Raw genomic sequence first — 72089 nt, forward strand, 5'->3', positions numbered from 1 at the left:
CGTACATACGAGTATAAACTATTTTCGTGAAGTTAGTTTTATGAAGAACACACACATGCGTGCGCGCGCACACACACACACATACACACACAAAAGAGGTGTAAATCCGACCGTTCAACCTCCATGCGGTACACCTTGGGTAATGCTAATGCCGGCGGTACTGTGTAACCTTCAAGCCTCATAACTCACAGAGTAATGAGCGAAAAAATACTTTCATATAGTGTTTTGGAAAGCTCTCGAGGTAAGCTACAAGGATATGCAATAATAAATAGGGTGTTCAATTTAAAAAAAACAAAGTTGAACTCTTTCTGACTTTGGCATGTTCACTCAAGATCAAACCAATGACACCATCTTATGTGCCTCTTCGAACCAAACAACTTTTGTGCTCGCGAACGAGCCTGCTTCTATGGAAACCAGCTGAACCGCCGTCAGGTTTTTCGTCCGGAAACCGCGGTGTTTAAAAGGTCCGAATGACGTTGACCCCGGAGTAATTTAATAATATGTGCACGATTGTCAAGATTAAGCGCTTTCCGGACACTCGCCTGAGTAAATAGCATTCCTGCCTATTTGTCCGGCGGATTAGTCGATCGAGTCGCGTCGTTCGCGGATTGGCTGGATTCCAGCGAGCCCACCGAGTTTAGATGTTTGCGAGAAGATGTTTATGAGTACGGGCGATATTATACACTTACGCTGTAACGAAGTTTCTAGCGCCACGACCTGCCGAGAGAACGGTCGCTCGTGTGTTCGAAATCTCAATAAAGATTGGTTAGTCTGTTACCCGGCTGATTTCTCTGAGTCCTATCCCGGCGATAACGCAATTCGTTATTGAAGTCGCGGAATCGAGGGCGCGGTTACATTTTGTCTGAAACATTTCTTTCTAAAATGCATAGTTTATGAAATATTCGACCGTTTCCAGACTTTTGTTACACCCTGTATATATGTGGAAAACAACAGAGTAATCGGCCGTTACCACATGTGAACGTCGCACTCAACGTGTTACGTGCTTCGTATGATCGTGTGATTTTGTGTCTATTTAGTGTAAACACTATTGCTGTTGACGCTAGTGTTTCCAATTGTTATTCTCCTTGTGAGTAATTAGATAATATGGTACGAGACGCGAGCAAGAAGCCATTGTCCCTCAGTCGCCGTAGACTTTCCCGCAAGAAAAGCTACACAATGAGGTAAATACATCTCTTTACAAAATATTCACATTATTGCACATTTATATTTGATATGAAAATATTCGGCAGTGATTTGTAATAAAGATGGGTAATTATTTGTTTGACTAAGTGAATGTCTTTATAACACTACGTTTGACCACGTTTTATATAATATAAAGTTTATGAATGTAATATAATAGGAAAAACAGTTTACAATCATGACGTTTTTCAATACCAGATATTTTGCATAATGAAAAACAAAGAGGGAAATCGCGGAGATATTTTTTATTGAAAAGTATGTAAACACTAAAGAGACATACACAGTTTACCTAACGTTTATAATGCTATTAGTTGAAAATATACAAATGTGATTTCAGTTTTATGTTTGAGTTCTTAGTTGATGACATGCTCTTACAATTTGACAGTTATTATTATGCGAATTTATTTTAAAGTTGACACACACACAACCTTTATATATTTGTTTTCCTTCTATCCGTAAGTCTCTTCTGCAATTGACAGTGTTCTTACTGTTACTAAGAAAACATTATATATTCTATATATTCTATAATTTCCAGCGATTATATCGTACGCACTTGATAAGGACCGGATTTGTGGTCGAAATGTCGTGTTATTATAATAAAGGCTACCAGTTAGTTGGAAAAATAATTTCCCAACTTTATTGACATTTATATCACTTGACAATATTTCCAGATTTTATGTCCAGCAAGTTTTTACTGAAAAGCCATAGCCGGAGAAGCATACAAAGTGCCCCTGGTGAGTTTTGGACACTTGGACTGTTATTTTGTCACTAAAAAAATAATTTTCTCAACATTTCGGTCCTTTATTTCTCTAGTTGTTGAAAAACAATTTGATTTTCATTTTTTTTCTTCTATAGATAATATAAATAGACTTAGCTGTTTGACTTATATAAGACATAAAACAATTTTTTCATAGTTCTCCATCTCGAAAACGCAAATTAAAAATTTTTTTTAATATTCTCTTCGAGGTACAATCATACTTTTACAAAATACTATTCTCTTTTATCAAATCCTTCTCAAATTTTTACAATTTCTTCAAAATTTAAATTTTTTAATTTATTTTCCACAAATAATATTTGAATTTAAATAATAACCATGTGTACGCTATTCGATGAAGCCGGAAGGGAATTGCCGGAATAAATACAATCACTTGCTCCTCTTGCAACACTCACTTAATATTTTTATTGGTGTCCTCAAAAATACAAACTCCGTCGCCGGAACCGACAATATTCTGAGCTAATACTAATAACTTCTTTAATCTGGATTGCTCCGAAAACTTCGCGGTCTGAGTTTAACGTGACTTTTCCTTAACGTGCTCCGACGTTGTTTGCCCCTGCCTCGCCGAATTCTCACGTACGTCCCTATTGATAACAGCGCTACTCTTCGGGAAATATTTGTCCTAATATGCTCCATCTTTAGCCGTCTTCGCGGCACCTGGATACTAGACACAAATCAGGCGCGTACACATGTTTGCATTTATAACAAATGCATACATGTGTGTATAATTATAACTATATTTGTAGCGAAATAAATAAATAATTTTCTACTTTATTGCAAAAATTGAAGGAAAATATTGATTTTTTGTCATGATGTTGCACCAACTTGAAGAAATTGAAAAAAATTTGAGAAGAATTTGATAAAAGAGAACAGTATTCTGTGAAAGTTTAGGTAATTGTACCTTCAAGAGAACATTTTGAAAAATTTTTATTTATCGAAAACTATGAAAGAAATTTTGTACGGTAGACCGAGGCAAATCGGATCACAGATATTTCTTACGTTTTTCTTTTTTTGCCTGAGGAATGAAGTTTTATGTTTGTTATTGATTTTCCTAGCTTATACGCAACCAAATACATACTGATTACAAGTATATAATAAGAATAACAATATGTGTTCGAATATTATTTTTTAAGTTGAACAAAAAGTAACCCGATTCGCCTCGGTCTACCCTATATCTTATAAAAAAAATTTAAATCACATCTTTTGTCAATAACTCGAGAAATAAAGGCCTGAAATATTGAGAAACAATTTTTTATTGTCACAAAATAATAAATTGTCCAAGGGTCTTTACAAAACTTGCTGGGGGCACTTTTAGTATGCTCCTCCGGCTATGACCTTTATAATAATAAGACACAGAAAGCATGAATGAATGAATTATGGAAATTTCATGGAATCACTGAGTACATGATGAAGTGGCTATATAAGTGCTCTTTCGTTGCTATACTGCTTCATCAAACTAAATTAACAATAATGAGTACACATAATATTTAACGTACTTATACAGCCAATCATATATTCAGTCATTCCTTCAGTTATTCTGTCATATATATCCTCTCTCTGTTTCTTATTATTTAATATTACAACAAAAATATGTCCTTGTACACATTTCACATGTATTAACACATGTAAAACAAGTTAACATATAAACATACATATTGTACAACACAGTTTCAACATTTCTATATACATATACATACAATATCACATATCTGTCGCTACATTAAAAAAAAGTCCATAAAAAGCAATGCAAAACGCAATCTTTTCTTCATACAATATTATATGCTATATAAGATAATATATATAATATTCAATATAATATGCAACACAGCCACTAAAAAGTAATTATACAATAATATAGTTTCAACAGTACTTAGTATCAGAAGCAATGTATGAATGAGGCGGCTAGTAGAATTAGTACAGCCAGAGATGTTCCAAAGTGAGCTGGCATGTACAACAAATAAGCCAGAGATGTTCCAACGTGAGCTGGTATGTACAACAAATAAGCCAGAGATGTTTCAACGTGAGCTGGCATGTACAACAAATAAGCCAGGGATGTTCCAACGTGAGCTGGCATGTACAACAAATAAGCCAGAGATGTTTAAACGTGAGCTGGTTGCTGTACAACTTATTGCATTGGTTTCTATGTACGCTTTGAGAAAGATGCAACTAAGAGGCAACAATGTTGCAAAAGTATTTTCTACTTTTGCTATATACAGGGTGTCCCGGGTTTTAACCGACAAACTGCGGGAGCATATTCTACTAGTGAAAATAAGAAAAAATTCTTATATCGAGTTTGCTTAGAAATGCTTTATTACAAAGTTATAAACCAATATTGAAAAGAAATATGAGATAAGTAACAACGGATTTTTTCACAAAAATAAAAATTATCTACGCAATGATTTAGTGACGCATTTCAAAATGTTGTCCTTGCACATCGATACAAGCTAAACATCGACGTAGTACAGAATTTGTTACAGTACGACATTTCTGAAAATTTTGTTGCATCTCAGTAACTGAATTAGTAATTCGTTGCTTTAAATCTATCTGGTACTCTCCTGTTAGGAAATCTACGTTGATACTCTCGTACGGCAGCTCGTGCATTTCCGTCACAGAATCCGGTAAACGAAATGAATATCAGTGTATTCCTCATTTGAAAACACTTTTGGCATTCTGATAGTAATTGCTAGTTCACACGACGATTGAAATCTAACAGCTACTGTTGTGAAAGTAACAATCATACTGAATCGTTTCAACATAGTGAACATGAATACATGTGAATACACATAACATAAACATCTTCGACCTTCCAAATTCTAGACTATGTTCCGTTGTTACTTATCTCATATTTCTTTTCAATATTGGTTTATAACTTTGTAATAAAGCATTTCTAAGCAAACTCGATATAAGAATTTTTTCTTATTTCCACTAGTAGAATATGCTCCCGCAGTTTGTCGGTTAAAACCCGGGACACCCTGTATAATAACTTTTTCGTAACAATTATGTACATTTCTATAAAGGAAAGAAAGACTGCATTTATAGGTTGCACTTTTCCACATTTTTATACATAATAATGATGTTTATGAAGAAAGATATGTATATGTATATTATACACATACATAACATATATTATAGACATGCACACAAATGCCTTCTTCTTTCAATGTGTTACAAATTAAAAATATATTTTTCTTTGCAGGCGACGATTGCTGAGGGCGATGGAGGCTCAACGTAACTCCAGCAACACTGAGCATGTGGATACTAACTATGAATGCATCAATGAATGCACTAAATCTGTTGGATCAGTTACTGATCCGATTGAATTGATAGTTAGTACTCCAATGCAAACGTGTATGGAGTCATCTGCAAAAACAGGAAATTGTAATAACAATGTCCAACTTTGCGAAGATAACTATAATTTAGTTATCGAAAGTGGCCACCTGGATGCAAATTGTATCCAGGAAAGCATACCTGCAGGCCCTCGCATTAATTTTAATGATAAATTCCGACTTTTCGAAGATGACAATGCTGTTGTCATCGAAAGTAACCGCCTGGATGCAAGTCGTATCCAGGAAAGCTTACCTGCGGAGACTAGGCAAATGGGTACTAGCCATGCATGCATGGATTCCATTATAGACGTTGAAATAAACGACAAAATGGAATCGAAAGTTGGTACCCTAATGCATACGTCAGACGCGTAGTCGGAAACAGGTATGCTGAATAGCAATGTCCAACTTTGCGAAGATGACAATGCTCTTGTCATCGAAAGTGGCTGCCTGGATGTAAATCGTATCCAGGAAAGCTTACCTGCGGGTCATCGCATTGTCGACATTTCTTTTATGTGGAACGAAATCCACAGAACGTTCGATAATCATGCGCGAGGAATCAAGTGCCCATTTAAAGATTGGAAACTCATAAATTCTCGTCGCATAGGGTTGAGGACGCAGTTGTTCTTCAAATGCCAAATGTGCAATTTTGAGGCCAACATATGCTCAGAACCCACGAAATCGAATGAATTAGATGTTAATACAGCTGCTGTAGCAGGCACTGTTACAATGGGAATTGGTTACGCCCAGCTGGAAGAGTTGTGTGCAGCTGTAAACATTCCTTGTATGTCTGAAAAGACGTATATACATAATCGAGAAAATTTACTCGATGATTTCCAAAAAACCGTCATGAACAGCATGAAAATGGAAGGTGAGCTTGAAAAATAACTCGCTATGGAGAGGAATGAAGTAATAAATGGCATTTCATATATAACCTTTGTAGCGGATGGTAGTTGGATGAAGAGGTCGTACGGTTCTGCTTACGATTCACCTTCCGGTGTCGGTGCTATAATTGGTTACCGCACGAGAAAGGTCCTCTTTATCGGTATCCGCAACAAATATTGCACGCTATGTGACATGGCGGAGCAAGAAGGTCGCCAGGTACGGAAGCACAAGTGCTACAGGAACTTCGACCGCAACGCAAGCTCCACAAGCATGGAGCGAGACGCTATTGTGGAAGATTTCCAAAGTAGCCTTGAAATGCATGGAGTAGTATATAAAATACTTATTGACGATGGCGACAGCAACGTATATCAGTCCATCATTAATAACGATCCGTACCGCGAGATGAATGTGAGAGTGCAAAAGATAGAGTGCACCAATCACTTGCTTCGAAACCTATGCAGAAAGTTGAAAACTGTTGCCGAAAAGCCTCAGTCAAACATGCGTAGGAAGCGTGACTGCGTACAGCTACGAAATGTTGTGAAAAACAATATTTTGAAAATACGCAAAGAAGTGTTGCAACTAGCCGCTGTACTAGGGGAAGGAACGCAAGCTCACCATATAAAGGCTATGGGCTTACAAAAAGCTATATTAAATATCCCTAGCCATATATTCGGTGAGCATAAGCGATGCAAGGTACATGATGTAGACGAAAGCAACTGCAATAACAAAAAGAACTATGTGCCGTCTCTGCAGTTCTATGGTCTGTATCAAAAAGTAGACAGCGCTGTCGCCTGGCTCAGCGCTTACTCCGATAGTTTGTTATTCAATGTAACAAACAATCCTGCAGAATCTTTCAATTCAGTGATCTGCAAGGAAATCGGTGGTAAGCGCATTCATTTTGGCAAACGCGGTTCTTACAATGCTCGAATTGCGGGAAGTGTTGTGCAATATAATACACAACAAGTCCTTACAGAGCTCCATAAAAACATGTGTAAGGATGTTCCCGCTGTTGTCGCTAATCTTGAAGAAAGGCGACAAGTTAAAATTTCAAGCAACAAAGAACGCAGAGAAATAGATGGAAGACATAAAAGGTTTAAAGGAGAGACAGGACCAGATTGCCATTACGGTCCGCAATCTGAAAAACCTGATCTTCCATATCCTGTTTTTGAGCAATTACGACAGAAACATGTTGAGAAGCTGCTCGAAAACGCAGAAAACTGTGACAAAATTGAATGTCAGACAAGAGGTCAAAGTGATTGCGAATTATGGCTATCACTGAGACGTCAAACGTTAACGGCATCCAATTTTGGAATCGTTTGTCGCATGAGGTCAACAACGTCTTGCGCAGCGACTGTGAAAAGTATTTTGTTTCCTCTATCCATTGAGACCGCTGCCATGAAATATGGACGCGATATGGAGAAAGTTGCAAGACAAGAGATAGCGGCAGCATTGAAAAAAGACATTGCACCATGTGGATTGTTCATTGATTATGAAAATCCATGTTTGGGTGCTTTTCCTGACGGACTTATCTATGAAGACGGTCTGGTGGAGATCAAATGTCCTTCCTCAGCTGAGAATTTGACAGCTGATGAGGCTATACAAAACTTGCCTCAACTAAAGACCGTGTTTGATAAGAAAAACCTAGATAAAATGAATCGGAATCACCGATTCTTTTATCAGGTTCAAGGTCAATTGAACATTACACGGCGACAGTATTGCATCTTTGTTGTGTGGACGCCGAAAAGCTTCAAAACAGTGCATGTCAATAGAGACGATGTTTTTTGGAAAGAGCAAATGCTACCTTCCCTAACACGTTTCTATAATGATTGCATGCTGCTGGAGATATTGGACAGTCGCTACAATAGGCACATGCCAATATGAAATCCGGAATACATTATTGAGGCTATGAAGGCTAAAGGTGCATGTAAAAAAATAAATAGTTCACAAGTTCGGCGAGATATCCGTAGAGAAGATAAATTTGCTGAACAGGACAGTCCAGCATCATCTGCCGACGTTTCTCTTCTTGAGGAGCAAGATGATTGCATCATAATCAGTCATTCCAAGCAAGAATTGACTGATAAAGATGCGAAGAAATTTTAAAAAATTCTGGACGACACAATCCCTCCTCTCTCTTTGTTGAAGCAGAATATTTTACCTCTGCACAGCAAAGTGAACGACGAATCGCTCGATCGATTTTTACGCGTCGTCAGAGAGACTTCTGCTTTTGAAACGAAAAGCGTGCAGTACTTGGAATTTCCTCACCTCATTGACGCTAGTACTAGCGTCATGAGCATTCAAATAATTGGAGGAAATTGTACCGATCACTGGCGTTGCATTTTCTTTGACGGTTCCAAGCTGCATGTGTATGACAGCATACCCGGCTGTACATACAATAAACTAGCAGAAAAGGAAAAAAATTATATTCGCAAACGTTTTCCGCAGGTAAACGTGAGCGATATAATTTTTGAAAGGGTACAGACACAACCGGATAACACGTGTTGTGGCATTTATGCTGCAGCTTTCGCTACAGCTGTAGTGTTGGGAAAGGATCCATGCGACGAAAAATATTCGAATGACGTGAAGCGCATGAGACGTCACCTTGTTACTATTATACAAAGTAACAAACTAACACTTTTCCCAACATGAAAAATGTTTATCACGTCATGATGCTTTTGCATCACATACGTGGCATTGACTCTGTCATAGAGGTCTAGTAATGCATTTATTATTCCATGTGTGCGTAATTCTCGCGAACGTTTGTGACAAATAAATGCTCACACGTATGAACAATCGGAGAGACGAAACGATATATTGGTTGCGTTCTCACGGGAATGGGCGGTGGAGGGGCCCATTCTACTTCTTCAATTTTTTTAAATATCTATAAACAATATGTAATTTTTATATTACGTGTATGTGTTTATACATATATAAAATATTTTGCATACATGCTGTATCATTTGTACTTTTCGGTGCGACTTTCCGTTGCAACAAGAAGTGAATGATATTGCGTGTATTACTGTGCCACACATCACATTATCGAAATAATGTTGGAAGACTGCTTGCAGTTGCAAGTGCTTCAGAACACTTTGTATCCCTTCTTTCTTCCAAATAGAAAAGAAGAGAAAATAAAGAGTGTTGCGAAGCATATTGTTCAATTTATTCCAACATTGGCAACACTGTCCAACACCATTTTTGTAATACGGGTGTGATTGTCATTTCCGGTGTATTTTTGCCTGTTGAACACGAATGCGTTCTCCAAATTTGACTATCACGTCACAATTTTGAGGAAATTGGCGTCAAAGATGCCAAAACCGACGATTTTGTGGGTTTTCGTGACACCGGCAGCAAATTTTTTTCCTAACTTTCGTTTACGCCATGTGAAAGTGTGAACTTTTAGCTGTAAAATGCGCGTGTTTCGTTTCTGTGTAATTTTTCGTTTCCGAGATGTAGCAATTTGAAAATAGCTCTTTTTCCCATGGAAAAATCATTGTTGCGTCATGTGGAAAGTAACTGCTTTTATAATTATATAATATAACTATAAAATAATATAATAGGATCGCATTACATCAACAAACAATATGAAATTGATAAAATACAATAGACAGAAAGATTATAGAAAAATATCCGCACTCGGCATGACCAGGATCAACGACGTGGACGTGGCGAAGATCTTTTATAATCTTTCTGCTTATTTGATTTTATCAATTTTATATTGCTTTTTGATGTAATATGATCCTATTATATTATATAACTATAAAAGCAATTACTTTCTTACATAACTCAGCAATGATTTTCCCATGAGAAAAAGAGCTATTTTAAAATTACTATATCTCGAAAATGAAAAATCACACACAAATGAAACCACGCGCATTATACAGTAAAAGTTCACACTTTCACATGGCGTAAACGAAATTTGGGAAACAAATTTGCGGCCAATGTAACGTCACAAAAACCCGCAAAATCGTCGGTTTTGGCATCTTTGACGCCAGTTTCCTCAAAATTGTTACATGATAGCCAAATTTGGATAACGGAGTCGTGTTCAGCAAGCAAAAATACATCGGACATGACTATTTACACTCGTGTTACAAAAAAAGTGTTTCCGTACAAATTTTCTCGGACAGTCTGATTATATTGCCGATGTCGGTAATGTCGGTCTCTACTTTCATTTCCCTTTATGTCGCTACGAAATGACGGCGCTTTCGCGACGGAGTTCGGCCGTCACTCTAGGATCCCCTTAATAACAGAACACTTACGACCGTCCGTCGCGGCATGCTTTAGGTCTTCATTCGGACTCCATCTCTTACAGTTAACGCAAATTGGCCCCGAGTTTTTGTTATGACAATCTCTAGTCTCATGACCCTCAGAGCAGTGTTCACATTTCGCCGGTATTTTACATTTGGTAGAAATGTGCCCGAAACCAAGATACTTATAACACTGCAATACCCTTACATGGTCCGCATATCTACACGCCGAGAATCCAATGTAAATACGCGATTCTTTCTTCAAAGTCGTTCTAACCTCAGGGGAAACCTCAACGACGCAGCTAGTACCGGCGATCCCTCGATGGAAATATGCGCACAACTTTTACGTACGACTCGGTCAGCCTTCCAAGGTTCAGGGCCTTGATTTCGCTGCAGATCTCTTCGCCGGATAAATGCGCCGGCACTCCATATATTACGATTTTTGGATTCAGTCTAACGTCCGATTGCACCTTAAGTCCAGCACTGTCCAACTCAGGCACGCTTCTTATTCTGTCCAGATCAGGATTTATCGCATCAATCCGCACTCCATTTCCACCGACCATGGAGACTTTATCCACCCTCAAAGCAATCCGCGACGGCTTGAAAGTCCTCTGAACCGCCTCCATCGTTGCTCTAGAGCAGTGCTCGGAATTAGTTGCCCTTTTCGGGCCGATTTCAGAAGCTACGCCTATGATTCCCCCACTAACGCTCGACGCGCGACGGCCGAGCCGCCGAACGCTGTGTCTCAGGGGCGCCACTATATGAGATATACGCAGAGAGCATTATCCTAGCGCCCTTTCGTCCAATCATTAAAATTTTTCTAGCTAAATAGGTTTTACTTTCACAATGAAAAGTGAAGTACTAAATTTTCAATTATTAACTTATTATTAATGTGTAATGTAAAATTATTACTGTGTGTGTGTATAGAGGAGAATCCCCTATTATGAGATATGCTCCTAATATGAGATAATGGAGTTTCTGCTAAACTAGTGAGCACCATCTGTTAATTCCACCATAAACTTATTACTCTTGGTGTAAAATGTATTTAGTGAAAAATTCATTGTTCGTTATTGCGTTTAGCTTTTGCAAAAAAAGGTTTGTGAAATTGTGAACATGTCAAAGGAACTTAAGGTAAGTCTTTAAACCTTGTTTATTACATAATAAAGAAATGGTTGGCAATAAATTCAGTATGCAATGATAGAGTAGAATCGTAGTAACAGGAGAATACGCGATTTGTTGAATTGCTTAATTGTAGAGGTTAGATTTCATGATCGCGGAACCGCTAGGCGTGTGGCTCGTATAATGAGATATTCAGGGTACTCTTAATATGAGATAATTATTGCTCGAATATGAAGAGTATGTAGTGTAATAAAAAGAAAGAAAATACTACGTTAAGGGGAAGCTGGAGTTGCTAGTGAACTATTTTTTCACTATAGCGATGGTAATTGCAGTTTCGAAAATTCTCTTTATTGCTTGTGCAGAATAAAAAATCCTTTTCCACAAATGAAGTATAGATAGAAAGAAAGTCCTGTAGAGCGGACTTTCTTTCTATCTATACTTCATTTGTGGAAAAGGATTTTTTATTCTGCACAAGCAATAAAGAGAATTTTCGAAACTGCAATTACCATCGCTATAGTGAAAAAATAGTTCACTAACAACTCCAGGATCACCTTAAGGTTAAAGAAAAGTTAATACGAATTTATATTACGAATTTTTGTGTATTTAAGTTTTATAGAATCTGACTATGGAGGTTAGAGAAACGAGGAAGCGTCGTTGACAGTGGAATCGTGAAAATTTGGCGAAGGCTGTGGCAGCAGTATTTTTATAAAAATATCTAATAAAGTTTTTTACTTACAATACTGATGTATTTTGCACTTTTAACACCGATTTCTCAAGGTATCTTATATTAGGAGCACACTTTCGCGATCTTGCGTTAAGCTCTTTTTTCAGATTTTTTTAATTTTCAGAAAAAATAATATTTAAATTAGATTTTTCATTTCACCAAACTAAAGCTTATTAAATTCTCTTCAAGAGAACGTATTACGTTTTTAAATTCTGCCTATAGATTTCCTTACATTCGGCAAAATCGATATGGTATCTCATAATCGGAGACTTTCCTCTACTACATTAATAATTGAAAATTTAGTACTTCACTTTTCATTGTGAAAGTAAAACCTATTTAGCTAGAAAAATTTTAATGACTGGACGAAAGGGCGCTGGGATAATGCTCTCAGCGTATATCTCATATATTGGCGCCCCTGAGACACAGCGTTCGGCGGCTCGGCCGTCGCGCGTCGAGCGGTAGTGGGGAAATGATAGGCGTCGCTTCTGAAATTGGCCCGAAAAGGGCAACTAATTCCGAGCACTGCTCTAGAGGAAGGATAGCTTTCGTCGTTCGCATTCTCAGGTACAATTAGGAAGCTCGTGGTTTTTGAAACACTGATCACCGGACCACTCGACAATCGCACCTTTGTAGCAGGCAGCTTCGCCACAGATGCGTAATTTCTTCCGCTCGAAGTGTCATCGCCATTTCCAACTTCCCTTACACTCCTAAGCTAACCACCTAGACTGAAATTCTCTAATGCGTTATCAATGACCGTCCTAATATCATCTAATTTCAAACTGTTTTGTCCGGTCTGTCTCTCATCTAATAAACTTAAGTAAGCTGCAGAGACCTCAAAGAAAGCCTCCTTACACGCTCTAAACGCGGATTCCAACGACTTCCTTTTCTCAATCGAATCCTTACTGCCCAGCAAGACCTTAGCAACATTATCATTCTGCCTATTAACAGATCTTCTCAACGAGTTAACTCCAGACGCGGACAATCTATCCCACGTCAGTGAAACTAGAGAACAGACCCCCCGACACGTTCATCCCCGGCGCGCTAAACTGCGAATCGTCCTCCACATCATCCCGCAAGGACAAAGCATCATCCTTCCTGTCCATTCTCAAGGAGTGCAGATCCAGCCACCGCGCAATCCTCCGTTTGCTATTCCTGCCGAACCTCCGCACCGCATGCAACCATTAGCACAGCTCAACGCGACGTCCTTCCTCGTCGATAAAGCAGAAAACTGCCCCCGATCGCAGAGTATGGCCTTCGTCACAAACAAGACTGATAAACAACTTTATTTGTTCTGTCAAATCATACGGCCCAACCGAGAAATCCACTATTCAGTACAGAAATCTCCACCATACACCGCAACGGCCACAGCAAACTAACCACCAGTAACTTCAAAGAGTCAAGCAATATTGCTTTGAATAAGGAATCTGCAATCAAAAGCCCCGAAGGGCAGTAAACGGCAGAAAACATCTCTTAAATACAGAGCAGTCAGAAACACGTCTGAGCCATACTTACCAAAACACGAGACGAGGGAGAGGGAGAGGAAGAGGAAGAGGGAGAGGAAGAGGAAGAGGGAGAGGGAGAGAGAGGACCACATCGACGACGAAGACGACGACGTTGCACCACGTCGACAATGACGACAACGACGACGTTGATTAACTAATTCCGGATACTTTTTTACAGAATGTATATTTATATTTATTTATTAAACGAAATAAGAAACGACGGGAGTAAACTCTGTTTTCTTGCATATATTGACTTCTATGCATAAATATACTTAATATAATTTTATATTTTATAAACATGTAAGTTAATACTTTTAAAAACCTTGACTGACAGGACTATGACTTTCTTCTTCTCATATATTATAAAAAAGAATAACATACTTCACACTACAAAATGTGTGAAATCACAACAAAATTACCTTTTTAAAAAAAGGTACAAAAAAGCGCCAAGTATACGCGCCTGAAGTTCTTTCAAAAAAGAACTCTACAAAACTAATGATATGAACAAATTGCGCCAACTACAATGGGTATTTATGCAAACCAGAAAATCTATTACTTTATTATAAATAAATATTTTAATATATAGAAATATGGCAATACAAATAAGTGTTTTTTTCAAAATACTTGGCGCTGCTAAACCGAATCATTTATGTTAATTGCCTCATTCTCTTTTTTTCTCTCTTGTGAATGCGTGCATGTGTATGTGTGTGTGTGTATGTGTGCGACATTAGAATTAAGCATAGAATAAGTTTAACTACATTTGTACATATACAGTGCTAGCAAAAAGTTCCGGAACGATTAAAAATTTTGGAAAATAATGATTTAGTGGAAAAATGTTTAAAACAAAAAGTATAGGGTTTAAAAAAATCTATTAAATGATGATATATATTTGACCTTGGAAAGCCCGGTCATGGTCAACATAAAAATCTTAAATGGAAACCCCTATTTTTTATTACATATTCTTGTAGCTTAGCTCGAGAGCTTTTCGAAACGCTATAATAAATTTTTTTCTCTTACGTACTTTTTGACTTATAAGGCTTGAAGGTTACACAGTACCGCCGGCATTAGAATTCCCCAAGGTGTACCGCGTGGAGGTTGCACGGTCGGATTTACACCTCTTTTGTGTGTGTGTGCGTGCGTGCGTGTGTGCGTATGATGCGTGTATGAGTGTGTATGTGTGTGTGTGTGCGCGCGCGCGCGTGTGTGTTCTTCATAAAACTAACTTCACGAAAATAGTTTGTACTCGTGTGTACGAACAACGGCATTAATGCCGTCTGAAAATACGTGTGACGCACACTAAGAAAGCACGTCACTTATAAACTTTCTCGCGTATAGGTGAGGTGTTCCGATAACTATTATGCTCGCTTGTGTTTACCTCACCTACAACCGGCATTGTGTAAGCGACCCGATCGTTGTGTGCGATCACATGGGTATTCGGACGGCATTAATGCCGTTGTTCGTACATACGAGTATAAACTATTTTTGTGAAGTTAGTTTTATGAAGAACACACACGCGCGCGCGCGCACACACACCCACTCATACACGCACACATACGCACGCACGCACGCACACACACACACAAAAGAGGTGTAAATCCGACCGTGCAACCTCCACGCGGTACACCTTGGGGAATTCTAATGCCGGCGGTACTGTGTAACCTTCAAACCTTATAAGTCAAAAAGTACGTAAGAGAAAAAAAATTTATTATAGTGTTTCGAAAAGCTCTCGAGCTAAGCTACAAGAATATGTAATAAAAAATAGGGGTTTCCATTTAAGATTTTTATGTTGACCAAGACCGGGCTTTCCAAGGTCATATATATATATCAACATCTAATAGATTTTTTTAAGCCCTATACTTTTTGTTTTAAACATTTTTCCACTAAATCATTATTTTCCAAGATTTTTAACCGTTCCGGAACTTTTTGCCAGCACTGCATATACAGGGTGGGGCAGTTAAGGTGTTACAGACTTATATCTCGGAAACGAAGCATTTTAGAGAAAAATGTTTCAGACAAAAGTTGCAGGGTTGGAAGGGGGCCACTCAGTGGAGGTAACAGAGTGGTCATTCGTGGTCATTTTCAAGGTCATTTAAAGGTCAAGTCCAATTTTTTAAACAGAAACCCATACTTTTTATTGCAGATTCTGATTCTCCGTCGAAAAGTAAGTAACTTTTGTTGGAAACATTTTTTTAAAATGCCCTCCTCATCCCGAAAACACAGGTTCAACCTTTGGTGGACCAATGATAATAACTCGCTTTATAACGGACACTGAAGTTTTTTTTTTAGTATTTTACTGTTTACCGTCAGCATTAGCGTTACCCAGTGTGCACCACGTGGAGGTTGCTGATCGGATTTGCACACCTTGTGGCCCTGAAAAGGGCCGATACGCGACGGGCGTGCCTAATTGTTCGCTGGGCGTGGTATCGTAGCCGCGGTCGTGTACACCTGCCCAATCGCTTCGTGATATCCGTAAATTCTGGGAAGGTGTGTGGACTGAGAATGGATCGGCCGGTAAAGTAGAACGATGCGGAGGGTGCATCGTTACAAAATGAAATAAATCACGCGTCTTAAACCCGAAAACCAATCCTAATATGGATGTAGCAGGCAATGGATTATTTTGGGGTGCTTGATTTCCCCTTGCCTCTCACGTTTACGGTACATTTTCATCAGAATTCTTCAATTCAATAGATGTTCAAACTGTTTACCTTCTTGTTGTAAACACAGTTGCAACCTTGTTTGAAACGCTCGACGAACTTTTGCCAATTGTTCTACCGTAATTTCATAACAAGCTTGTCGGATTCTGCATTTCATATCTTCGCTTGTCGTTGGAGCAGTTGCCATTACTCGACTTTTAATAAAACCCCATAAAAAAAATCAAGTGGCGTTAAATCTGGAGAACGAGGAAGCCAGTGTACTGTACCCTCTCGTCCTATCCACTTCTCAGGAAAAATCTCGTTCATTTTCAACCGAGAAATTCGTGCATAATGAGCTTGTGCTCCATCGTGTTGCATCCACATGTTTATGCGTATACCTATTGGTACGTTCTCTAATAGTTGCGGAAGTATGTTCTCTAGAAAATCACTGTATACTTCGCCATTCAAAGGTGTTTCAAAAAAATGTGGTCCGATAATATGATCACCTACAATACCACACCAGACATTGAGAGACCAAGGGCGTTGAAAAGGAATAGTTCGTATCCAATGAGGATTTTCTATCGCCCAATAGTGCATGTTGTGTCTGTTCACTTGTCCATTATTACTAAAATTAGCTTCATCGGTGAATAGGATACGCGAAAGCAAAGTTTGGTCTTCGTTCAACATGCGTAACATAATGTTACAAAAATTAATCCGACTTACGAAATCAGGTTGTTCTAAATTTTGGTGCAAGTGAATGTGATATGGATGCAATTTATTTTCATGTAAAATTCTCAATATTGACCTTCTACTAATTGCACATTCTGTTTCTAATTGCCTACAACTAATTGTAGGATTCAATTGAACAGCAGAGAGTATGTTCACTGTATTTTCATCATTAGTAGCTGTTTTTCTGCGTGTTCTTTTTTTCCCCTTTATTGTGCCATACCTAATAAAACGTTCGGAAAGCCGTTTAAATGCCATATGCGATTTTTTTCGCGATGAGGATAACGTTCAGCATACATGTTTGCTGCTTGGCGATAGTTCCTTCTACACTCTCCTAATACAATGAACATATCGAAATATTCCTGATACGGCCGATCCATTACGATAATGATCCTTAGTGCTCGTAATCAGAGTTGTCAGAATGAGGACGCGACTCGCCCGAAGTATCAGATACCTCGTCGATTTCCCAATCTGCAGACGCAGTATCTTCGTGCGCCAAGCTTCGCGCAGTAGACGAGAGTTACCCCGAGAGTTAGAAGGGGCAAAGTGAGATCGGTAGACTGGGAAATCGACGAGGCATCTGATACTTCGGGCGAGTCGCGTCCTCATTCTGACAACTCTGATTACGAGCACTAAGGATCATTATCGTAATGGATCGGCCGTATCAGGAATATTTCGATATGTTCATTGTATTAGGAGAGTGTAGAAGGAACTATCGCCAAGCAGCAAACATGTATGCTGAACGTTATCCTCATCGCGAAAAAAATCGCATATGGCATTTAAACGGCTTTCCGAACGTTTTATTAGGTATGGCACAATAAAGGGGAAAAAAAGAACACGCAGAAAAACAGCTACTAATGATGAAAATACAGTGAACATACTCTCTGCTGTTCAATTGAATCCTACAATTAGTTGTAGGCAATTAGAAACAGAATGTGCAATTAGTAGAAGGTCAATATTGAGAATTTTACATGAAAATAAATTGCATCCATATCACATTCACTTGCACCAAAATTTAGAACAACCTGATTTCGTAAGTCGGATTAATTTTTGTAACATTATGTTACGCATGTTGAACGAAGACCAAACTTTGCTTTCGCGTATCCTATTCACCGATGAAGCTAATTTTAGTAATAATGGACAAGTGAACAGACACAACATGCACTATTGGGCGATAGAAAATCCTCATTGGATACGAACTATTCCTTTTCAACGCCCTTGGTCTCTCAATGTCTGGTGTGGTATTGTAGGTGATCATATTATCGGACCACATTTTTTTGAAACACCTTTGAATGGCGAAGTATACAGTGATTTTCTAGAGAACATACTTCCGCAACTATTAGAGAACGTACCAATAGGTATACGCATAAACATGTGGATGCAACACGATGGAGCACAAGCTCATTATGCACGAATTTCTCGGTTGAAAATGAACGAGATTTTTCCTGAGAAGTGGATAGGACGAGGGGGTACAGTACACTGGCTTCCTCGTTCTCCAGATTTAACGCCACTTGATTTTTTTTATGGGGTTTTATTAAAAGTCGAGTAATGGCAACTGCTCCAACGACAAGCGAAGATATGAAATGCAGAATCCGACAAGCTTGTTATGAAATTACGGTAGAACAATTGGCAAAAGTTCGTCGAGCGTTTCAAACAAGGTTGCAACTGTGTTTACAACAAGAAGGTAAACAGTTTGAACATCTATTGAATTGAAGAATTCTGATGAAAATGTACCGTAAACGTGAGAGGCAAGGGGAAATCAAGCACCCCAAAATAATCCATTGCCTGCTACATCCATATTAGGATTGGTTTTCGGGTTTAAGACGCGTGATTTATTTCATTTTGTAACGATGCACCCTCCGCATCGTTCTACTTTACCGGCCGATCCATTCTCAGTCCACACACCTTCCCAGAATTTACGGATATCACGAAGCGATTGGGCAGGTGTACACGACCGCGGCTACGATACCACGCCCAGCGAACAATTAGGCACGCCCGTCGCGTATCGGCCCTTTTCAGGGCCACAAGGTGTGCAAATCCGATCAGCAACCTCCACGTGGTGCACACTGGGTAACGCTAATGCTGACGGTAAACAGTAAAATACTAAAAAAAAAACTTCAGTGTCCGTTATAAAGCGAGTTATTATCATTGGTCCACCAAAGGTTGAACCTGTGTTTTCGGGATGAGGAGGGCATTTTAAAAAAATGTTTCCAACAAAAGTTACTTACTTTTCGACGGAGAATCAGAATCTGCAATAAAAAGTATGGGTTTCTGTTTAAAAAATTGGACTTGACCTTTAAATGACCTTGAAAATGACCACGAATGACCACTCTGTTACCTCCACTGAGTGGCCCCCTTCCAACCCTGCAACTTTTGTCTGAAACATTTTTCTCTAAAATGCTTCGTTTCCGAGATATAAGTCTGTAACACCTTAACTGCCCCACCCTGTATATGCAGTGCTGGCAAAAAGTTCCGGAACGGTTAAAAATCTTGGAAAATAATGATTTAGTGGAAAAATGTTTAATGTCGAATATCGACAATGTCAAACGTGATTACGTAAATCGGTATTCGACAATACACTGTTCGAACGTTGATCTCCATACACGACAGAGAATGTGGATACAACTAGACGGGTCATTGTTTATCGAAATTCTAACTTCCGGTCTGAAATTTTTTTTTAATGAGACATGGTATTTTTTATTACGGATTCGGATTCTACGCGAGAAAACATGCAACTTTTGTCTGAAACATTTTTCCGAAAAATGTCATCTTATGTCCTTAAAATGTCCTCAAAATTCATCTTGAAGATCATTTTAAGGACATAAGATGACATTTTTCGGAAAAATGTTTCAAACAAAAGTTACTTACTTTTCGATGGAGAATAAGAATCTGCAATAAAAAGTTGGGGTTTCAATTTAAGAAATTGAAGGTGATCTTCGCGTGACCTTCAAACGACTATTCAAGGTCAAACCAATGGTATCATCTTATGTCTCCCTCGAAATCGTGACATGTCTGTCTGAAACATTTTTTCGTATCTCTTTTAGTTTTTTAAAAAATCGACTGTATAAATTAAAATGGGCCACCCTGTATATATATGCAAAACGATAAACTGATAAATATAAATATTGTAATTTCTATATGTATGATGTGTACGTGCGAAAATGTTTTTATTAATCTTGTACTTTACAGAAAAAAATTTATTTTATTTCTTGTATATCGTACAGAAATAAAATAAATTTTTTTCTGTAAAGTACAAGATTAATGAAAACATTTTCTTTTTCATTTATTAAAAAAATTTTCTTTATTTATTATCCTTAAAAAACATTTTAAATCGCACAAGCAATTGTAAATTAGTACTCTTAATTTTTAGAAACAAAGATTTATAAAGTTTTATGCGAATATGTTATACATGAATACTGATAACGTTGATATCACAACGTTACACATTTCAACAATACGCAGTTGGCAATAAAAAAATACCTTTTCTACATTAAATACCTCATAAACTAATTAAGAGTTTGAAAGGCAAAACACAAATCAATGTTTTTAATTGGAACATAAATTCGACTTAATTGGAAAAACATTCGTCCGGAAAGCGAAAGATTCAGGTTCAACTCTTAAAATTAATTGGCTTATTGTTAGTCACGTCACTTATTTTTCTCGCCTATTGTCCTTATGCCTCTCCTTTTATTTGCGTCTTCCATTCGGAGCTTGTACAAGTATTGGATCCGAATCAAGGATCATTCTCTTAATTTAGATACTTAATTTCTAAAAAATTTAATTTCCACGCATCCACACATCCTGCATTTGGCTTTCGTGCCATACTTCTTACATTTGATTCAATATCAGACAAAGGCGTCCTAATAATTAATTTCAATTTTTTCTCGATCTATCAACGCAAAATTCGAACGAAAGCGAAACGTAACGATTGTTGTTTTTCTTTTGTTAACGACAGTGAAGAGCGGGGAGAACACTATCAGTTTTCTCGCAGTCGACGTTTGGTCGCATACGCGAGTGTCTTCTCGTTCATAACGAACTTGCTAGATAACTATACGCAACATTCGTTGTTTTTGCTTTTGCAGTAATTATCCGTGAAGGATTTTTTCTGCATTATCTGTGAAGGATTCTTCACAGTTTCGCGCGAAGTGTTTTGCGTTTACTGTGCGTGAGTAAAGTTTGTATTGTGACTTTTAGTACATACAAAGAAAGCAACATTTAAAACAATGTCAGATCAGAATCGTGTGTACCGTTTCTTCGAAGTGTGCGCATATAAAGACTGTACGAACGGAAAATCTAATGGGAAATGTTTATACAGATTCCCACTACACACAGATGAGAGACATCATTTATGGATACGTAACAGTGGTAAATTTTTTATTTTATAAATTCGCCTTGCATTTCTTATATTATAATAAAATCATTTTTAGTATTAGTGAAATGGGATATATGAAATATGTGAAAAAAATCTTGTTATTCTTTTATTTGTTTATAGTTTCCATATTTAATTTTGTGTATATATTTATGGTATAATTATTTCTAATATCTGCATGTGCTAATATAGAATAAATATAAAATACTGTGACAATTGATTCATACATATTCTATTCTGTGTATATTTTGACATATTTACACGTGTTATACATATATTTTAGTACTTTACATATTTACATAGTGTACATATTTTATTCTGTATATTTTCATTCTGATATTCATATCATTATTCTGATATCATAATATGTTGTTTGTATTTTTTTTATTCCAGGAGACAGTTGGATATTTTCATAATATCCAACTGTCTCCTGTCTAACCATTGCTACTTTTAATAAACAACTCCTTGCGCGTCTTCATATAACATTTACATATATGATTGCAGAATATTTAATAATGAATTGGATTTTATGTATGTATGCATTTTATGACAAAATTGAAAAAATTATTCTTCATGTTACACTTTAATGTTACATTTTCAATATGTGTGTATGTGTGTTGCAAAATTGTAATATATACGAACTGTTAAAATGTATGTGTGAAAAAATGTTCGGTGCTTTCCGTATTTATCGCCGGCTCATTCGCGGCCTACCTTTTCGGTTAGCGCACACGTGTATTGAGAAAATCAAGGGCGCAGTGACGAATACGATCCGACTCATTCGACGTTCAGCATTCGGTCGAGGAAGACGTACATACATGGTGAGTAGAGTTATACTACATATGCAAAATATACATATATATGTATATAGATATATAATATAAATATACGTATATATGTTCATCCTTGTTTTTCTTATTGTTGATCGGTCTTATTTCTAATTCACTGATGCAGATCGAGCAAGACGAGATTGAGAGCTAGTAAAGCAGAATATTTTAGTTTACTATTTTCTTTCATTATTGGATGTAAGACTTGTTCACGTGTAACAAATAAAACAAGTTTTTCGGATAAAGAACAATTTAAGAACCGAGGAATTTTACAACACTACTCATCTTTCGAACCTCCAGACTCGTATGTTTATGTTTATCTGACGATCAACACAATGTCGATTGAGTCACCGAGTGTTTTAATTGCCATTGTGTTAACTGTCGGTCATAAACATAAACAATCAAAACTGATAACTGATCTTGCTCACTTATCACTACTATTCTATCAGCTCTTCCCCTCTCTCTCCCTCTCTCTCTCTCTCTCTCTCTCTCTCTCTCTCTCTCTCTGTCTCTCCCCTTCTTGCTTCTTGGTGCGAGTCGATATTATGCACGTTTTTTGAAATATATTTATATAGTTTTATTTTTTATTTTTTTGCAGGTTATAACAACAATCATCATGCCGACAGAGACGGCCTCGACGACGACGGTAGCCTCGACGACGTCCACGGCGGCCTCGACGTCGACAATGACACCCTCGACGTTGACGGCCTCGATGTCGACGACGGCAGCTTCGACGACGACGGCAGCCTCGACGTCGACGACGGCAGCCTCGACGTCGACGACGGCAGCCTCGACTACGACGACGGCAGCCTCGATGACGACGACGGCAGTCTCGACGTCGACGACGGCAGTCTCGACGTCGACGACGGCAGCCTCGACTACGACGACGGCAGCCTCGATGACGACGACGGCAGTCTCGACGTCGACGACGGCAGCCTCGACGACGACGACGATGACGATTCCAACGTCGACGTCGGTTGGGACATCATCAGTGATGATAACATTAAGTGTAAGTTTAATTACATAACAGTTTTAACTATCATTTTTAAAAATATTAAAAATATATAATTCAAAAATGTATATATATTTAATTATTAACATAATAGATATGTTTTATATATATATATTTTTGACATGTTACTGATATCATTTATTATATTAAAACACGCAAAACCATTATATATTACAAAATGTAATTTCTTCTTAAAAGACACTATACATGATTTACATAAATTTTCTTTTAAAATTTTTTACAAAGTTTTTATATATTATATAATATTTAATCACTTAATTATATCAATTATATATTTAAACTCATAAAATAATTATTGCATTAATATCATACAATCCGATGCGTATAAAATGTTTTTATAATAATATATGTTTTTCATTCCACAATATTTTGCATAAATATTTTACAAATTTTGTTCAGCTATATGTCGACTTGCGAAAAAAAGTAATTGTCATTTGCTTTGCACGGTTTTATGTCACTATTCTTAAGGTATTATAACTTGCAATTTTAAATAATTTTCATGAATTATTGCTATTAATTATAATATTACTTTTTATGTGCATGTATGCTTCGTTATATGTTTTATATATATACAGTTTTATACATATATACACATTTATATATACAGGGTGTCTGACATAAGATGGAAAACCTTAATTAATATTAATATTAATATGGTTCATATTAAGAAGTACATCACTTGTACATCATAAAAAAATTTCGTGACAACACTTTCTCGGCAACATGCGCGCGCGAGAAGTTATTGTCCACGCGTCGTTCCGCCTAGCGCGACTTGCCTTTGTCATTTGATACTCGCTGCCATCGCGTCAAAATAATTGTCACGCTCGTCATTGCTCAGAAGTAAGCTATTTTACATATTCACAGAGACCGGCCTACCGGCTCGCTATCGCTGTCCGCGCGCTTATTTGTCCGGACATTTTAATTACTCAATAAATATTGCGATTTTGGAAAATGATATAAATGTAAAATAAGACGACTGGAGACATTTATTCTTCGACCTTAACTGGCAATATATTCTCTTCGAAAATCGTACAACGTTTCGAAGAATAAATGTCTCCAGTTGTCTTATTTTACATTTATATTTCACTGCCGAAAATTGAAGATTAAACAACAACCTATCGAAAATGATATAAAACTTTTCTACTCAGATTCATGCAATTTATCTCCACCTTTCCGGTCGATACTTCCCTACCGGACACTCTGTATGTGTGTGTGTGTATGTGTATATAATACTCTCTTTTTTAATATGTTTCAGAAAGAAGAATTAAATGACATAATTATAAATGCCATCACAACTGCCAGAGGACGGGGAGGACGCGGAGCACGAGGAGGACGAGGAGCACGGGGAGCACGGGGAACACGAGGAGGACGGGGAGCATGGGGAGGACGAGGAGGACGGGGAGGACGAGGAGCACGGGGAGGAAGAGGAAGAGCACGGGGACGAGGACGAGGCAGGGGTAGAGAGGGGATTCAAAAATATATTGTTATCAATTAACATAATAATACAGATATAATAAAAATATTTTAATAAAAATAAAACATTACAAAAATAAATTTTATTATTTATCAATTTTTATTCCTTTACACTTTTATATTCCTATACAGCAGGTTCTCAACTTAATTGATGTCGCTGGCGCATTTGAGACTGTAAAAAATTAAAGTTAGCGGGCCATGTGCAAAAAGAAGTCAAATATTTGGTTATTGAACGTGTTTCATTTATTAAACATTAAACAATTAAATTATAATAAATTATTATAATTATCAAAATAACAAAATATAATTACTCACCAAAAAAATATCTTATTCATAAATTTATATTAAATTTAGAAAAATTATTGCAAAATCTTTGAAATTAGTGCGATTTGTGGCAGTGCAGCATTTCATTTATTTAAATAAAATAAATATATTTATAACTATGTAAATTGTAATATTATTTGCGGGCACACGGTTGAGAATTCCTGCTATACAGTAATTAGACATGTAAAAATTTGAAATGTTTTAAGGATTATACAATTTGGAACTTTTTTGTTGTTATCTACAAATGCTATTCATTATCAGATTTGAAAAGTTTATCTCAATTTAGTGTAAGAGAGCATATCTTTTTTCTTTTCTTTTTAAATTGCTTCAATGTACTTGTTATTTTACACGTGAAAATATTATAATATATATTGATTAAAATACATATTAAATACATGAAATATATATATTAATAAAAATAATTTACACTTAACAGTGTGATCTCTGAAACACTTAAATATTTTAGGTAATAACGCTTTGACTATTAACATTTTTTTGTGTCATCAACATTTTTGATATATTTACTTCGATATGCTTTTTTCTACTCTTTTACACAATTTTATTCATTTATAAAAACCCTATCAGTGTGCTCTTTCAATGATATGATTTTTTCTACTCTGTTTTACACAATGTTCCATTTATATTTTCTTTTCAATCATATTGTATCCTGCTATATCGCACTTTTTGGATTTCATATATACGTCACAAAATTGATACAATTTTTATAATATGTCACTATACTAAAAGTTAACAATGCTAAATTTGTAGTGTCTTGATTTGTACTGCATCTTGTATCTTGTTGATTTTCAATAATGAAATCACAAATCTTTTTAGTTGGAAATATTACAATAAACATTTTTAGTCTTACATACTAGCAAAGTGATTATAAATACCTCTTTACTTAGTTGATACAAAGAATTTACACATAAAGTATAGATTATATCGACATTGTTTCCACCTTGAAACCTCTGTGTGTGTGTGTATTTATATATGTATACATGTTTATACAGGGTGTACAAAAAGTATTGAAACCCCTGAATATTTCGGAAAATACACATGTTTGAAAAAAATGTTTCATATAAAAGTTGCAGGGTTTTATATGACGCATTACATTGTAATATTATGACCTTGAATATCGTTGTTAAGGTCATGTGAAGGTCACCGTTATTTTTTTAAACGGACACCCCTATTTTTTATTGCATATTCTTGTAGCTTATCTCGAGAGCTTTCCAAAACACTATAAGAAAGTATTTTTCGCTCATTACTCTGTGAGTTATGAGGCTTGACAGTTACAGTACCGCTGGCATTAGAATTACCCAAGGTGTACCGCGTGGAGATTGCACGGTCGGATTTACACCTCTTGTGTGTGTGTGTGTGTGTGTCACAGCAAAGATAAGGACTCCACGGTTCGTCACTCCCATAGTATTTAATGACTTCAAACCTTCTCTGCTGTGCGTGAGCGAAAAAATATTTTCTTATAGTGTTTTGAAAAGCTCTCGAGATAAGCTACAAGGATATGCAATAAAAAATAGGGGTGTCCGTTTAAGAAATTAACGGTGACCTTCACGTGACCTTAACAACGATATTCAAGGTCATAATAATATTACAATGTAATGCGCCATATAAAACCCTGCAACTTTTATATGAAACATTTTTTTCAAAAATGTGTATTTTCGGAAATCTTCAGAGTATTCGATACTTTTTGTACACCCTTTTATGTACACATTGCATTTATTTGTATGTATTATTTATGTTATTTATTTAATACAATATGAAAAAACATTTCAACATATTAATTTCTCAAATAATATAATATTTATTATTAATTTAATCATAAAAAGAAACAAATTTATAACATTAAAAAATTTATAACATTATAAAATTTAAAAAACAGTTGAGTTGCTATACTGGAGCAAATATATAACCATATTATATTCAAGTTTTGTCATTTGTTTCCATTGCAGGAAATACTAAATTAGAAAAATGGTCTGCCAGCTCAATTCGACGTGCGGGATTATGCGAAGATCACTTCTCTGAAGATTCTTTCAATGCCAAGAAAAATGTGAAGCGAAATGCAGTACCAATTTTTTTTACTGCAAATATATTAACTGAAAATGTAACAAATAATGAGAGAGAACAAATAATACAAGAGCCTCATTATGAACAAGCAAATATGGAAGGAATACTATCTATAAATGAAAAGACTGCGTCATCACCTACGTCACCATCTACTCATGATAATGTTGCAGCAGTTAAACATCCACTACAACCGTCTTTATTACAATATAATCGAGCACCACAATTATATTTTGATACCTCTATGGAAGAGGAAGACATTTCAGAATGGATGCACATTGAGCCACCTATGCGTGAAGAAGTAAGTACACGTCTTCCATTAAATAAAAGCACAGAAAGCGAAGAAGCTAAGCTCCCTATGTATGAAAGAGTCCCCACGCCTGTTTCGTCAAACAAAATTAGAAGAAAACGTAAAAAAGTAGAAGAAGAAGATGATGAAGAAGATTATATGACAATAATACGTAATCTAAATATGAAAATAAAATCTCTAAAATCTGAAAATATTCGATTACGAAATCAAAATAAAATTTTGAAATATCGTTTACGTCATATTCCAAAAAAAGGTAAAATGCCAAAACAAGATAAACAGAAGAAAAAAATATTAAGAAAATTGATAAATGAACAAAATCTACATCCTGTTGCAAAGGCCATGATAAATTTGCAATTGCATACACCAAATGCAGCATATACAGAAGAAGAAAAAATTTGGCAAGACAATTATATTATTACTCAGCTGCTGCTTTCTGCCGCTTAAGAAAAGCAGGTTGCAATTTTCCCGGGCAACGAACTATTAGAAGATGGCTGGAGGAATATAATATGCGACCAGGATTTTGTGATTTTATTTTTATAAAATTGAAAGAAAAGACTTCTCACATACCAGTGGAGGAAAGAGTGTGTGCCTTAAAATGGGATGAAATGGCCATAAAATCTTATGAAGAATATTCGTTAAAATTAGATGAAATAGAAGGCCTTGTCGATCTTGGACCTTTGGGAAGGAAATCAGAAAGAGCCAAATGTGTATTTGTTTTTTGTTTAGATAGTTTAAATGCGCGTCATGCTTGGCGACAGCCTTTAGCGTATTTTCTCCCAGGAAAATGCATGAAAGCAGAGGAAATAATAATGTTATTGAAACAATGTTTAGACAGATTGAGCGAAACGGGTGCTGATGTGTAAATTGTTACATGTGACCAAGGCACATGTAATCAAAGTGCTTATGCTCAACTTGGTATTACTACAGAAAATCCGTTCTTTATTTATAATGGAAAAAATATAACGCATCGTTTGATTTCCCGCATCTAGTAAAACGATTAGCAAGTTTTTTCAGAACACAGAAATATTTACTGCGATGGTAAAGTTATCGCATCATATTCTGATTTCGAAATGACATGGTCCATCGATAATGCCACAAAAGGAGGTTCAAATTTATTATCTCATATAACAGAAGCACATATTCGTCCGAATAATTTTGAAGCAATGAATGTGAAAAGAGCATTCCAAATATTCAGTCATACTTTTGCTGCAGCGATAAGAACAGCTGGCTACGAAAAAGAATTAAATACAGATACATGGCAAACGACAGCAGATTTTGCAGAGCGTTTAAATAGTGTTATCGATGCGTGCAACGCTTATAGTCTCAATGTTTCATTTGGTGGAAAACGACCATTATCTTCCAAAAATCCGGATATTAAAAATGTATTGACAGATTTTATCAAGTGGTGCTCAAGATGGTCCAAATCAGCAGAAAGTATAAATCAAATTCCCTGTTTTAGAGATTTTGTCTTAACTATAAGAGCTATTGTTGCAACTTATGAAAATCTTTCCAGTCAATATGAAGAATTTGAGCTTGCAACAGGATTATGTAATCAAGATTCAGTGTAACATTTATTTTCGAAACTAAGACAACGTGGAGGATTTAATCCCAATCCTACTGCAAGAATGATCCGATTGTCTATGAGACATATACTTTGCACAGGATACATCCAAACCAGTGAAAAAGGCAACGTGCAATGTTTAGAAACTGAAACTCTCATAAATCAACCAAGTCAACTTATTAAAAGGATTGAAAATGTTATGAATATGAACAATGTAGAATATGATGAACCCGAAAGCGAATTGCTTAATGAAGATGTGAATATTCTTCTCACAAACTGTGATATTGAAGAAATGGAAAGTGTGAATGCACTTGACGGTTATGATGAAAATGCTATCGCATATTTTGCTGGATTTGTGGCTCGACGAAGTATTACAAAAAGCAACTGTAATTATTGTCGCAACGATATGATGAAAACTCCAATGGATGAATCGACAGAAAATGAGAAATATATAGAGTTTCGTAAATATCCGAATGAAGATGAAGATGCTCCAACAGTCACAAAATTAGTGTGTCCAACAACTTTATTTATTAATATTATGAAAATAAAAGAAAAAAGATAATATGCAGCAAGAAATAAAGATAAAGGATAAAGCATAATATAATTTAAAAGAAATAAAGATAAAGCGGAATATTATATATAATTTAAAAAAGAGAAAAAACAAGATCATGTAACGTTTTCTTAGGGTGGAAACAGGAAAAGTGAAATATTTTGCCATTAATTTCAATGGCACAATTTTTCATTTTTTACGTTTTCGCCCCCAAAAATTGACATGATCAAAATTCAGAAAAGTAAGCAAAAATGGAAAGGAAAATAAGAAAGGTAAATGAAATAACGTTAAACACGGTAAACTATTTATAAAAAGTAATATATTCAAATACGTGAACTTTAATTTTCTTTTATATATTATTTTATGTATCTTGCAATTTTATTATTGTATAAAAAAACATTTACTATTATATCATATTTTATTCGTTATAAAAAATGTTTATAAATTATGTTTTACTTTGCAGTTAACATTATTCTATAACAATAAGAAAAAGAAGCATGCATTTTCAATTTCTTATAAGATCGCAATTACAGTTGAAATAATTACATAAATCGTAAACTAGCAGATCACAGAATAATACAAATAAGAGGTTCTAATACGATCATGCTAAGAAATTGTAAAATCATGCATTTTCTTATTACCAATGATAAATGTAAGATACATATAGTAATGAAATTTTACGAAAATATAATAAAAGATTATAACATATACGAAAATTCATACACACACACACGTGTGTGTGTGTGTGTGTGTGTACACGGTATTCGACAATTACAGGGCGAGGTACAAACGAATACAAGTAAAATATATAATACAAGTGATTTTAATAAATCACTATACAAATAATAAGACGTCTCAATATAAAAATAAAGGGAAAAGAGACGTCAAGTGATTTTAATAAATCACTATAAAAATAATAAGACGTCTAAACATAAAAATAAAGGGAAAAGAGACGTCAAGTGATTTTAATAAATCACTATAAAAATAATAAGACGTCTCAATATAAAAATAAAGGTAAAAGAGATGTCAAGTGATTTTAATAAATCACCATAGAAATAATAAGATGTCTCAACATAAAAATAAAGGAAAAAGAAACATCAAGAAACACATAACTGATGTTTTTCAGTTATTTACAGAAAATCTATATTATATAGATTTTCTTGTGATGAGATCTGCTAGTTTAACATTTATGTAATTATTTCAGCTGTGATTGCGATCATCATGATCATTGAAATGTCAATAAAAATACATATAATAATCTATAAAAAATTTCCAATTTTTTTGACAGACGTTCTACGTTAAAAAAGATAACATTTTATATTACATATATTATTTATATAATCCTCTTTCTAAAAATATTGCAAATTAAAATGATGTATAATAATTATAATTATAATGATGATTATAACTTATTTCAAGAATATAATTTTTTTGTTACAAAGCATACTTTTAAAATAAGTAATATCAAAAATTAAAAAAACATTGCTTTCCAACTTTTATTTTAAGGAAGTCATGTTTTCGTTATGAAGACATGCCCTTCAAATAATTGATGGATTAGCAATGTTTAGAACGGTTCTAGAGGGGGAACCGACTTGTGTGTGTGTGGGGGGAGTTTTTAGTGAGTATGCCCGATTGATACCGCTTGTTAGGTTCTCTGAGCGAGTCCCACACTACCTTGGGGACCGGCCCCATGGTGTGCGTAAAGCATTTTCTCTCCTTCCTCGCAAAAAAAAATCTGTTTCATGCATGGATATTTTAAATATAATGTTAAATATAATATCCATACACACTCACTCACACTCACACTCACACTCACACTCACTCACTCACTCACTCACTCACTCACTCACTCACTCACTCACACACACACACGCGCGCGCGTATACATAATGCGTATGCGTGTACGTATATGTGCGATAACAGGAGAGGGTTTTTAGTGGATGCGAGTCCCACATAGCTTGCCGGACCGGCTAGCGAGATATGCATAAAACATTTTTTAAGTATCTTTTATATGAAATAATATGTATAATCGCATTTTTTACAGAATGTCATGCTTTTGTTACAAAGCATACTCTTAAAGTAAGTAATATAATAAATTAAAAGAACATTGCTTTCCAATTTTAACTTTAAGGACGTCATGTTTTCGTTACAAAGACATGCTCTTAAAATAATTTAAAAAATTGTAATGCAATAATCTCAATAGTATAAAGCACGTAGAATAACATGTTTTTTTTAATGGCTTCGATATCTTTAGTGGTTGCCGAGATTTAAGCAACAAATGTATTCTGAGTAAAGAGGCCCATTGTCCCTTTACGTCGAATGTTTAGCACTTAAATCTCGACAAAACATTTTCATTCACATTTTTCAACATGCTCTGTACTATTGCAATTACAGCATTATAATTTTACAATTAATGCATCTTTAATTATTCAGACGAAATAACACTCCGGAATTTTAACGTGATCGCCGGGCTTCTTTACGCCGAATACATGTATCGCTTACATCTCGACAACTACTAAAGACATCGATATCGTTGAAAAAGCACATTGTTCTCTATACTATTGGGATTGTTGCATTAGAATTTTACGATTAATACATATTTAATTATTACAGCGAGATAGCGCATCGTTCCAATGTGATCGCCGGCTGACTATTTGATGGGATTGCCAAACAATAAAGAAAGATACAGTCGATTGTCACAAATAATAACTTGTGAAAAACGATAAGACACCACATATTGAACGCGCTTAGCGTGAAACACGCGGAAAAATTCGTCGCAGCGTAATTCCAAAACAGTTTATAGAACATTACAGAATATTTAAGTGAATTTCTATTTCGGCACTTTAATAAAAATATAATAATTATTATAAACAATTTTTATTTTGTTTTTAATATAATGGCAAATATATAAGAATAAATAAATGTACTACGAATTTTATAACGTATTAAATTGTACATGCGGTTTGAAAGATAATATTGTATTCGTTAAACTTATTTCGTTAATAACATTTTAATAAATAATGAGTGACGGCCACAACTTTTTTCAGCTAACTGAAGTGGAAATAATTATACAATTATATATACATATATATACAGGGTGGCCCATTTTAATTTATACAGTCGATTTTTTAAAAAACTAAAAGAGATACGAAAAAATGTTTCAGACAGACATGTCACGATTTCGAGGGGGACATAAGATGATACCATTGGTTTGACCTTGAATAGTCGTTTGAAGGTCACGCGAAGATCACCTTCAATTTCTTAAATTGAAACCCCAACTTTTTATTGCAGATTCTTATTCTCCATCGAAAAGTAAGTAACTTTTGTCTGAAACATTTTTCGGAAAAATGTTTCAGACAAAAGTTGCATGTTTTCTCGCGTAGAATCCGAATCCGTAATAAAAAATACCATGTCTCATTAAAAAAAAAAAAAACCGGAAGTTAGAATTTCAATAAACAATGACCCGTCTAGTTGTATTCACATTCTCTGTCGTGTATGGAGATCAACGTTCGGAAAGTGTATTGTCGAATATCGACAATGTCAAACGTGATTACGTAAATCGGTATTCGACAATTGTAAACTAATGTTAGATGCGATTAATATAAAACAATTAACAGAACACTTAGAGAAGCCAATTTGTGGTTATAAAGACTGCTTGGATCTGATAACTTGTAAGAATCCATGTTCCAATTACCATCTTAATGAATGCAAGAAATGTCCGAGCATTATAGAGCTTTCCTCTAAATTACTTGAAATATTAGATGATGCGTGCATTGCTAACGTACAATATAGTTCTTGGACAGCAACTGATAGGTCTACTTTGCAAACGGTTACGTTGGAAGCGAATAATTTTGTCAACGAGTTATGTAGTAAATTGGAAATACTTAAACCACACTCATTCGTCGCCAGCAGCTATCACTTTTCATTTCAGAAAAGAAAAAAAATCTACTTGAAGAAGAGGTGATTGTCATGTTCGACTTTTCTGAAAATTATTCATATACGGTTCAAGATGCATCGCAAGCGTTTCATTTTAATAATGATCAATGCACTGTATTCCCTGTTATTTATTATTATAAGGAAGAATCAGAATTGAAGCATACGAGTTGCGTCTTCTTGTCAAACAGCTTGAAACACGATACTGCTGCGGTTTACACCGTTCAAAACTTGCTTATCCCGAAAATAAAAAGCAACAGTAAAAAAGTAAAGAAACTTATTTACATGACTGATGGTGCTAAACAACATTTTAAGAATAGGTATCAAATTGCTAACCTAATTCATCATAAAGCAGATTTTGGTATTGAAGCAGAGTGGCATTTTAGCGCGACTGCCCATGGAAAAAGTGGTTACGATGGCATTGGTGCGACCTTTAAGAGAGCAGCGTACAAAGCTAGTCTTATTATGAAACCAACAGAAGCCATTTTATCGTTTGAAGCACTATTTAAATGGGCGAAGAATCATTTCAAAAATATCAAAATTTTTTGTTTCAGCCAAGTTGAACATAACAAAATGAGAAGAAAGCTCAACAAAAGATTTGAATCCGCGTTGCCTGTTCCGGAAATACTTAAAAATCATTCTTTTCAAATTTCGCAACAGCAAGAGGTGATTATTAAAAGGTTTTCAAACGCTACTAAAGGAATAAAAAAGGCTTTGTTTAGGACATTCAAAATTAAAATTGAATAGAGGAAAAAGAGGGTATTAAGGCACAGAAAAATATGTTTTTGAAATTATTTAGAAATATTTGCGTCGACAAAAGCAGTTCTTTTGCAGTTTCTGATAGGTTTTGCCGCCATATTGGATCCGCCATTCCGAATTTTCAAAAATATCAGATAGCTGATTAAAGTACACGTATAAGCGTATACTTTAGGCAGAAAAAGAACTTTTTAACAATATGTTTTTGACATGTATTTTAACAAACACTTAAGTTTTTTAGCTTCTACGTTTCGCTGCCATATCTAATCAGCCATGTTGAATTCTTGAAAAGTGCCAGATGGCATATAAAAATAGATATGTTAAGCTACAATTTGCACCCCGGAAAATTTTTTTACTTGAAAAACATTTTGGGCAAAGGGGGTGTCCGTTTGACCGAGAATGCCCCATATACAGGGTGGTCCACTTAAATCGATCATCTTAGATATTTCACTTGTTTTTGATGATACGAAAAAATGTCTAAGGAAAAAGTTGCACCGTTCGAAGGGGCTATCATGATGACAGAACAATTTTTTCAAGGCTATTTTTTTCGGAGATTCAAAGGTCAAGATAATTTTTTTAAATGGAACTACATATTTTTGTTTGCGCAATTTTATAGCCAACATCGAGAGAAGTTCAGCGACCTATGACAACATGACCTTTAAATGATCTTGAACGCGGGAAACAGAAAAATCAAACTTTATGCTCTTCAACACAAAAATTTATTTAAGGAGGTGTTCGAAATGATGTCCTCTGACTTCAATACATTTTCTAAGGCTCCATGGACGTTCTACTCATCGAAGCCACCTTAGATTTTCGACGGTCCAATAGTTCATATTTCTTCTATTTACTTGTCCATGGTTAGTGAACATTGATTCATCGGTAAACACTCTCATGTTCTGGAATTCAATGGAATGTAAGATTGAAATAATTCCATACATGTATTGTGTGCGTGTGTGTATGTGTATGTAAATATTTATGATCGTGAAATGCTTTCGCAGTTCAGTTCATTTCCTGAGCTTCTCGATATCAGAGTTTAAATATGACTGATTATACGAAAGAGGAAAGAATAGAAATGCTTCTTATTTACGGTGAAAGCGGAAGAAGCTCTACAGAGGCGCAGAGAATGTACGGCCAAAGATACCCTGAAAAGCGTTTACTGTCTCGCGCTGCTTTTGACCGTCTTATTAAAACATTTCGTGAAACTGGAAGTGTTTGTTCACGTAAGAAAATGCTACCTCGTTTGCAAACTAATGAACCAGCAGAAGTTACTGTTTTGGCTGCAGTGGCAAATAATCCACATACCAGTTCTCGACAAATACAAAGAAATACTGGTATTTCCAAGACAAGTGTTTTACGCATTTTTAAACGCCACTCATTTCATCCATATCACATTGCATTGCATCAAGAACTTCATGGAAATGATTTTATTAATCGAATAGAATTTTGTCAATGGGCGCTACAACAGTTGGAGGTCAATGAATTCTTCTTCAACAGAATATTGTTTACCGATGAATCAATTTTCACTAACCATGGACAAGTAAATAGAAGAAATATGCACTATTGGTCCGTTGAAAATCCAAGTTGGCTTCGACAAGTAGAACGTCAACGTCCATGGTCTTAATGTATGGTGTGGTGTTTTACCCAATCGAATCATTGGCCCTTTCTTTATTGATGGTACATTAAATGGTCAAAAATATGCTGATTTTTTGTCCCAACAATTATCAAACTTATTGGAAGAGGTGCCGTTAGAAACTCGTTTACAAATGTGGTATCAGCATGATGGTTGTCCGGCTCATAACGACGTGTTGCACGTACAGTTTTACACGAAATGTTTCCGGAACGCTGGATAGGAAGAGGAGGACATATCAGTTGGCCAGCACGTTCTCCTGATTTGAATCCTTTAGACTTTTTTGTGGGGAATGTTAAAGAACACTGTTTACAATGATGTACCAACTACACAAGAGAACATAAAGAGAGCGCATTTTGAATGCATGTACTAGTATAAATTCAGAAATGATAGAAAGGATAAGAGTATCATTTGTGCATCGTATTACAAAATGTATTGAAGTCGGAGGACATCATTTCGAACACCTCCTTAAATAAATTTTTGTGTTGAAGAGCATAAAGTTTGATTTTTCTGTTTCCCGCGTTCAAGATCATTTAAAGGTCATGTTGTCATAGGTCGCTGAACTTCTCTCGATGTTGGCTATAAAATTGCGCAAACAAAAATATGTAGTTTCATTTAAAAAAATTATCTTGACCTTTGAATCTCCGAAAAAAATAGCCTTGAAAAAATTGTTGTTCTGTCATCATGATAGTCCCTTCGAACGGTGCAACTTTTTCCTTAGACATTTTTTCGTATCATCAAAAACAAGTGAAATATCTAAGATGATCGATTTAAGTGAACCACCCTGTATATATATATATATATATATATATATATATATATGTCTACATTATCTATTTCATATCACTTACAACGTTCTTGTATTGTTCTATTACAATTCAATTTTTCCACCTATTTCATCTTTTCCGTAGATTTTAAATTAAAGTTATAGAAATAGCTGCAATCTATGATGTCTTAAGATATTAATATCATTTCTACCTAAAACAATAAGTAATAAATAAGTGCAACATGTAATGTATACATCTATCCGTCTATTGTTATTAATGAAGGAAGCATCTAAAATTAGTCTCGCCGCATAGTAATCTGTTACACGACGCATTCAACTTGACTTTTGACTTATTAAAGTTCTCTTTTGTTCGTTACAAAATATGTTTTACTAGTTATGATGTAGTCATCTGTTAAGAGAAGATGCGGACAACATATGTTGCGTAAAGAAATCGGTCACATGGACGGGCACAAATAACGTATATACGGAGGCGTTTGTAATTAATTCTCGAAAATGATTTCTCGGAACGCAACTTTATTATACATGGGTGAATTCGTAAAAAAATAAGCTTTCTATTGGTGATAAAAAAATTTCAAAATTCTGAAAAAAGTGATGAGTGGTGGGGGTATTTTGAAAAATAAAAAACTGAAAAATTTTTTCCTTATTCTCCTTTAAAGTACTCTCAAAGCCATTCATTTTTTATTCGAAAACAATTTTTCTATCTTTAATAGTTTCCAAGATATTCGCCTCGAAAGATAAACAACGACTTTTTCAAAGGGGCGTTTAACCCCCTAAAAGTGAGTTAGGGCACGTATAAAAAAATACGTGTCCCTTATTTTGAGCTGGAAAACAACATATTCAAAGCTCATCAAAATCGGAGGGGGACACTTCCGTACCTTTCCTTGTTAGAGCCTGTCACTACTGTGCAATGTACCGTGCCTGAGCGCGCGAATTTTAGACGATACGATTAGTCAACTTTAAACGCTTCTCATTTAAAAACTATTGTAGTCTCAACATTTTGGTATTAGAAAATTCGTCTCCAAATACTCTCAAGAATCTCTCATTAACGGTTGTCGCACTTGCTCTGAGACACCCTGTATATTGCGGATTAATTTTTTGTTTCTCTACATATGCCATCAAATCTTTCCAAATTGGAAGATCTCTCCGTGTTTTTTGAAGTCTTGTAGTAATTTTAGAAATACTTCTTTTATAACAAAGTCTCTCACACGATATACAAATATAACGCGGTATGTCCAGTGAACGTTTTTTCAAAACCGTAAATGCAGTATGATATTTAGAAATAATATCATCACTCAAAATTATTTCAGTTTGCTGATGCTTGTACATATCTACTTTTTCTTGTGCTAAAGTAACAATTTCATTTAATGTATTCAGATCAACAGAATATAATACTTTATCCAAATACAACATTTTTTGATAAAAACTCTTAAGTTGATACATAAAACGTCTAATATTTCTTACTTTGGGGAAATGAGGCGATAATAATTGCATTGGAATAGACATCGCTTTACAAAGATTTAAATCAATATAACAGCTATGCGTATGGCCTAATTTATCATTTGAAGTTTTCACAGTACATTCATGAATATTTTGCATCACTTTTGATATGTTCTTTAAAGTACATGTATTTACAGCTTCTAAAAGTTTTTGATATCGGTCAATTAGAAGCGGATCATTAATTTTACATAAAGAATTGCATAACCACGATTTTTGTGCTTATGCTTCATCAAGGGTAATACATTTTCAGTCTGTCCTTTCATATTTATTATTAAAGGTTCCGTTATATTGACTTCAGATGAAATTATATCGTGATAAACAGAATCAACAAAATAATTTTCGGACGTAGCTGCATGTCTAGATATGCCACACAGTACACGTAATTTATCATCAACTGTAGAACATTCTGCAACAACAGTCAAACATGTTTCTGATTTGGTTTTAAGTAGAGTTAACATTTTACGTATGTTACGAATATAGTTTTCTCTTAGATGCATACACCAGTGTATGACTTTTTCAGCTTCTAATCGTTTTTCAACATAACTTTTGCTGCAATCTGTAATATTGAGCTTGTGTAAAATATTTTTAACGAATATTTCCGGAGATTCGTGAATTTTTATAGCAATTTTTCTCAACCGAATCTTGACATATTTTCTACTAATATTTTTGGCAATATCGTGAGTTTTCTTTCCAAGTATTGAATTAGAATGTTTTTTTCTGATAATATCGCTTATTGTAAAGCCACTTACGATCAGAAGGTAATGATTTTTGTCTCTCTCGTTCACGCTGAGAATGTAAGAAATAATATATTTGTTTTCGGGCACGTTCTTTTACTGCGTTCTTTTTATACTGACAATGTCTTTTCATATGAATTTCTGGATCTTGTTTATATCGACACAGACGTTTAAAGCGATTATTTCTTAGATCTTGTTGATACCGAAGTCGTTTTTTAACGAGAATATTTTTTCGATTCTTTTTATACTGTTGTACTTTCTTAGCGCGATACTTTTCCGGATTCTTCTTATATTGTTCTACTTTTTTAATGCGATTATTTTCTAGGTCTTGTTAAAACACATCGCTTTTTAATATTCTTAGCAGTAATGTCTAAATGCTGTTCATCATATTGGCGCTTTTTAGCATTACATTCTAAATTCTGTTGATGCATCTCAGTATGATAATTTTCTAAATTCTGCATGTAGCTCATTTGATTTAAATGTTCATTTGTTTGTCGTTGATATTGTTTCTTTTCATTAATATCTTTTATTTTAGAATCACTTTCATTTTGCAAATATTTATTAACATTTTTATTTTCAAAATCTTTTGTATCATGATTTTTCACTTTATCTTGCTTATTACCCTTACACAGATTATTATTCTCATTATTATTTATTCTTTTCTTAGATTGGTATAAATCACACTTTGTTTGTAAATTATTCAACTCCTGTTGTTCCATTTTATATTGGCGTTTAGTACCTCTGCCTATAAAAGCCATTTCAGTCTCTTTTATTTCTTGTAATAAAAGCACTTTCTGAGGAGCACCACAATTTAAATCTTGTGCAAAATGCTCAATAACATTGGACTCAAACATTTTTATCAAATGCGGACGCATTAAGCTGTGGTCATACTTTACTTTGTCAGGTTTAATGTTAAATAACAACGAAACAGCAAAGGCTATTGCGAAAACACCGCAATCGCTAGCATTTGGTTATTGTTGCACAGAAATGAAAGTGACAGGGTTCTTAATAAAGTCGTACGTTGGGAATAATTTAGTTAAAACTTCTTCCTGACACTCAGTTAACATTTTTGTATTCAAAGAATTATAAATAAATATGTTTTTTGTATCATAATAACAACATGTCCAATGTGTTCCCAACGACGTAGAAGGTAATATCTGTATATGCTTTTTATTTCTCGGTATGGGTTGTATCCTATTCATTATCTGTACTCAATAAGTTCTGATAAGTCTATAATCTGAGCAGCTTTTTAAAAGCTCATTAAAATGATCTATATGCAAATCATTTAACCATCTGCCTTCAGCAATAATACTTTTTTGTTCTAACAACAACGTCATTTTTCGTTGACATCGGATTATATTAATATTGTTTACTTCAGAAATATTTTTATATATTGTAGCTTACTAGCATATTTATTTTCTAAATGTCTGTTTGTATCATAAATTTTCACGTTATTTTTCTTCTTGCCACTACACAAATCATGACTATTGATATTAAAATCTTAGCAACAATATTTTCAACATGCACTTCATTTTGAAACCACTTATTAATTTCTCCAATATCACTCGTTATTGATTGTATATATTTCCTTGTAATAATCTATAATAGTCTTATAATAATCTATATAATCTGTAATAGTCTATAATGTTTTGCGTTTTAGAAAAATTATTATTTAATCCTTTTTTAAATTGAAGAGTATGACATTTCTTTCCTAATAAAGTCGACTTCTGTGATTTCTTTTCAATTTGGTGTTTCTTAAACATATGAACCGCATGAGTCTCTTTTGCTCTTACTGTTGCTAATAGAAGTACTGTTTGGGGACTGCCATATTTTAAATCTTGAGGAAAATGTTCAATAATGTTAAATTCAAACATTTTTATTAAATGCGGACACATTAAACTGTGATCATATCTTACTTTGTTAGGTTTAATGTTAAATAATAACGAAACAGCAAAGGCTATAGCGAAAACACCACAATCACTACCATTCGGTTGTTGTTGCACAGTAGGAAATATGACAGAATTTTGGATAAAGTCATATGTTGGAAATAATCTTTTCAAGAATTCTTCATGATCTTTCTCTAACCTTTTTTTATTCAAAGAATCATAAATATAAACATTTTTCCTATCATAATAGCTACATACCCAATGACCTGCTCCATAATTTGCAATATCTCTCGACAACAGACTGTACAAAATTTGTATATGCTTTTCATTTGACGGTATGGGTTGAATTGTATCAACAACTTGTACTCGCCACGTTTCAACAGGTCTATAATTAGAACACGTTTGTAAAAGATAATTGAAACGATCCATATCATCGTCCCACAACCATTTACCACGAACAATTTCATTTTTTTTTCTTCAGTAAATTCTTTCAAAATTCTATCTTTTTTCTGCCTGCACAGACATTTTCTTTATCCATCAATCTATATAACACGCACGTACAAATATATGTATGTTTATTATATATACGTATTGTATAATATGTATTTTATATACGTATTTTATACACTTATTATAAAAGCACAGCAACCGTTTTTGTAGGCGCACAGCGACCCGTCTTTGTGTGTGTGTGTGTGTGTGTGTGTGTGTGTGTGTGTGTGTGTGTGGTGTGTATATATATATATATATATATTGTTACGTCCGGGCGGCGGATTCCGCTCGACGCACCACTCGCACTTGCTCACACACTGGCAGAGACACTCGCGCACTAGAAGAAACGACACTTTTACGAAAGAACGATAGCTTTATTATAATGAGGAGCGGAATACAGCACACGTCCACCGTTCACAGGATCACGTCCAAATCTGTCTCTTCGCTGTTGTTTATTATTCCCCCTGGTGACCCGTCGCCATGAGGATCGCGTCTTCCTCGCCGACGGCCGATCCGACGACGCTCAGCTGATCGGCAGCTGACTGGCTCTTCGTTATGCCGGGTGGCCAACCTGGACATAACAATATACAGGGCTTTCGAAAAGTAACGGACCCACCCTCTATCTCAGAATCTATGCATCATAGGGAAAAATGACCCGAACAAAAGTTTTATAGTTCATAAAGTTCTGTTTTTTTGTGACCTCAAATTTGACCTTCATCTCGACCTTGAAGGTTATTTGAAGGTCAATTTGCGTTTTTTAAATGGGAATTGCTATTTTTGACCCCGGATTTGGAAAGAGCGGGAAATTTTACGTTCAGATATGTAATCTTGTGATGGTCAAAATGACATCCAAGGCTGATCTTCAAGCCTTTTGACCTTTATCAAATCACAGTTGTTGGTTTCTCTCACTCTTAGTCTTATCCAGGGACAACGAACGTGGACGTGGTGAGAATCTGCCCCCTTGGGGTGTTTGATTATCGTGAGACCCCTTGCCTCTCACGATTTGGGGTGCTTGATTATCGTGAGTCCCCTTGCCTCTCACGATTTGGGGTGCTACTCGCGACTCATTATTTAGATTGATTGAAACATCTTACAACAAATGTTCGAATTGTTGCCCTTGAACTGCTTGGCAATGTGCCAATCTATGATAAAAACTTGAAACCGAATTCCTGTAAGTTTCCTCTGGTATGGCGTCTATTTCACGGGTTATCTTATTCCGCAAATCATCTAAATCTTGAGGCTTAGTAGTGTAGACCTTCCCTTTTAAGTACCCCCAAAAGAAATAATCTAGAGGATTCAGGTCTGGAGATCTAGCTGGCCATTCAATGGCACACCTACGCCCTATCCATCTATCAGGAAATGTTTTGTCCAAATATCAACGAACGTTAACTCCATAATGTGGAGGAGCCCCATCCTGTTGAAAGTAAATGTCATCAAAATTAAATTCCGTATGGCTGGTATAATTTGTTTTCGAAGCATGTTTTCATACATCTGAGCTGTTAAATTGCCCTCGATGAAAAATGGCCCAACTGGTCTACCGTTAAAAATACCAGCCCACACATTAATTTTTTGGGGATGTTGGGTGTGAGTATCTCTCATCCAATGAGGATTATCATCACTCCAATATCTGCTATTTTGTCTATTTTCTTGTCCATTTAACTTAAATGTGGCCTCATCAGAGAAGATAATGTTGTTGAGGAGTAAAGGATCATCGTTAATCATCTGCATCATAATTTCACAAAACTCCACTCGTCTGTCAAAGTCATCTTCAGATAGTTCCTGAACCAAACGGATTTTATATGGATGCCATTTGTTGAGCTTTAGAATTTTATGTACAGATCCAACCCCAATTTCATGCTCTTGTGAAACGCGAGGTATGCAATAATGAGGATCTTCGACTGTTTGAGGATGAGCGGAATGAATATAGTTTTGAAGAGAATTTTAGTAAAATCCTAATTTCTCACGAAATATTCTCAGTCCTTCGCAAGGACTCAGTACATCCGGTATTTGTCTGAGCAGGGGAAAATATTTTTCTCTAATGTTCGGCAAACATCGGTCGAAGCGGCTCGCGTTACCATATATGGGCATGTCGAATCGTCGTTCGAGCAACTCGGGCGAATAACAAGATAGTTTGGAAGACAAAATGAAGAAAATACTGCGGCAAAAACCGAATCAGTTGTCTCACGATTCTAATCGAAGAAAGTCTTCTTCTCTAGCTCGTAATTTTCTCTTTGTTCGGTTCACCTCACGAGTGCCGTGTAACCGAGTCTCGTTCGAACGACCATTCGACGCCTGGTTTTACTAAATCGGGTTCTCTGCGTTAACCACTATTAAACCGAGACGATAAATACATATTCAATTTCACTGAATCGCAACCTTTACTTTCTTTTGTGTGTTGTGTCTAATCCTGCCGTCAAATCCTTATCGAAGACTTCCGAGTCTCGTGTGCACGATTCTCGCGCTCAGCGCTGGGCGTAGTCAGTGAATCTCGAACATCGACGAATGACTGTAAGACACTTAACGTTTTTTCATCATTCGTTGCTGACTTAGGTCTACCAGGTTTTTCACGATCTTTAACACTACCAGTTTCCTCAAAACGTTGAATTGTACGTACAACAGTACTTTTGGAGATGGGATTTTCCTCTACTCTGAAAGTTTCATTAAATAGTCGCAATACCTGCCTATAACCTCTTTGTAGATCACCCCACCCTCGCATTATTAACAGAGATATTCGTTCTCGTTCAGTGAGATGTGCCATGTTTGAGTTAACTACCTATTTGAACTCAGAAAATGAACTAAATTATGAGTGAACAGGGGAGTTATGCTCAGTTTCAATAGTTAACTAAATAATTGCGACAATTCAATCAATCATTAAAGAACCCTCTAGATATCATGTAAAACTTGGGTAAATAGTACATTATGATACAAGTGCAGAGGAATTAGAAATCGCCCAAATCTCGGAAGTTGGACGCACGAGTCAAAGACGAGTGCGGCCATTCGCATTGTTCACTCATAATTTAGTTCATTTTCTGAGTTACTTACAGCCGCACATGTCTTCCTTGGCTGCGTTCGGATTCTCCGCCCGGGTCTCACACATTTTCCTTGACATGTGTTCTTTATAGCTGCAGTGCTGAACTCACTCAAATTACTTCTTGCACTACATAACGTCGTAAATATCTCGCATCTCTGGTATGTACTGAAGCCAGATCGCGGCCGCGGCTCAAATAAAAGAAAGAAAAAGTTTGAAGCATCTAAAGCATAAACTGGACCGCAGCCCATCGTACATCTGTACATGCTATTTCGCATCTCTGGCGCACGCGAGAAAACCGATATTAGCTGCTGCCATCTCGTTGAAAAGAATGAACTGTACAAACGACGATGATGATAATGATGACGACGTTTCTTAAGTGAAATTTGCCAATTTCAGACTTTACATCGCCATATCTCCGCTCGTAGGGCACGTAGAAGAAAAATAAAAACACTTTTATTACATAATTCGACCCCAAGCTATCCATTGAGCCTACTCTGAACTTGATCCGTTCAGCGGTTATTGAGATCTAATAATCTGAGTGTCTACGAAAGCGTCGCCTCGCGTAACAGTACACGGTCGGTCTCGCTGCGCATATACTTGACGCGAGACACTACCGTGTCTCTTAATTTAAAATTAGTGATACAAAAATTATTAAAATAACAGAATTAAAAATTAAAGGTATACCTACGGAAAAGATCTCTATTGGTGCGAATATATATAAAATTATAGATTAGTGGAACTTTTCATGAAGGAAAAAGTACAATTGATGGACATTATACAAACATAGTACGTGCTAAAGGTACCGAATGGTAATTAATAAATGATTCGAAAGTACAAAAGTGCAGTTGGCCTCGAAATGCTAAAAATGCATATATATTTTTTGCAGAAAAAGTATAAATAAAAAATGTTTACAAAAAGCAATGAGATCATTAAAAAAACCTTATAATGGTGAAAAAAGTACGCCAAGTACATAAAAAATCTCACCTTGTACGCAACAAACAGTTTAAATGCTATTTATAAAAATCAAAACTAAATATGAAATCAATAGTTAAGGGGATGCTGGAGCTGCTAGTGAACTTTTTCGTGAAAGTGCTGCCACTTCGATGGAACTAAAATATCAGTGGCTGACAGAATTGACATTACCGACATGTCGGGAAGACGTGAATGCTTCAAAACTCTGAAGCATTTGGAACGTCAACTGGACTGTAAGAAGTCTTTCAACATTTAGGGTGCGTTCCGAGTCGCGCATATGCATGCATTTATCTATAATGATGTATTATATATCACAACAAACTTACTTTTTTACAATATATATCAAATGTGCATATGAACATTCCAATAAAATTTTTTTCATACAATCATTATATTTTGTAGCTTCTCGTATATGAAACTTTTATAGGATATCTTTATAAGACAAAAAACCAAATTCACCGAAACATCGCTACTATTTGTATCAAAATCTAGAGCCAGATTATTTATAAGTTAATAAAATGATGTGAAATGATTGTGAATGTGTCAGAATACTTTGAATTATTTTTAATAACGCAGAATCTCCGTCGATTTTGAATAAATGTGATGGGAGTATATAAAAATATAAACTAAATAAATCTGAAAATGACACTAATTAGTATTTATTAAAATTAAATATAGTCTGGAAAATAATACATGTTGCAATAAAGTTTGCTACATAACATTCAACAAGCACAATGATGTATTTTTTAATAATTATGTATTATTTAATCAACACTGATGCAACTGGTCTTGTAACTGAGCATACCGCATTTGTAACGAGCGTTCTCCTTCTGTTTGTGTGTCACGTCTTCCATGAGTGCATTTATTCGTCTTCGAATCGCCACCTCTTCCTGTATTTGCAACAATTTAAATGTTGACAAATCCAAATACTTGCTCTATGTGTTCTCCAAGTTCATGCACCTGTTTTGTTAGAACTTGTGTTATGTATAATATATAAAATATCTAAAATATTTTTAAATAAGAGTAAGAAAGAAGGCAATGTTTTTATTACATATTAGAAGAAAAAAGAAACATTCTGAACTAGTACAGCAATGAAACACCGTCCTCTTGAGTCGGTTTAGCAGCGCCAAGTATTTCGAATAAGTTACTTACTAATAACATCCTTCAGTGACGTTAAATATTTAGAAAATTTAAAATATTTATAAAAGTTTAGAAATAGAATGGGCCCCTCTAACGCCCATTCCCGTGAGAATGCAACCAATTTATTTTTTCGTCTCTCCGATTAATCATAGGAGGCATGTGAGCAATAACGCATTTGTTGCAAGAAGCGTTCGCGCGAATAACGCACGCATCGAGCAACAATGTTTTACTCAACATTTATGACATCATTGATTATGAGGTCATTGCCACGTATGTGATGCCTTTGAAAATGTGATGTGTAAACATTTTTAGGTCGGGAAAGGCGTCAGTTCCTTACTTTGTAAAATAGTAAGAAAATGACGTCTCATGCGCTTCACGTCATTGCAATATTTTTCCTCACATGGATCTTTTCCCAACGCTATAGCAGTAGCAAAGGCGGCAGCATAAATACCACAACTCGTATAATCCGGTTGTGTTTGCACCTTTTCAAAAATTATATTGCTCACGTTTATTTGTGGGAAAAGTTTGCGAATATAACCTTTTTCCTTTGCTGCTAATTTGTGGTATGTACAGCCGGGTATGCTGTCATACACATGCAGTTTGGAACCGTCAAAGAAAATGCACCGCCAATGATCGGTACAATTCCCTCCAATTATTTAAATGCTCATGACGCTAGTACTAGCGTCAATGAGCTGAGGACATTCCAGGTACTGCACGCTTTGTGTCTCTAAAGGAGACGTCTCTCTGACGATGCGTAAAAATGCATCTAAAGATTCATCGTTCACTTTGCTGTGCAGAGGTAAAATATTCTGCTCCAGCAAAGAGAAAGGAACAATCGTATCGTCGAGAGTGTTTTTCATTCTTTTTTCATCTTCTTCAGTTATTTCTCTTTTTTCATTAGAATAACTTATGATGATGCAATTATCATCTTGTTTCTCAGAATGAGAAACAGCAGATGGTTCTGTTAGTGGACTGATCTGTTCAGCAGTTTCATCCTTCAGGAAAATTTTCCGCTGACCTACTGAACTATTGGTCCTTTTACATGCATCTTTACTTTCTTTAGCCTCACGTATGTACTGCGGATCTCTTATTGGCAAGTGCCTATTGAAGCGACTGTCCAATATCTCAGGCAGCATGCATTCATAATAGAAACATATTAGGAAAGGTAGTATTTCGTTTTTCCAAAAAACAGCGTCTCTGCTAACACGCACTATTTTGCAGCTTTTTGGCGTCCACACTGCAAAAATGCAATATTCCCGCCGTGCGATGTTCAATTGACCTTGAACCTGATAATAAAATCGGTGCTTTCGATTCATTATATCAGGATTCTTTTTGTCAAAAACGGTTTTTAAATAAGGCAATTTCTGCAAAGCTTCTTCAGCTGTCAAATTTTCAGCTGACAAAGGACATTTAATCTCGATAAGACCGTCTTCATCAATAAGACCGTCAGGGAAGCACCCAAGCATGGATTTCCTTCATCAATGAATAATCCACATGATGGGATGTCCTTTTTCAATTTTTCAGCAATCTCTTTCCTTGCGATTCCCTCCATGTCGCGCCCATATTTCATGGCTGCAGTCTCCAAGGACGGAGGAAATAAAATGCTTTTAACAGTCGCTGCGCAAGGTGTTTGTCTCAAGCGACATACGATTCCAAAATTGGATGCCGTCGACATTTCACGTCTCAATGACTGCCACAATTCGCAATCACTTTGACCTCTTGTCTGACATTCAATTTGATTACGATTAGCTGCGATTTCGAGCAACCTTTCAACATGATTTTGTTTTAATTACTCGAAAACATGAGGTGCAAGATCTGGTTTTTGCGATTGTGGGCCGTAATAAGAATCTGGCCCTGCATCTCGCTTAAACCTTTTCTGCCTCCCTTCCACCTCTCTGTATTATTTGCTTTGCGCAACTTTGATTTGGCGTCGTCTTTCTAAATTACTGGCAACAAGAGGCACATTCTTACACATGTTTTCATGCACTTGTGTAAGAACTTGTTGCGTGTTGTACTGCACAACACTCCCTGCAATTCTGGCATTATATGAACCTCGTTGGCCAAAGTGTATGCGTTTTCCACCAATTAGTTTGCAGATGATGGAATTGAACGCTTCTGCAGGATTGTTTGTTAAATTTAATAACAAACTGTCAGAATGAGCGCTCAGCCACTTTACAGCACTGTCAACTTTTTGGTACAGACCATACAACTGCAGAAGTGGGACATAATTCTTGCTGTTATCGCAGTTGCTTTTGTCTATACCATGTTCTTTGCATCGCTTATGTTCACCAAATATATGGCTAGGGATGTTTAATATGGCTTTTTGTACATCCATAGCCTTCACATGGTCAGATTGCGATCGTTTTCTTTGTACAGCGGCTAATCGCAACACTTCTTTGCGTATTTTTAAAATGTTGATTTTCACAACATTTCGCAGCTGTACAAACTCACGCTTCCTATGCATGCTTGGCTGAGTCGTTTCTGCTACAGCTTTCATCTTTTTGCATAAGTTGCGAAGCAAATGATTGGTGCATTCAATCTTTCGCACCATCACATGCATTTCGCGGTACGGTGCATTATTAATGATGGATTGATATACGCTGCTATCGCCATCGGCAATAACTGTTTTGTAAATCAGTCCATGCATTTCAAGGCTACTGTTGAAGCCTTCCGCAATAGCGTCGCTCTCCATGCTTGTTGAGCTAGCGTTGCGGTCGAAATTTTTGTAGCATTTATGCTTCCGTACCTGGAGACCTCGTCGTTCCGCCATGTCGCATGGCGCGCAATATTTGTTACGGATACCGATGAAGAGAACTTTTCTCGTGCGGTAATCGATTATAGCACCGACGCCGGAAAGTAAATCGTACGCAGAGCCGTACGACCTCTTCCCCCAACTACCATCTGCAACGACGGTTATATATGGAATGCCATTTATAGTTTCATTCCTTTCAATTGCGAGTTGTTTTTCCTCCTCGCTTGCCATTTTCATGCTTTGCATGGCAGTATTCAAGAAATCGTCGACTAAAGTATCTCGACGATTTATGTATGTCTTTTCAGACATACAAGGAATGTTTACAGCTGCACACAACTCTTCCAGTTGGGCGTAACCAATTCCCGTTGTAATACTGCCTGCTGCAGCAGCTGTATCAATGTCTAAAACATGCGGTACCGTGGGTTCTGACCAGATGTCGTCTTCGTAATGGCACATTTGGCATTTGAAGAACAACTGCGTCTTTAACCCATGCCGAAGAGAATGTATGAGTTTCCAATCTTTAAATTGGCACTCGATTCCTCGCGCGTGATTATCAAACGTTCTGTGGATTTCATTCTACATATAAGAAATGTCGACAATGAAACGGACTTCAGGCATGCTTTCCTGGATACAATTTGTATCCAGACAGCCACTTTCAATACTTAAATTATCGTCGACAATGCAACGACCTGCGGGCTCGTCTTCTTGGATTCGATATACATCCAAGCCTTTTTCGATGACAATACTATTGTCATCTTCGCATTGAAAATTTTTGCACGTACCTTCGTACTTTGTTATTTTATCCTGGCACGTTTCTTGGATACGGAATTCTGATTCCATCATATTGGGAGCAATCAATGATTTTATTGATTGTCCGACATTGATGGATTCATCCGTACTCTCATTGTTCTTGCAACTCGTTTCTTTGCTCACTCTTTTTAACTTCCGCCTACAAAAAATAGTAAATATATTAATATACATAACGATAAAGGAAAAAGCATCTTATTAAATATTAATAATCAATAATAATTAATCAAAGATATAATGTTTTGTTGTATAAGTCATATATATATATATATATATATATATATATATATACAGGGTGTTTTCTAAGTAAGTAGACAAACTTAAGGAGGATATTCCTTGGCATATTTTAAGAAGAAAAGGTCATATAAACATATGTCCTAAACTGCTTTGTTTTCCAAAAAAAGTACATCACTGTTTTCGTTCACTTTTCGGATAGCGTGCTTTTGCAGTACGAGTCAACAGCGATGGGGATGGAGTGGGGATGGTCTCACGGCGCCGCAAGTGAACACTCGTTTCAGACTGCGCCGCGCGGCTGCCGCGTGACCATTCCCACTCCATCCCCATCGCTGTTGACTCGTACTGCAAAAGCACGCTATCCAGCATCACTGCTATCACGTTATTTTTAACGCAAACTTTATTAGTTCCTATTAAGTTTAGTAATTTTATTAATTATGGTAAATTACACAAACGCCGAAATGGCAGATATGCATTTCATATACGGTCTTGCTAATGGAAACGCTCGTCAAGCAAGACGTATTTACAATGACAGATACTTTTTTTTGGAAAACAAAGCAGTTTAGGACATATGTTTATATGACCTTTTCTTCTTAAAATAAGCCAAGGAATATCCTCCTTAAGTTTGTCTACTTACTTAGGAAACACCCTGTATATATACAGGGTGGCCCATTTTAATTTATACAGTCGATTTTTTAAAAAACTAAAAGAGATACGAAAAAATGTTTCAGACAGACATGTCACGATTTCGAGGGGGACATAAGATGATACCATTGGTTTGACCTTGAATAGTCGTTTGAAGGTCACGCGAAGATCACCTTCAATTTCTTAAATTGAAACCCCAACTTTTTATTGCAGATTCTTATTCTCCATCGAAAAGTAAGTAACTTTTGTCTGAAACATTTTTCCGAAAAATGTCATCTTATGTCCTTAAAACGATCTTCAAGATGAGTTTTGAGGACATTTTAAGGACATAAGATGACATTTTTCGGAAAAATGTTTCAGACAAAAGTTACTTACTTTTCGATGGAGAATAAGAATCTGCAATAAAAAGTTGGGGTTTCAATTTAAGAAATTGAAGGTGATCTTCGCGTGACCTTCAAACGACTATTCAAGGTCAAACCAATGGTATCATCTTATGTCCCCCTCGAAATCGTGACATGTCTGTCTGAAACATTTTTTCGTATCTCTTTTAGTTTTTTAAAAAATCGACTGTATAAATTAAAATGGGCCACCCTGTATATATGTATATATATATGGCAATCGTATACTTTGACGACAAATTTAGGCAAGAATTGGCTACTTTGATGACTTCTGGCTACTTTGACGACGGTCGTCACAACAATTTTTACCGGTCAATCGGATACTTTGACGACGGTCGTCAAAATAACGTTATTGGTCAATTGGCTACTTTCACTACACTTATACAAGTATACACTTTGACGACATTTGTTGGTGAATTGGCGATTTTGACGACAAAATAAAAATAAATACAAAAAATGAAATAAAAACATGACAAATCCGCCTTTTCATCTTTTACTTTACATAAATTTCATTTATTTACATTTTATTCAAGTTTTTGAAAATGTAATACTAATAAATAGTAAAAAGGATGTAAACAGTAATAGTAAACAGGATGATCCTGTATTTTTTAAATAAACTTTTCTTCGTTTCTATCACGAACTAAACAATAACTTCTAAAAACGCTATTCATTCACATGACTCTTTCAGCATCTTTATTAAACAAGATATTTAGTATTACATTTATTGTTATTAATGATGTAATGGATGACATATGCCGAGATACACTGACTTTATGACGGATACATTTATTAAATAAATAATACTGAAAACATTTAGTCAATCTTCTACCATATACCTGTATAAATGCATTGGTTGAGCAAACATTACAATTATATGAATCAGCGTTGACTTATTCCATTACAGATCACAAGAATCCATTAGCGGAGACTAAAATATTCAACTCTCGCTTAAAAGATTCTCATGCTTTGTAAATAGATTCTCTTCTTACATGCAATGAAAGCTGGTTCCTTGATTTGCAAATTAGTATAGTTCTATTACAGAGAATACCCTAAAACTGAAATATAATAAACATAATATAATGCATAGTACGTTAGGTTACATAACACTAACATTTTACTCATGTATCAATCCTACCAAAACACTTATTTCCATCAGCATTCAGCACTTCTTTAGCACGTACGAGCAGACAGCAGACGCAAGATTTAAGAGCGCTCTCTTATTTCATAGTTGCCATCACAACACTAGTGCATATTCTAGCGTACACAGAACATGTGTTTCTTCTATTACAAGACGTGAACAATCCATTACTAAAATTCAAATAGATTGATCAATAACTGAAAAAGTGTCAGACTTATGTTACACACGTATACGCATGTTCCATTAGAAATAATTTTGAAAATATAACAAAATTACTTACAATATAATGTATCTCATTATATACTATTACTATATACATTACATATCTCATTGCATACAAAGAACTTGCTCCGAGTGGCTAAAGTAACAAACCTCCTCCAAGATAGTGCTAAAGTAAATTTTTTTAACATCACGGCGTCGCGAAAACACGATCTGAAAAACTGAAATTCATATTTGATATTATAAACACTATAATATTAATATACAGTGACAAGTGAGGTTAGGATATCTGTCATATGGACTAGAGTGATACAGAGAATGGAGTGATATAATAATTAGAAATTAATTATTATGGCAACTAATTAAACACTGTATAAAAAGTGACGGTTGTGAGGTTAGGAAATCTGTCATATGGACTAGAGTGATACAGAATGAAGTAATATAATGATTAGTAACTAATTATTATGACAACTAATTGTAAAGTGTATTGTACACTGTATAATAAGTTGCCATAATAATTAATTACTAATCATTATATCACTCCATTCTGTATCACTCTAGTCCATATGACAGATTTACTAACCTTACAACTGTCACCCTTTTGCAGTGTATAATTAGTTGCCATAATAATTAATTACTTGTTTTTACCTTGAGATCTAATCTAAATTGCTCGTAGGAAACAAAATATGCAACATTTGCAGGTATCGCTAGAACAAGAGTAGGATTCAAGCCCCAAAGACAATATTCCTTCTGCTCTAATTATTTTTAATAAAGCATCCTGAAAATTAGAAATGAAATAGTAATAACTATCTCAATGGTATATTGAGAGTACTTCAAGATTGTTGATTGTTAACGTACTACTGTTCGATTAAATTTCCCATTTCTCTTCATCCATTCAGGCATCCTGCCATTATAAGGACACAAATGATCCATTAAACAATTGAATTATAAAAAGCACTTATTCGACAGCATCGCTTTCTGTATGTTTGAAGACGTATTTTCACCACATCCAAGGGAGTGACTAAAATTCAAGGAAAAAGAATATATAAACCACTTATGAATTTAAATTCACTTTTACTCGCAGCTTTAAAGAACTGGAGAAATTGTTCACTTAATTTAATAATATTTATTTAATTTTGTTAACTGTATATCGTGTATAAATAATACATTGTCATCTACATACTTAATTAGCATGTATCACGTGCAAACTTACCGAATACCGATGTGATTAATATATCAGAACATGAAGCTACGATTTGTTGATATGGACTGATATGAAGCGTGGATCATCCAAGTTGATGTTCGGCGGGATGCTGCTCAGTTTATTCATCTCGACGACCGTCTTTTTTCAACTTAAATAGATAGCAAGGACATTTTGCTTGTCCTTGCGTCAAGACGCAAGGAGAAGCAAAACGTTTTCTCAACGTTTTCCTCGTGAAACGAGTGTGACATTGCACAATAACAAGAAGGCAGCACACGTGACAGAACGATAGGCTTATTTTTTTAATGGCCAGTGTCGATCTTCGTCATGCAATAATTACACATGCAATAACTGACATGACTTGGTTAACCTCTATTACTCGTATCGCAAGTTATGCATGTGTGACTTTAGCTGTCACACCTAACAAGCGTCTCTATACAGAAAACATTGAACTATGTAGCCATGTCCAAGAAATATCCGTGTGGTAACACGCTATGGCCATGAAATGCGCGCCAGATGATAAGCCATGTTTACGATTCTAGGTTCTGTTCCTTGCTATGTACACATAACGAAGTTTAGATAAAAAGATCGAGAATCGCGCTGTCTTTGTCTTTCTATCGTGACCGGAACGTTTCCACGGCAGAAAGAAGACAAAGACAGTGTGTTACCGGCAATCCGATCGGCAATTACACTATCGCACTTTAAGGTGTCTCGTATAGAGCACTACATCGATCGATCTTAATCTATCGCTCTTTATGTCAAGCCGAGCTTGTTTTGACGCCTGTATTGTCGGTTTCGTCCCCGCTCGGCCCGTTCGAACCAATAAGTGGAATCCACGATGGTTTGCTCGCTATCATGCGAATCTTCGCTCTCCCCGACGCTATTGTCGGACACTATCATTTCGGTCGTCTCTGAGAAAAGTAGAGTCAATTCGGAGTAGCGGACCTCGAGTTATTCAGTGCAATAAATCACGTCAACTCATCGACCAGAATTCAAGAACTCGACCAACTCGCTTTTCACCGAAAACAACGCCTCTATCCTAATCATTCTCTAAACACAGTGCGATTCTCGGTCTTTTTATCTAAACTTCAGTATGTGTACATAGCGAGTAATAGAACGTAAAATTCGCTGGAAGGAGTAAATGTTTTCGCTGCATGTATAATAAGCATGCACGTCCGCGCACGTCCGTACGTGTTCTCGCTATGTATGTACGCATAACGAAGTTTAGACAAAAAGCCGAGAATCACACTGTCTTTGTTTTTTTTCTGCCGTGGAAACGTTCCGGTCACGATAGAAAGACAAAGACAGCGCGATTCCCGATCTCTTTATCTAAACTTCGTTATGTGTACATAGCAAGGAACAGAACCTAGAATCGTAAACATGGCTTATCATCTGGCGCGCATTTCATGGCCATAGCGTGTTACCACACGGATATTTCTTGGACATGGCTACATAGTTCAATGTTTTCTGTATAGAGACGCTTGTTAGGTGTGACAGCTAAAGTCACACATGCATAACTTGCGATACGAGTAATAGAGGTTAACCAAGTCATGTCAGTTATTGCATGTGTAATTATTGCATGACGAAGATCGACACTGGCCATTAAAAAAATAAGCCTATTGTTCTGTCACGTGTGCTGCCTTCTTGTTATTGTGCAATGTCACACTCGTTTCACGAGGAAAACGTTGAGAAAACGTTTTGCTTCTCCTTGCGTCTTGACGCAAGGACATCATTTGTGTCCTTATAATGGCAGGATGCCTGAATGGATGAAGAGAAATAGGAAATTTAATCGAACAGTAGTACGTTAACAATCAACAATCTTGAAGTACTCTCAATATACCATTGAGAAAGTTATTACTATTTCATTTCTAATTTTCAGGATGCTTTATTAAAAATAATTAGAGCAGAAGGAATATTGTCTTTGGGGCTTGAGTCCTACTCTTGTTCTAGCGATACCTGCAAATGTTGCATATTTTGTTTCCTACGAGCAATTTAGATTAGATCTCAAGGTAAAAACAAGTAATTAATTATTATGGCAACTAATTATACACTGCAAAAGGGTGACAGTTGTAAGGTTAGTAAATCTGTCATATGGACTAGAGTGATACAGAATGGAGTGATATAATGATTAGTAATTAATTATTATGGCAACTTATTATACAGTGTACAATACACTTTACAATTAGTTGCCATAATAATTAGTTACTAATCATTATATCACTTCATTCTGTATCACTCTAGTCCATATGACAGATTTCCTAACCTCACAACCGTCACTTTTTATACAGTGTATAATTAGTTGTCATAATAATTAGCTATTATTGCAATGTAATTCCTCACAAGTGCGAGATACAAGCTAAGGACAAGTCGTTTTAACAGTTTCAACAGTTTCAAATTATAATATGCGAAGGACATGAAGCTGTAATGTGTGTGGCTGAATTAGCTAAAAATATTCAAAAATACAAATTTTGAAGGTTCGCGAGACGGATTTCATCCCGAATATTCTCGAGGCGATGGTCAGAGGCGATCTCGAGATCCTGAAAGACTGGTGTTACTAAGCGCCTTACCACGCAGTGATTACACAGCCGTTCAAGGAAGCGAAAAGCTAGGCTATCATTTGGACAGTAGAATCTTCGGTATGTCTTTATGCATTTATAATTTATTATTTATTGTTGAGCTACTTCGAAGGATAAACGAGGCATATTTCAATTCCAGATATCGACAATGTGGATCTGGTGGGCAGATGGGCCAAATGATGGAACAGGGTCCGGTCTTGATTATCAGCTTTCAGTCTCAGCAAATCACATGTGTGCGAAACGCGAAGAACGAGGTGGTCCGCAAAAAGTGATGCGTGTCAATTACGCCCGGTTATTGTGATAAAACTAAACTTATGTCAATGTCATGGATTAATAATAAAAAGAGAGGCCATCCAAAAAATCATGTTTTATTTTAAGAAAATTTATATCGTCATGTTCTCAGATGCGTCGTTAGTCAATGATAAATAATGTACCTCAAAACTTGAAAGGTTTTACTGTAAACATATTTCTAAAACTAATATTTACCAAGATATTAATATGTCACAGGTTACTTTGTTTTTCTATACTGAACATACTCGAAAAATGATATAGTTACAATCAAGGTAGATACAAATAAAAAACGGAATATTTCCCTCGTGTTTATGTTTGCTTCTTTCGGAGGAGCTTGCTCGCGAACGCAGAACTCTGTGGATTAGTTAACATTTTAGTGGACTTTGCAAGTATCGGTTTGTATATCAGCAGCGGTCTAGCCTTCACTACTGTCATTTTACACAATTCTGCTTTTATTCGTTTCACTTGTTCCATTTGTTTTCTGTTCTCCTCTTCATGCCTCATAACGTACTCCATCTTCCTACGTTTCATTTTCTTGTGAAATTCCCGTCGTTTCTTCCGTTTATCCGTGAGTTCTATCAGTAGAGCTTCGCATTCTCTTCTCACTTCTCCATCAGTGGCGCCTTATCAATGATACATGGGCGACTGTTCGTTTTCTGCACAGATTTGTTCTCCTTGTCAATATTAGGCTCTTTATTCTCCTGATCCTCACACTTCTCGTCTACGTACTCACTTGCTATCTCCTCGCTCTTATTTCTGATTAAAAGATGTTCTCTGGATCTATCGCGCACCATAACGGGCTTGAATCTAAATCTTGATCATCTTGATTTAAAAGAAAGACTAGTCGCTTTGGTGTAGTAATTAAAATATCTGCAATACAGATCTTAGAGATAACTATTTTTATTACAAAAACTTGACTTGCTGCACACTACTTACTGAATTTTTAAGAACTTGATGGTCCATATTTGAAGAGAGCCTGATTACTTTACTAATAATACACATTCTAAAATCACAACCATCGCTCAGTCTTAAATGTTCTCTATATTTTTGTTTGGTCAATTCTCTTGTAGGACTCAAAATAATAACATGGAAGCCTTCCTTTTGTGGATCTTTAAATGACTGTAAATTATCAGTAACAAAAATGCTGCAGTCCTTCCTGATACTAACGTAAATCTGTATCTACAATAACGTTTGTCAGCTGACTGAGAACATCGTCATCCAATCCTCTCGTTGCAGCTTCCTCTTGTAGTACAGTGATGGATGTATTAAACTCAACATGCCGTATGCCTTTTATTGCAAAAAGAAAATAATAACATGTGTGAAGTTCCTCTCATACACAGTGATAAATAAATAAATTATGAAGGACCACCTCCTCATAAAAATCTTTATAAAGAACGTTCTACATGGATCTATAACATTGGATTACTTGATTACAACTACAAAGTAAATAAAGGTAAAATTAATTTATAGAATAAAATTACATTACCTGTTCTTCATGATGTACTCAAACGGTCTGAGCAAGTCTTTCTTATCATAATTAAATATATCACAGGACGAATATTAACAATATTCGTCCTGTGATATCACATGCACGATATTTGTCCTGAACTTCTTCTTCTTCTTCTTCTTTGTGTTTAATGGCACCCAATCCCTTTCAGGTTCGATACGGCCAATTGCAAAAATGGGTGAAATACAAAATACGAAATAACAAGTTGAAAAAAAGAAAACTCGGAACAACCGTTGTGTACCTGACGACTGTCCCCTTCGAAATCGCTGAATAAACTCCATTTGTCCTGAACTAAAATGACAGTATTTCTTATACCTTAAATCATTCAATAACATAGAAGGGAAACTACTGATGGAATTTCATCTCTTCTTTTGAATAGATTCGCTTTTTGAAGCGAAACCGTGATCCAAGAAACGTTTTAATTAGTTTATTCGGAAAAACAAACAATTCCGCATCGATTAAGCCTATTTTTAAACAAAAATTGTAATTTACCGGCTATCTTGACATTAAAAATTGCTTTCGTATTTACATAGAAAATATTGTCTAACAAATGTTTTAATTAATCTAGCAATCAACAACAAACCACTAACAAACGAGTCGTAAAAAAAATGTTTTGAAGTCGAAGTTGTCCGGCTAACTTTATTGAGGTCGATATAGCTAATATAGTGTCGCTGAATTAGCCAATTAGTATAATGTACTATGTAGTAATAGTGTCGCTAAATTAGTCAATTAGTATAATGTATACGTAGTTTTGTACTGTCGCTGTACTAGCCGATCTATACATAATGCGTTATACATACGTATTAGGCATTGTATGATAAAATTTCAAGTAATGTATACGTCAGAGAGTCAATGTACTCTTACGTATGCAATAAAATACTTGATTTGTTGCTGTCGTCAAAATAACCGATTGCCATATATATATATATATATATATAACACTTATTTTATGGACTTCAACTTGAATTAAAAATTAACTGTATGCTGTTATTCTATTTGTAATAAGTAGTACTGTCAGACCAGATGTCTCTGATTTTTATTGTAATCAGTACCGTCGGGATAGACGCTTCTGATATTTATTGCAATCAGTACCGTCAGGATAGACGCTTCTGATTTTTATTTGAATTAGTACTGTCGGAATAGATGCGTCCGATATTTATTGGAATCAGTACCGTCGGGATAGACGCTTCTGATATTTATTGCAATTAGTACCGTCGGGATAGACGCTTCTGATTTTTATTTGAATTAGTACCGCCGGAATAGACGCTTCCGATATTTATTTTAATCTATATCGTCGAGTAAACGCTTCTAGCATAACATTACAATTGTTACTATAAATTATAAATAGAATAACTGCATACAGTTTATTTTTAATTCAAGATAAAGATGAACAAACAAACAACATTTTTATTTTTCAACGGTTGCATTTTTCTGCATTACGAAAAACAATATTTAGAACTTTATTACTTTAATAACCTACAATATTTAACAAAATAATAAATGTTTATTAAATCTGTAAAAATAATTTTTTCGTTATACACAGAGAATGATAAAGTGATGAAGTATCTGTCTGTATGTTTGTCTACCTATCTGTCTGTCTACCTGTCTGTCTACCAGTCTATCTGTCTGTCTGTCTCATTGTTATGAAAATCTCATATACAAGACACTAACCTTTGTACGTATGCTTTTCTCCTGGAGAACCTGGTCAAAGACGGACGCAACTTCTTTCCACAATGTACACCCATCACAACAGTAATAATTTATTAATTATTATACTGTGTGTTATATCATAGATAGTGAAAATAATATTTGCACACACACTTTCGTGTTAGCTGCAACGGATACTATCCGATCTGCTTCAACAGTTGAAGTTCAATTATTTCTGCCGCGCGACACTATCCTTATCACTCTGGGTGCGTTCGGAATCGCGCATATGCGCGCATTTATCTATAATGAATGTTACGCATAATATATATAATGCGCGCTTCATGCGCGATTCAGAACGCACCCTCTGTTGTCGCTCAGTGCAATTCAATTAGTAGTTTTGTAATAGTTGTGTATGTGTAGTGTTTGGAAAGCGCAATAATGTACGATAGCATGCAGTCTGCAGTATGCATTTATTCACTACATTTACACGTATCCCTGCGCATAATAGTTTAGATTGGTATAAAAAAATATTTGTACATACATATATATATATATATATATATAAATATATTTATATAAATAAATAATAATTATATTAATTTTTACCTCACAATGATATCAGATTATGGATATATTTATAATATATACATACATACATACATACATATATATATATAGGGTGTTAAATTTCAAACGTAACAGGTGGAATATCTCGTAAACAATGTATTTTAGAAAACAATGTTTCCTACAAAAGTTATAGGGTTTCGGAGGGAATATAACATAGTAATATTCATATAACCTTGGGCGGCGCCTTCAAGGTCAAGTGGAGGTGAAAATGCATTTTTTTAATGGAAACCCATATTTTTTATTATTACATCTTTTTCTACTAATTAATTTGAACAACTTTTGTCTAAAACATTTTTTTATTTACCTAATATTTTTTAAGATAGTCAAGAAAAACTTGATAACTCTTTCAACGTTCAGTTTACGATATTGAAGATTAAATGACGGAACGAAAGGACTCAGAAAAGAAAAAATAAAATAATTAATTAAGCAAATAAGAAATAGACTTTATTAATAAATCTTCATTCAAAAATGAAAGAATTTGGTTGACTTCGTTACTTTTTCTAAAAATTCTTTTTGCAAAACTTCTTTCATTTTTGAATGAAGATGTATTAATAAAGTCTATTTCTTATTTGCTTAATTAATTATTTTATTTTTTCTTTTCTGAGTCCTTTCGTTCCGTCATTTAATCTTCAATATCGTAAACTGAATGTTGAAAGAGTTATCAAGTTTTTCTTGACTATCTTAAAAAATATTAGGTAAATAAAAAAATGCTTTAGACAAACGTTGTTCAAATTAATTAGTAGAAAAAGATGTAATAATAAAAAATATGGGTTTCCATTTAAAAAGTTCATTCTCACCTCCACTTGACCTTGGAGACGCCGCCCAAGGTTATATGAATATTATTATGTTATGTTCCCTCCGAAACCCTACAACTTTTGTAGGAAACATTTTTTTTTAAATGCATTGTTTACGAGATATTCCACCTGTTACGTTTGAAATTTAACACCCTGTATATATATATATATATATATATACAGGGTGTCCCGGGTTTTAACCGACAAACTGCGGGAGCATATTCTACTAGTGGAAATAAGAAAAAATTCTTATATCGAGTTTGCTTAGAAATGCTTTATTACAAAGTTATAAACCAATATTGAAAAGAAATATGAGATAAGTAACAACGGATTTTTTCACAAAAATATAAATTATTTACGCAATGATTTAGTGACGCATTTCAAAATGTTGTCCTTGCACATCGATACAAGCTAGACACCGACGTAGTACAGAATTTGTTACGGTACGACATTCCTGAAAATTTTGTTGCATCTCAGTAACTGAATTAGTAACTCGTTGCTTTAAATCTATCTGGTGCTCTCCTGTTAGGAAATCTACGTTGATACTCTCGTACGGCAGCTCGTGCATTTCCGTCACAGAATCCGTACACGAAATGAATATCGGTGTATTCCTCATTTGAAAACACTTTTGGCATTCTGATAGTAATTGCTAATTCGCACGACGATTGAAATCTAACAGCTACGGTTGTGAAAGTAACAATCATACTGAATCGTTTCACATAGTGAACATGAATACACGTGGAATACACATAACATAAACATCTTCGACCTTCCAAATTCTACACTATGTTCCGTTGTTACTTATCTCACATTTCTTTTCAATATTGGTTTATAACTTTGTAATAAAGCATTTCTAAGCAAACTCGATATAAGAATTTTTTCTTATTTCCACTAGTAGAATATGCTCCCGCAGTTTGTCGGTTAAAACCCGGGACACCCTGTATATACACATTTATGAATTACAAGTTGTATTATTAATGGTAATATTATAAGGAGTATATATTTGTAATACATAAATGTATATATTATAAATATATCTATAATCTGACATTACTGTAGGGTACCTTATATGTAATACGTATTGAAAATATTTCAACATTTCAAAATTTCTTTGTTTTTTTATTATATATATTTGAAAAAGGGGTGCAAAATGTTAATCCGGGCGAAACGCGGACTATTTTCGGCACTCTACACACCATCCGTTAACATACAAGAAGTTCATTTGTTTTCCGCCGATATCGGCAGGCCTCCTTGTTCTGCTCGCGCCAGTCGCAATTGTGTTACGACCGGACGACCATACCGCGGCGAACATATAGAAAAGGTAAGAATTATATGTGTGTGTATGTTGATATATACACACCCATGATATATATACATATATATATATATATATTAATACATTATAATATTTTTGTTATTACAGCAAAAAGCGAGGGCGCAACGCATCCGGAAACAACGCATCCGGAAACGACGACGGCGATAATACCACCGCCACCACCATCGCAACCACCACCGTTGACGGAGCAACAAACAACGACGACGGCGATGGTACCATCGCCACCACTGTCGCAATCACCACCGCCAACGGGGCAACAAACAACGACGACGACGGTGACGATACCACCGTCGACGGGGCAACAAACAACGGATCATCCACCGTCACGGGATGCAGGAAAAGGAAGAGGAAGAGGAAGAGGGGCGCCCGTATCGCATAAAGTAAGTACTTTTTCTATAATTATATTTGGTTAGGTTCAGTTTTGTTCGTTCGCGCGCGCATGTTTCTTCATTCATTCGCTCGCTCGCTCGTTCTCTCGCTTTCTCTCTCTCTTGCTTCTTTGCTCGTTGACATATTCGTTCGCTCGCTCATTCCTTCGTTCACTCATTCCTTACTTTTTTCTGTTACACGCAAATACGCTTACGTTACGCATCACACGCATGCACACGCGCGCGCACACATACGCATGCACGCATGCACGCACGCAATTTTTCGCCAGTAATAATTAACTGTAAACAAATTATATTAATCGACCAACTGGCTATATGTTATTTTTATTCAAATAAACACAACGTTTCGATCGTGATTCCGATCCTTTTCAAGTGCTAGTCAAGTCAGAAATATGAAATTGTTGTATGTCAGATTGTACAAACCATGGAGTAGTCAAATTAAATTTAAAATGTATAAAAACATAAAAAGTAGTCAATTATAAATAAAATATATGTTAACTGTCAGATTTGTCAAAAGAATGAAAACGAATGAAAAGAAAGGAAACGTGGAAACAAAATAAGTACTTTTTTTGTTTACACGTTTTCTTTCCATTCTTTTGACAAGTCTTACAGTTAACATACATTTCAATTATAATTAACTACTTTTTATGTTTTATACATTTTTAATTTAATTTGAGTGCTTCATGGTTTGTACAATCTGACACAACAATTTCATATTTTTGACTGAACTAGCGCTTGAAAAGTTTCGGAATCACGATCGAAACGTTGTGTTTATTAATAAATTCACATTTGAATAAAAATTACATACAGCGAGTTGGTCGATTAATATAATTTGTTTACAGTTAAAAAATGTATTTTTTCAGCAAGTGAAAAATATCATTCGTCGCGCGCTGCAAGTGGAGAGAAGGAGAATGGGGTATACACTACCCCTACCACCGCCGCCTCCCACACCGTATGCACCGTACGCGTCGCCGCCGTCCACACCGTATGCACCGTACCCATATCCATACAGATATTAAAAATTATCTTTAAAAATATGCCTTCTCCATTCCATTCTATATAATAAATATATAAAAAATATATTGATGTATTTAATTTTTTATTACATGTGCACAATTTCCCAATAAATTCCCAGACATCCTTTTACCTGCATTAGATTGCTTAGAAAAAAAATGATCAAAAACGTACAATATTGAAAAGTTACCTTATATTCAATTGCTCGTTCTGGTTCCTTCGCTCGTCTCTCTCTCTCTCCCTCCCTCCCTCACGCAGTCATTCAGTTTCTTTCTAATCAGTCGTTTACTATATCGTTGTTTCATGCCTTTGACATGTTTGGTTTCATCATGTTCGCGCTTCTCTGTTTTCACACTGATTATCCGAATTTCTTTCATGTCCCTTTTACTTTTTACGTCGTTTACATTTTCGCAAACGTAAGAAGAACTGTATATTATATATATATATAATTTTTATGCATTGATTATTCACAGATATAATGCCCTATCACTTCTATTTATTTTATTTCTTTGCCGTATAAGTTACGTATGAATCCATAAAATAAATGTAATGAATATTATAAAATCTATATCATACACACACACACACACACACACACATACATATATATATGTATATGTATACATTTTATTTTATAATATACATGAAGTATTATTGTTGTGTGGGAGGTGGCTCTGTATTTTGGAACCACCCGGTGTTACGAGCTGATCGTAATCAGCTGCGCGCTCCGAAGACGCCCCGGACGCAACATTCTATACGTATAAGTTATTTTATATTAATAAATATGCCTATGATAATGTAACATAAAATAATAATATAATATAACATGTATTCTTTACATGTATACAATAAACATAATTTTTTAACAATTAGTTGTAAAAAAAACATACATATATCCATATAATACATATACAGATATTTAAATTATGTTTATGTAGTACATGTTAAGAACATTTAGTACATGTAAAGAATACATATTATATTATGTTATTATATTATTATATTATAGTTATATTTATTAATATAAAAGAAAACTATACCTTATATTTTTAATACTTCATATCTACTATAAAATAAAAATGTGTATATGTATATATACATATAATATATTCATATTATATACATTTATTTAATACATTCATACGTAAGTTATACGGCAAAGAAATAAAATAAATAGGCGTGAATGAACATTATCTGCGAGCAATCAATGCATAAAAATTTTATATATACAATATACATTTATTTCTATGTTTGCAAAAATGCAAAGAATGTAAAAAATACAAGCAGTATGAAAGAAAGAATATCATAACGGGTAATCATAAATATAGTGAAGGAGAGAAGCGAGAACGTGAAATGAAATATTCCAAAAGCATGAAACAACGATCGACTGATTAGAAAGAGACTGAATGACTGCGTGAGTGAATGAGAGACAGAAAGAGCGAGCGATGAAATGCAAGTAAGCACCAAAACTCTTGTAGAGGTTTACTCTCAAGATTTGGAAGAACAATCCCGGTAAAAAATTTTTTATAGATCATCATATAAAACTATACGTAATTATGTATCAAATATGTCCATATATGTCCATACATACTTCCTTTCTCTTGTATAATTTCTGATCACATATATGTAAAACAAGTAATAAGAAAAATAATTGAAAAATAAGTAGAAAAGTAATTTGCGCATTGTCTTTTTGTAAAATTGTGATTTTGTATAATTGTGAGATAATATTTTATACATCATCATATATAATCGTATATAACATGTTTCTATATATATAGATAATATCAATAATAATAATTCCGCCAGATAACTTTTGTATTACACTTGCCAGAATTGTCGAACAATAAATACCTTTTGTATATACAGGGTGTCCCGCGTAAGTTGTCCAATCGCTCAGCTGCAGGTAGATCTCGTTAAGTTGAACGAAAAAGTCTTATACCAATTTGCATTTTGCACGCAAAATTTTGAGATATTAATGAAACAAGCTGAGCGAATCGTTACGCGCGATACGGCGCGAGGCGAGTAGGCGGGAATAGTAGGCTAGCCGCGCGCGCGACGCGATGGCTGCGAGTATCGGGTTACAGCGGCAGGCGGAACGACGCGTGGACAATAATTTCTCGGCGTCTCATTCACGCGCACGTGTTGACAGTCTCGTTCACGCACCGAGAATGTGTTGTCACACATTTCTTTTTTATACAGTTTTCAAGTTTTATTAATTTATTAATATTATTATTATTACTATTACTATTAATTATATTAATTTATTACTATTATTAATTAATATGGTTAATAATATTAATTGATATTATTACTCAGTATTTTCGTGCTATCTTGTCCACACCACCTGGCGGTAGATAGCATGGCGCGTTTTTTTTAAGTGGTTTCCCCAATAGGTCTAATCCACTCTAATTACTTAATGTAATAATTGTTCGAAGTGCCGTCCTCCCTCTTGTACACAGATTTCGGCTCTTCGACTAATATTGCGCGTCGCACGGTACGCCATGTCCGGCGTGATGGTATCGAAGGCCGCAACAATAGCTTCACGGACTTCTTGTTCTGCACCATCACGCCGGTGCTCTATCGCATTTTTAATATACCCCCATACGAAATAATCTAATGCATTTAAATCAGGCGACCGTGCCGGCCAGATGATTGGGTCACCTCGACCCATCCACCTGTCCGGAAAACGCGCGTCTAAAATATCCCGCACTTGCCTGCTGTAATGTGCAGGAGCTCCATCGTGTTGATAAATCAACTTCTGCCGTATGTCGAGGGGAACATCTTCAAGGAGCAATGGAAGTTGATTCTGAATAAAAGCCGCGTACAGTGGTCCGTTTAACCGCGGCGGAAGAAAATACGGACCGATCTGAAAATTATCATGAAACGTTAGCAGATAGGAGCGGAAGAAAAGTTGAAATAAAAGCTGAAATAAAAGATGTACTCACCGCTCGATTTCCAATTACGCCAGCCCAAATATTTATGCTCCAACGATATTGGAATGCACCTTCTCGAACGGCGTGCGGATTTTCTTCTTGCCATTGCAAGAAGTTGCGTGAATTAAACACGCCGTTCGGTGTGAAGGTGGCCTCGTCCGTCCACAGGATGCAGTCGGGGAAGGAAATATTCCGCCGACACTGCGCGAGGAACCCTATACGTATTTCACTGATAATTAAGACGAATAGACGATAAATACACTGCAAATGTCAAATAAAGATAATAGAAATACCTTCACAAAAAAAGACGCGCGATTGTAAATCGCCGGGAAGAAGCTGCTGCACCCGTTGGTAATGATACGGATGCAGTCTGTTCCTCCGTAATGTGCGATGTATTACATCCTTGGATATGCCGAGTGTATTTGCTGCTCGACGCACACTGTATCCGGGATTTCTCTCAAATTCCCGTAGAATTCGTTCCTCGTCGCGGACGTGCAGATGCACTGCTCTTCCGGGTCGTACATTTGAAAGGAGAGACCCCGTTTCTCGCAATCTTTGGACGTTTCGTAAGATTGTTCTTCGCGACGGATGTTGACGTTCGGGGAATCTTTCCGCGTATAAGCGTTCCGCGGCCAATGAATTTTCGCCCGCCATTCCATACGTGATAATCATATCCGTATATTCACTTGCGGTAAATTGGGCCATAATGCAATAAAAGCTCGATTTGCCTCGTACGGAACCGAATCGTGCACTGCAGCGTAAGCGTCGAAGACGAGCATTTCGACAATAAACAATTGACGCTCGCAAACTGCCAGTGACGGAAGAAAGACATTCTGTACCTTTGACTTAATTTTATAACATTAAAAAATTTCTGTATAAAAACATCTTTAGAAACGTGGTGACGCATTATTGCATTAGATCGTACGCGGTTTGAATCGACAGATCCTGTTTCGCATAATCTTTGGACATTTTTCGATGTTTTTATAGAGAATTTTTTATAGTTATAAAATTAAGTCAAAGGTACAGAATGTCTTTCTTCCGGCACTGGCAATTTGCGAGCGTCAATTGTTTATTGTCGAAATGCTCGTGTTCGCAAACCAGCGTGCGCGATTATATATCGAAAGTTCTAAATTTACGACGCCGATAGCTCCGCGTTTCTTTCTTCATTGTTCATTGTTGCGATACTATTAGCTGATACATCGCGCTCCGAAATTTAGTGACTCTAACGACTCGTCGTGTTTATATCGATTGCCTCGCTTCAAACGCGTGATCGGTGATCAGCCAATGATACGCAACCACACGTTTTGGCAAAAACCAAATTTCTGGCTAACCGTCGCCGATCGCTCGTCGAATCGAGTCAGTCGGGTGCCTGCTCTTCGCCCGCTCCGTGCTCAGCTGTTCAAGTACATTAACGAGTCTGTCGCCTGCTACTACCCGCGCGGTACTCAAATCAACGGAGTTACAAGCACCGTACTCCATATCGGCATTCGGCGTCGCGAAACTGCCTACTGTGCTGTAATCGCGACGATTTAGCAGTTCGCGGTCTGATTTGGATTCGTCGATCCAATTCCGCTAATCAGTGTGCGATTTGTCGGTGCCTATTCGGCAGCAATCGCGCATAAACCTATATAAACTATAACTGTGCTGTGCTTGTGTATCGTCCGTCGGGCGTGCGGCGAAATCGAGCGAAGCGTGTCGGAAAGAACTGTGGCGGACCGATTAATCACCCACAATCCGTCAATCGTCACTAAAACGAGGAAGGACGATCGGTCGGCACCAGCCAAACCCCCCGAGATCGCGGAGGAATCACTCGATCCAGACGGCCCGCGCGCCTCGCTCGTTTCCGACGGCCAACCTCAACCCGCGTCCCGACGGTCATCAACTGTTATATCGAATAAACGTAAAGCAAATTTGCAACTGGTTAATTTACTTGGTTCAAACCCGTCACAATCACTCTAGCGAGTCTTCGGATTCGCACGACGCACGCTTCCGAGCTCAGCGCTGGGCTGTACCGGTTTCATCTCTGCAACTCCGCGCGTGTGATCGTGTTCGCGATCGGGACACGCCCAGCTCGTCTTCGACGCTTACGCTGCAGTGCACGATTCGGTTCCGTACGAGGCAAATCGAGCTTTTATTGCATTATGGCCCAATTTACCGCAAGTGAATATACGGATATGATTATCACGTATGGAATGGCGGGCGAAAATTCATTGGCCGCGGAACGCTTATACGCGGAAAGATTCCCCGAACGTCAACATCCGTCGCGAAGAACAATCTTACGAAACGTCCAAAGATTGCGAGAAACGGGGTCTCTCCTTTCAAATGTACGACCCGGAAGAGCAGTGCATCTGCACGTCCGCGACGAGGAACGAATTCTACGGGAATTTGAGAGAAATCCCGGATACAGTGTGCGTCGAGCAGCAAATACACTCGGCATATCCAAGGATGTAATACATCGCACATTACGGAGGAACAGACTGCATCCGTATCATTACCAACGGGTGCAGCAGCTTCTTCCCGGCGATTTACAATCGCGCGTCTTTTTTTGTGAAGGTATTTCTATTATCTTTATTTGACATTTGCAGTGTATTTATCGTCTATTCGTCTTAATTATCAGTGAAATACGTATAGGGTTCCTCGCGCAGTGTCGGCGGAATATTTCCTTCCCCGACTGCATCCTGTGGACGGACGAGGCCACCTTCACACCGAACGGCGTGTTTAATTCACGCAACTTCTTGCAATGGCAAGAAGAAAATCCGCACGCCGTTCGAGAAGGTGCATTCCAATATCGTTGGAGCATAAATATTTGGGCTGGCGTAATTGGAAATCGAGCGGTGAGTACATCTTTTATTTCAGCTTTTATTTCAACTTTTCTTCCGCTCCTATCTGCTAACGTTTCATGATAATTTTCAGATCGGTCCGTATTTTCTTCCGCCGCGGTTAAACGGACCACTGTACGCGGCTTTTATTCAGAATCAACTTCCATTGCTCCTTGAAGATGTTCCCCTCGACATACGGCAGAAGTTGATTTATCAACACGATGGAGCTCCTGCACATTACAGCAGGCAAGTGCGGGATATTTTAGACGCGCGTTTTCCGGACAGGTGGATGGGTCGAGGTGACCCAATCATCTGGCCGGCACGGTCGCCTGATTTAAATGCATTAGATTATTTCGTATGGGGGTATATTAAAAATGCGATAGAGCACCGGCGTGATGGTGCAGAACAAGAAGTCCGTGAAGCTATTGTTGCGGCCTTCGATACCATCACGCCGGACATGGCGTACCGTGCGACGCGCAATATTAGTCGAAGAGCCGAAATCTGTGTACAAGAGGGAGGACGGCACTTCGAACAATTATTACATTAAGTAATTAGAGTGGATTAGACCTATTGGGGAAACCACTTAAAAAAAACGCGCCATGCTATCTACCGCCAGGTGGTGTGGACAAGATAGCACGAAAATACTGAGTAATAATATCAATTAATATTATTAACCATATTAATTAATAATAGTAATAAATTAATATAATTAATAGTAATAGTAATAATAATAATATTAATAAATTAATAAAACTTGAAAACTGTATAAAAAAGAAATGTGTGACAACACATTCTCGGTGCGTGAACGAGACTGTCAACACGTGCGCGTGAATGAGACGCCGAGAAATTATTGTCCACGCGTCGTTCCGCCTGCCGCTGTAACCCGATACTCGCAGCCATCGCGTCGCGCGCGCGGCTAGCCTACTATTCCCGCCTACTCGCCTCGCGCCGTATCGCGCGTAACGATTCGCTCAGCTTGTTTCATTAATATCTCAAAATTTTGCGTGCAAAATGCAAATTGGTATAAGACTTTTTCGTTCAACTTAACGAGATCTACCTGCAGCTGAGCGATTGGACAACTTACGCGAGACACCCTGTATAGATAATATTTTATACATCATCATATATAATCGTATATAACATATTTCTATATAGAAACATGTTATATACGATTATATATGATGATGATAAAATATTATCTCACAATTATACAAAATAACAATTTTACAAAAAGACAATGCGCAAATTACTTTTCTACTTATTTTTCAATTATTTGTTCTACATATATGAGAAATTATACAAGAGAAAGGAAGTATGTATGGATATATTTGATACATAATTTTATGTTTCTATATAATTACGTACAGTTTTATATGATGATGTATAAAAAATTTTTTACCGGGTATTGATTTATGAATTGCAACAATTCATAATTCGGGCCCCTAAAAATCATAATCCGACCCTGGCGAGGCGCGAAGAAGCCAAAACGAGCAATCGAGCGAGCATGCGATCAAGTGAAAGTAGACACATATGTGTGGCAACATGTATGTATAATACTTTCACACACATGAACAGACGAAGATAATGCTGCCGTGCTAACAGATTGTGGCGCCATCTCTCGTAAGATCCGGCACCTACTTTGTACGAATTACTGCTCTTTTTATCATCTCCATCTGTATTTAATGTTATAAAATTTACATTACTAATATCTTTTTTTCTAGGCTTTTACTCTTAGTTCTAATTACATAATATTTGTCTTAAATGTTGTCCCTAGAGGGCGACAGTCTTATTTGGCATACAGGGTGTAACAAAAGTCTGGAAACGGTCGAATATTTCATAAACTATGCATTTTAGAAAGAAATATTTCAGACAAAAGTTGTTTGGTTCAAAGAGGCACATAAGTTGGTGTCATTGGTTTGACCTTGAGTGAACATGCCAAAGTCAGAAAGAGTTCAACTTTGGTTTTTTAAATTGAACACCCTATTTATTATTGCATATCCTTGTAGCTTACCTCGAGAGCTTTCCAAAACACTATATGAAAGTATTTTTTCGCTCATTACTCTGTGAGTTATGAGGCTTGAAGGTTACACAGTACCGCCGGCATTAGCATTACCCAAGGTGTACCGCATGGAGGTTGCACGGTCGGATTTACACCTCGTGTGTGTGCGTGCGTGTGTGTGCGCGCGCGTGTGTGCGTGTGTGCGTGCGCGCGTGTGTGTGCACGGCAGGGATCAGGACCCCGGGGCTCGTCACTGCTCCGGT

At 36.0% G+C, this 72089-nt stretch overlaps 2 protein-coding genes and 1 long non-coding RNA gene across 3 annotated transcripts; 2 read left to right on the top strand and 1 right to left on the bottom strand.

Annotated features, from left to right (window-relative positions):
* Positions 1-29141: 29141 nt before the first annotated feature.
* On the top strand, positions 29142-34158 carry LOC113561589. The gene is made up of 3 exons (XM_026968091.1): positions 29142-29606; positions 33726-34005; positions 34136-34158. Exons 1-3 carry the CDS (start codon positions 29163-29165, stop codon positions 34156-34158), a joined length of 747 nt encoding a protein of 248 aa, XP_026823892.1. The 5' UTR covers positions 29142-29162.
* Positions 34159-49963: 15805 nt separating this feature from the next.
* On the bottom strand, positions 49964-54451 carry LOC105286841. The gene is made up of 6 exons (XR_003406333.1): positions 53907-54451; positions 53552-53714; positions 53342-53471; positions 52472-52914; positions 52326-52391; positions 49964-50201 (listed from the first exon to the last, which is right to left on the bottom strand). It is a non-coding gene; the product is annotated as an uncharacterized LOC105286841 (long non-coding RNA).
* A 3947-nt stretch (positions 54452-58398) lies between these two features.
* LOC113561590 (formin-like protein 14) lies at positions 58399-64141 on the top strand. The gene is made up of 4 exons (XM_026968098.1): positions 58399-58419; positions 62582-62657; positions 62760-63052; positions 63925-64141. The coding sequence occupies exons 1-4, from the start codon at positions 58399-58401 to the stop codon at positions 64078-64080; spliced, it is 546 nt and encodes a 181-aa protein (XP_026823899.1). The 3' UTR covers positions 64081-64141.
* The last annotated feature ends 7948 nt before the right edge of the window (positions 64142-72089 follow it).

This window comes from Ooceraea biroi, chromosome 3 (genome assembly GCF_003672135.1).
Source record: "Ooceraea biroi isolate clonal line C1 chromosome 3, Obir_v5.4, whole genome shotgun sequence".
Classification (NCBI taxonomy): domain Eukaryota; kingdom Metazoa; phylum Arthropoda; class Insecta; order Hymenoptera; family Formicidae; genus Ooceraea; species Ooceraea biroi.

Excerpts from the sequence above, each read along its gene's own strand:
- LOC113561590 (XM_026968098.1), top strand. The coding sequence starts at position 58,399 with ATGGCACCCAATCCCTTTCAG. Across the intron at positions 58,420-62,581 it reads TGGCACCCAATCCCTTTCAG|GCCTCCTTGTTCTGCTCGCG; the intron begins GTTCGATACGGC and ends CGATATCGGCAG. Across the intron at positions 62,658-62,759 it reads GCGGCGAACATATAGAAAAG|CAAAAAGCGAGGGCGCAACG; the intron begins GTAAGAATTATA and ends TTGTTATTACAG.
- LOC113561589 (XM_026968091.1), top strand. The coding sequence starts at position 29,163 with ATGATCCGATTGTCTATGAGACATATACTTTGCACAGGATACATCCAA. Across the intron at positions 29,607-33,725 it reads CTCCAACAGTCACAAAATTA|GAAGAATCAGAATTGAAGCA; the intron begins GTGTGTCCAACA and ends TATTATTATAAG. Across the intron at positions 34,006-34,135 it reads AAGTGGTTACGATGGCATTG|CCAAGTTGAACATAACAAAA; the intron begins GTGCGACCTTTA and ends TTTTTGTTTCAG.